General features: G+C 41.3%; 4 protein-coding genes across 8 annotated transcripts in view; 2 read left to right on the forward strand and 2 right to left on the reverse strand.

Annotated features, from left to right (window-relative positions):
- GALNT15 (polypeptide N-acetylgalactosaminyltransferase 15) overlaps window positions 1-7,027 on the forward strand; it is an 18,626-nt gene extending 11,599 nt beyond the window's left edge. The window contains exons 7-10 of the mRNA XM_010712851.3: window positions 2,058-2,189; window positions 3,218-3,319; window positions 4,142-4,282; window positions 5,199-7,027. Of these exons, the coding sequence (XP_010711153.1) occupies window positions 2,058-2,189; window positions 3,218-3,319; window positions 4,142-4,282; window positions 5,199-5,345 (522 nt within the window). The 3' untranslated portion in view covers window positions 5,346-7,027. The remainder of the gene's footprint in view (window positions 1-2,057; window positions 2,190-3,217; window positions 3,320-4,141; window positions 4,283-5,198) is intronic.
- Window positions 7,028-21,276: 14,249 nt separating this feature from the next.
- On the reverse strand, window positions 21,277-24,087 carry DPH3 (diphthamide biosynthesis 3). The gene is made up of 3 exons (XM_003207162.4): window positions 23,935-24,087; window positions 23,773-23,847; window positions 21,277-22,830 (listed from the first exon to the last, which is right to left on the reverse strand). The coding sequence occupies exons 1-3, from the start codon at window positions 24,040-24,042 to the stop codon at window positions 22,765-22,767; spliced, it is 249 nt and encodes an 82-aa protein (XP_003207210.1). The 5' UTR covers window positions 24,043-24,087; the 3' UTR covers window positions 21,277-22,764.
- A 39-nt stretch (window positions 24,088-24,126) lies between these two features.
- Window positions 24,127-43,376, forward strand: OXNAD1 (oxidoreductase NAD binding domain containing 1). Of its 5 annotated transcripts, none has more exons than XM_019616499.2 (9): window positions 24,127-24,145; window positions 24,454-24,534; window positions 28,931-29,093; window positions 29,359-29,422; window positions 32,883-32,989; window positions 37,066-37,207; window positions 39,647-39,889; window positions 42,287-42,395; window positions 43,028-43,376. In XM_019616499.2, exons 3-9 carry the CDS (start codon window positions 28,963-28,965, stop codon window positions 43,180-43,182), a joined length of 951 nt encoding a protein of 316 aa, XP_019472044.1. In that variant the 5' UTR covers window positions 24,127-24,145; window positions 24,454-24,534; window positions 28,931-28,962; the 3' UTR covers window positions 43,183-43,376. The 5 variants fall into 5 exon arrangements, with proteins under 5 accessions (XP_019472044.1, XP_010711121.1, XP_019472043.1 ...); XM_010712819.3 differs by having other exon boundaries at window positions 24,145-24,262; XM_019616498.2 differs by lacking the exon at window positions 24,127-24,145 and adding an exon at window positions 24,152-24,301.
- A 4,245-nt stretch (window positions 43,377-47,621) lies between these two features.
- LOC104911507 (raftlin) lies at window positions 47,622-60,183 on the reverse strand. Its single transcript, XM_010712821.3, has 4 exons — window positions 60,007-60,183; window positions 54,554-54,657; window positions 53,149-53,230; window positions 47,622-49,967 (listed from the first exon to the last, which is right to left on the reverse strand). The coding sequence occupies exons 2-4, from the start codon at window positions 54,607-54,609 to the stop codon at window positions 49,524-49,526; spliced, it is 582 nt and encodes a 193-aa protein (XP_010711123.1). The 5' UTR covers window positions 54,610-54,657; window positions 60,007-60,183; the 3' UTR covers window positions 47,622-49,523.
- Between the last annotated feature and the right edge of the window lie 3,654 nt (window positions 60,184-63,837).

Below are 63,837 nucleotides of genomic sequence, written 5' to 3' on the forward strand. Positions count from 1 at the left end.
TTTTAAGATGATGTTTATCATTTAATTATTTCCCGAAAGCCATTCTTGTCAACTCAGAAGCAATTTTCAGAGCTAAAAACTACTGCCATCAATGATTCCATTTACTACCTATGAACACCATGACCTTTTGCCTGAGAGTTTATTCTAGCCAAGGTACTTTAGCACTCCTAAGTATGATGCTCCTTCAAATGACCAATTGTACGATCTCCATGTTCAGAATACCAGAACATAAAAGGCCTTTTTCTCCATTCCTTTCCTTCATAGTCAATACGATTAGCCTGTCAGTACAGCAAGATGCTGTTCAAGACACAAGCAGGCAGTGACATTACTGCTGCTCTGCTGCCAGGGCTGCAGAGAGCCCTGAGGGATTGACTGCACGGCAAGGCTGAGCGGAGCCACCTATGGGCCACTGCGAGCCTTGAAACAGAATTGCCCAACACTGGAAATAAAAAATGAGCCCTATTTAGACAGCTTTATAAGTCTTCCCATTTTATGGTCGAAATTACATCTTGCACAGGATGCCTGTGGTGTGAGCAGTTAATACAGATGAATAAAGCTCTCTGCAGCTCTCCATGGTTTCAGCCACTGTCTCTTTTTCTCTTTTTTTCTGTGTGTGTTTCATTTATTTACAAGCACAGTTTCCTTTCAGATTGCTTTATAGGGCTAATGAGTCTCTCTAGATTATTTACAGCACTTATTCAGCATCAAATGCACACTGTAACTAGCACAACAAAATGAGATTAACTGTCACCACCTTCTTCAGCTAAAGCTGAAAAACATCTCTTTTTAGAGGAAGCATTTTATTCCTCTATTTCCCTCTATATTCCTCTAGTTCCTGTTACAAGGAAACCTCTTGGTGGCAGGTTTGTGAGGTGCTGAATTGCTGAACTTTGTTGTTTTGCTTATTGAATGTAGGGCTGACATTAAATGATGAGGTTCTCCTTAGCATACTGCAACTGTTGAGATTTGCTGGTGCAGCTTACACGGGCTGGCATGATTGATACACACCATTAGAAACTGATGCTTCTCTCTTCATCTTTTGAACAAAAGGCCTTTTGTTCATCGCTGATTTTCAAGCGTGTGGCAAAAGCATTTTTACTTTCTTAAGGCTGCTGAGAAATGGCTGAGCTAAGGAAAGTTATTTACAAGCAATTCTTTTCTTACGTTCCCAATTCTAATTTCTGACAGGAATCCACACTGCTGTCCTGCAATCTCAAATTACATTTCCCAAATGTAAAAATGTGAAAGGGGAAATCTACCGCTGGCAAGAAAGAGGAGAAAGACTCTTAAAGGTGGCAGGACTTCTTGTAGTATTTAGGTACTGAGAGATTTAGAAAAGTGTTTCGTGTGCTTTTATATCTACAGTTTAGACACTTACCTGCTTAGGAGGTTTTCGGAATCCTGTTTGTCATCTTCAGGTGCTAAATACCCTCAGATACTCAGACCCTCAGTCCCTTGCAGTGACGATGCTCATTGCTGCAGCAAGGGTTGATGGTAGCTATCTTTTTTCAGAACAGAGTTGCTACTAGGATTATGTGTATGCAACTTAAGAAAATACATAAATCTGGAAAGTTTTTATGCCTTTACAGTCACAAAACACATTTACAACTCAATTAAGCAACCGCCAGACAATTATTTGATTAGGTTCATGTTACACCAAATTCTACCCTTAAATTCTCTGATAATAGAGGATTGACACTTTTTTTTTTTTTTAATTTTGGGGTAAATTCCATACTGAATGACAATCTAAATACCCCTGATTTCAGTGCAAAAAGTATCAAACTTGGCCTGGAGATTTTTAATTAAAAAGATTATGAAGTCTGATGTATCTTGCAGGATAACAACAATTTTAAAAGAAATACCTATTTTCACTGAATGTGCTACTTCTGAAACACAAAGCTGGAGAAAGAGTACACCTGGTCCTCCTCTTTTGCCTAATCTTGAGAGATATGTATCATGCAGAATAGAAGAAGTGGTAGAAATAACTGCTACGCAGTCATTTTCATTTCTAGCAAACAGAGCAATATCCTTTTTTGCCCTGTGCTTTCTCCATGAAGGCAGAGAAACCAGACTGCAGTGAGCGCCTTCAGCTACAGAAGAGACTGGGCTGTAGAAGCTTCCAGTGGTTTATAACAAATGTGTATCCTGAGCTCTCCCGGCCTGAAGACACACCAAGATTATCTGGCAAGGTAAGAGAAAATGTACAGGAAAAAGGATTCGTGTTTTCCCATTGAAGACCCCAGTATCACTTGGATATACTAGTTAATACTAGGTACTCAGTATCTGTGCAGTGAGAGGCTGCTCCCACTTTGAAAAGCTTTCAAAAGAATAGAAGAAGAAGCAAAGGACTGAAGAGAACAGCCAGTCCAAATTCTCACATAAACCTTGAACACCAGCCAAGAGATGAGCTCACCCTTTATAGTTTGGTGTCACAGATCAGAGGATCCTAAACTTAGATTCTTTAGGTATCATTAAAAAACAGAAAAGAACTGTGTTGCTCCATTCAGATGGCAATTGCAACAGCATCTGGGATTCCTCTATGCTGATCCACATGTATGAAGGAAAAGAAGCATTTCCCCAGTCCTGCATTTCCTCCAAAGACAGAGGTAATAGTGATAGCAGTTCCTTTGCAGATTGTGTACAGGATGTGATACTAATCTTTTTTAAATCATTAAAATATGGATTTATTCCAGGAACCTCTACTGGACAGGATTTCCCCTCAACAAGGCAATAGGTCTACTAATTAAGTCACACACTGATATCTGTAGACAAACTTTACTGCATCCTTCTAATGTTCTGTCTGTTCCTTATTATCAAGGCTTGCTTGAGAAAAGCATAACTGTGGATCACGGGAAATGTTTTTTTCCCCCTGGAATATCCGTATTTTTGCCAAATACCATGTCAGCTTGAAGGGCAATTTTCCATTAGCAAAAAAGTAGTTCTGACAGATTTCTTTTATCCATCATAATAGTTAAAACCAGAAGTGGGTATCTCTAACTTAAAGCTTATTAGGTAACACTGACCTTTGGTGAGACTCTCCCTTCTTATCAGATCACTTTGCAAGATCAACATGTAAGATCTAGTCTAGAAAAAAAATACTCCCTGAATTACATGCAAAATCATGTATGATAAGGGGATGTAATCATAAAAAAAAAGCTAGCTGAAGGATATTTTCTTGATATCTGTGCTTTATTTCAGTAAAAATATTTATTTTCAGCTTTACAATACTGGTGCTGGCTTCTGTGCAGATTACAGACCTGGAAGGGCCTCGGCAGATGGCTCTATCAAACTCTCTCCTTGCAGTAACAGCCTCACCCAGGTACTGTAGATTTTACATAAAGAAGCACTGCATTGGACTTAGGGAACTGTTCAGAAGATATTCATGTAAACATTTGGGTTGACGTGCTTGGAAATAATGTGTTCAAAATTAGGTGTGTGCTAAGGCAGTGTTCCACACCTTTCTGTAGCTGAGCATCATTTCAGAAGTGGCAGTATTCCATGCCCGAGACCAGATCCCCACACTTTGTTCCAGCACACGTTGTTACGTGTAGTTACAGTAGTTATTTTCTGGAACCTGGAGAAAAGAATGCCTAGGCATAAAAGGTATGCATCCATTTTGGAATAGAGGTGGGTTTTCCCATATTCTAGCAACCAAAACACTGCCTAAAAGACAGGAGGGAAATCTGTGTAGACTGGCAAGGTGGCATTACACTAGCAAGTTCTTGCACTGAGAGAAGCCAAACCAGTACAGACTGACTGCAGATATTTACTCTAAGTCCCAATGAAGTTTCACTGCTCACAGTGAGCTCAGGGTGAGCTGCAGGCACATTTTTAACTGTAATGTGTACAGACACTTTAGAAACATCCTTCTGTTCAAATATTTATTAAGGTAGAAAGATTTCTTGTAGAATGGGTTTACTTTGTATGTAATCACAGTCCACAAAGTCTTTCCTCAGAAAAATAGTCTCAGGCAAGTAGCTTTGCCAAAATTAGCTGGGGAGATTGCCTAGTTGATTATCCTTCATTCATGTTTGGGTGGCATCTAACAAACAGGAGTGGGAAAATTAATGTTGGAGCGAACATTTAAGATGAACTGGGATGCCTTTCCATCACTGTTCAAATAAACCTCCTTTTTTTCCAGCACTTTGAATATAACAGCATGAAGGAAATCCGTCTTGGGTCTGTTCCACTGCTTTGCCTTGATGTCAGACATGGGAAGGTTATCCCTCAAAACTGCACAAAGGAAATAGATAACAGTGAGCAGCACTGGGACGTCCAGGAGGTCAGTACTGACTGCTGCAAGGGGGTGACTGCACATGGCAACTGTGCGATCGCTGGGTAACTGACATGATTTCATCTGCAGGGAGGGATGATATAGCTGAAGGGCAATTTTCACTTCTGTACTATTTTCATCCAGGAAATTTAGGAGGCTGTTAATCCGTTTACACTAATTACTACAAATAAATCTGGTTTAAAAACACAAATTACAGAAATCCTACCTACATTCACATACCCTTATTTTAACTGCTTAACTTACTAGCTTTATAGGAATACAATCAGAAGCTAGGTTGTGAAAATAAGAGCAGGATAAATCTTTGCCCACTTCTTTTAGACAGGGGAAGGCATTGTGAATCCCAAGTTCTTCCAAATAAGAGCCCCATGGAAGTAGGGAAACATTTAAAATGCCTCCTGTGTTGTAGGAGGACAAACCTCTTATAATAACAGCTCAGTATTACTCAGACTTCATCAGTCAGAATAAGAACTATATAAGAATAGAAAAATGTCATGCTTGAGGACAGCCTGAGAAAACAGAAGTCAGCGTAACTATAGGGATGCTGCAATCCTCAGCTACAATATCTGTTGTAATTTGTTTTGATTCCTAAGAGAAGGACTGGTCCTTTTCAAATTTTGTGGTCTCTAATACTGTAGTTGATGCTGATGATATTTACCCATAGAAAAACAAAACAAAAGAAAGAGATTTAGAGAGTTCTGCACTTGTGAATCCTGTCAGCTTCCAAAGAAGCTGTGTTCTCACAATGCCTAGTGATCATGTTTAGAGCAATACTAACATATTTTTGAACAATGTCATTACCGATGACCTACTATACATTAAAAAATCAGAAACATTGCCTAGTTTTTACTGGAAATCTCTTATTTTTTTACTTGTTCTTTCTTCCCCTTCTCCTCCCATATTTTAGAATGGAATGATTGTCCATGTCCTTTCTGGCAAATGCATAGAAGCGGTGAAGAGTGAAGATGAGAAGGACTTGTTTTTGTCCGTATGTAACAAGAACACAAATCAGCTGTGGCAATTTGAACATTCCCAAGGGCTACGTCAGAGATAACTGCCAGGTCTGTGGGGAGATCAAGTCTCCAAAATCTAGCATTACTTCTCTTTGGGATTCAAGATATGAATGTTTACTACAAGGAAAAGAAAGATGTTTGTGTTTGCTGTAGCATACAAGGAAGCTAGGAAGGTCCTCCTTCAAAAGCCTGGCTCAAACAGTTGCTGCTGGTTTCTGGCTTTTCAGCTCTAGCTAAAATTTCCATTATTCTGTATAAATGGAATAAAGATACTGTGAGCATCAATAGGTTCTCAACTCTGCTACTGCAGAAAACAGTTCAGTTTACCATTTGAAGGAAATGTGGGAAACTGGCTGCCAGACAGCTTGTCTTCCAGCCTAATCTGTGACATCTGAGGATATAGGAAAATGAATGTTAGGGAAACACTTGAAACTGTAAGAGGACATCAGCCAAACAGGAGGGGAATGTAATCTAGTTGTACAGTGCACTCGACTCATATGAAACAAAGTAGGTTTTATATGTATTAAAGTAGTAGATGCTTTCATGTGTAATAGCTAAAGTCTTGTTTTCCAGCCTGAGCCAGATTTCTATCACCCGTAAGACAGCACAATTCATAAATTAGTACTTAATTAGGCACTAACTGCTTTAATTGCTTTGGAATACCAACAGTCCGCAGAGTTTGGCACACTCTTCCTTATATCCTTCATCCAGAGTCTAATTGGATGGGATAATTAGACTGAATTATTAACAACTTTTTTGGTTCAGTTTTCATGAAAACTAAGATCAACTCATAGAAAAACTTTTGTGGAATACAGAAGAAAACCAAAGCAGATTTGAGAGTAGACTGGCAGCTCCTCTGCTTATTGTGAAATTGAAAGTACCAGTGACATTCATTTGTTCTTATAAAGCTTTGGGATGAGCTCATTATTACTGCAGTGACAAAAGTGCTGGTTGGAAAAAGCAAAAGAAAAGACATGACAGGTTTCAACACTGGCTATCTAGAAAGAAAAAAGAAAATACTGATGTCTGCTTCTACTCGCTTGCTGCCCACTGTACTAAGTAAGTCTTCTACACTGTGAGTTTTAGCCATGAAGATCTTTTTGATTGTTGCTGTCATGGGTCTCCCAGCTGATCTGCAAAAGGTAACAACATGCATAATTTTCTAAAGAAGCTTCTTCTGTAGTGCCTGCATCCCCACTGACCTCTCGTCCCTCACAGAGGTGACTGAGAGTTCATTTCAGGTAATGACAATGGTCTCAGTATGCGCTGGCAAAGCAACTTCCATCAGCATTTTGTCAGGGCACTTGCAATTTTGGAGTTAAAACAAACAATGATGACAATTTCCAAGAGCTTTGTAGGACAGAAGAATGAAGATCTGGGAGTTTTCCCATGTCGGCTCCACACCTGATTTATTGCATAAAGCAATCATATATACACATATTTATTAAGGGGAAAGGACATTGTTAATGAAACCTGATGTTGATTTTTTTTCAAGAGACAGAAAGAAAATCGCTTTCTTATAAAATGTACAGCATATTGTGTGAGCTTCAGACAAAGGAAAGAACAATACTCAGCTTAGAGTATTCCAGTCACCAGCTCTTGGTTAACCATAATACGTCTGTTTCAAGCATACAAAACTGACTACAACAGAAGACATGAGCAGCATCCTGTGTTATGTTGTCCAAAAAATTAGCCACTGAGGTCCCTGCTTGGCTTGAGTACTGCAGTTTCCAGATCATGTTCAGGCACCACTCCAACCACTCTAATTGCCACTTACACTTTCTTTGATAGCATCAGAACCCAATGCCATTTGCTGCTATGTCATTTAAAATTTCCCGTGACACTCTTGAAGACGCTTCAGTTTTTAACTGAAAGGATGGTAACAGAACAACAAGTGATATATGATCACTGCCAGATCTATGGTGAGAAAAGACACTCTCTAAAATCACAGAAAAATTGAGTGAAATGCTGTTTTAATGAAATGTGATTGCTTTTTTTTTTTAACTATGACAGATTTTTAAATGATGTATTATTTATTCTATTTTGGACTCTACACTGGGAATGTCATTCCTTCAGCATTTTGCTTCGTGTTTCAAAAGTATTTGTACAAATATAACTGATCACAAGTGGGATTTATCATCATGAGAATGAAAATATTTTTGTTTAGAGTGGAAAAGTTTGGGATAAAATTTAAAAGCTGTGGAGATCCTCATCTAACACTACTTTTTAACAGAATTATAAAAGCCTAGAAAATAATGTTTGCTGTAGATATGTGTACATGTAACAAAATGTTACATCATATCTCTTCCAACAATAAAATTAAAACATATTGTTCCAAATGATTTAATGAATAATTACTACTGTTATTGCTGTACATAGTACACGTATGTTTGGTTTCCAAGGAGACTACACTTCAGAGCACATGACAGAAAGAAGTTACTGCATGGTCCAGGAGGTCTCTGTATGGGGACAGCAAAGGGAGAGGGCTTGTGGGCCATATAACACAGAACATTTCCCTCTAATATAAACATAACCTGTTATGACACACACACACACACACACAAACCAACAAAACAAAGAGAAAACATCTATCTCCTGTTTTGCCTGGTTTCCTTCCTGTGTGCTTTTCAGATTGGTTGGTTGGTTGTACCAACACCATTTTCCCATGGTGGCCATTTACTTTGCCTCTTTTGTCACACCTATGAACTAGATCCTTCTCCTCAAGTAGCTTTCACAGAGAGTTCAATAAAAGATCTCTGTTCTGGGTGCCAGTTTATTTTCTTCACTCCGGCATGTTTTTCATACAACATAAACAGAAAGCAATGCTTTGAGCATCACAAAACATAGAATTACTTTTAGCTCTTTATTTAGACAGGGACAACATTTCAGGTTCCTCTAATTCCCACTGACAGGAGAGAAATGTAATAACAAAATGTTTCAGGCAAAATGGCATAGAAGTGTTAACTCCCAAGACCTCTGCAGTAGAGCCTCAGGCAAGAGCAAAGGAATTCCAGCGTAACAGGAACAAACACCTTGTATTCTAACCCCATCTTTTCTTTGAATTTGGCAACCCAGGAATAATGAATGCTTTGAGCCAAACCCACCCATGAAGATGAGTTAAAAGGTCAGACTAAAGAACAAGTCACCTTCTGTCTGATGATGCTTACTAAGTAGCCAGGTTTATGCCTCTTCCAGCTAATTGGAAATAGAATATAAAGGCCTGAAGTATTACTTCACTTACTTTAAAACGTAGACCCAGTGATGCAGTCAGTACCAGCAGGAGCCTGGAGTTCATCCTGGTAGCTGAGGTGTCACCACTAGCATGGAGAAATGGAACTGCAGCATTTTATTATGCACATTAACCTCAAGTTTGAACAAGGGGATGAACAGAGCAGCCTCTATGCCAAATCCAGTAGCAGTACAGAACTGATCAGGGCAGCTCTCAGTCCATGTGTAAGTGCCTCCAGGTCCTTTGTGACTACAGATTTCTCCAGGATGGAATGGGGCTACACTGAGGCAATCAAGACAGCAGCCCAGATTTCTTTTCATGACGTCTGGACAGTGAAGTGAGTGAGAGCTTTCAGTTTCCTTTTTTGCACCTTGTATCTCTTTTTATCTCCAGCAGTTTGATTCAGATTATAAAGATATTGGAGACTCTTACACAAGAGAGTCAAAAAAGAGCATTTGCAAATATTCTCAACTTCTCAGCTTACATTTTTAATCTACGCAAACTGCACTGTTTCTGCCCTCAATAAAGCATACCAGCGCGCAGTGAAATGTTTTGTTCCTATTCCTCTTCATTGTGATATCATTGATGAATGCCTCTTTTTCCTTGTGCAGCACAATGGCTGGTCTGCACATAAGCCTCGAGTGACAATGCTTTCAGTTAGCCACCACTTGATGGTCTTAAAGAAATCCACCAACATCTTAGAGGGGGCCGATTTTACAGTCCTTTGCCTGTCAGCTGCAGGGGAAGAATTGGAGTAGGACTACAGGGGAGTAGAATCTCTGCAAAGTTCAATCTCTGGCACACCTGCACAGCTTACAAGCGCTTTGTCACCAGGTGCTTTGGAATGGAGTACTGCTGAAACAACCTGCCTATGTGATAGGAGGTACAGCACTTTTGCTACCTTTCTAACTACAAATGGTGGATTTTGTAAAACAGCAGCTCACTTGTAGATTATTATGCACACGACACAGCAGAATTCTGATGACAGCGAACAGATACAGGTATCAGGATTGTTAGTGAACTTCTCTCTTTTGGCTTGAACCTAAGTGATGCACAGATTAACCTAAAAGCTGAATGCATCATTCAGTTTCTAAGGAGCTGCACTATGAACTTTGTTGAAGTCCGTGACATTTGATAATACCATCATGATGTTTATTTTCACTGAAGCTAAGTTTGTGTTGCAAATTCAGATGATGAAAATAATCATTCTTTTAAAATGTGTATTATATAAAACTACTGTAACCTAATTTGTATACTTTTTCAGAAGATTGTTAACACAGCTCTCCATTCTTTGCCATTTATTTATGACTTTCTCAGTCTTATAGACTGAAAATAATTAATCTAATTATGTCCTTTATGTTGTTATAGGCACAAATGAATTTTAAGGGATTCTATCCTTTGGTTTTAAGTTTTTCAAAGCATTTATTTCTCAGCTTCTTAACTTAATATCCTATTAAGGTTTAAATTGTTTTTTACAGTCTTTTTTTCATCATTTTGATTTGACATTGACATGAAAAATTTCACCATGGATATGAAAGAAAATCAAACAGTATTTTGTTGCATCAGTTCATTTCTAAAGATTCCGAACATCAGATATAAAAACCTGAGTACAAACCACTGAGAAGCTGCTTCAAGCACAATCTATCTTGTCAGTCACTCTTTGTACATATGGTTTGGGATTACTGAAAAACCAAAAGCTGTAGATAAATCAAAATGTTTAACATGATATATTGCATTAACGCCTTCCTCTTTTTCTTTCCTTTTTATTAGCCTACGTTGCATGGAAATGTTTAGAAATCAAAAGCCAAGCAGCAAACAGAGAGCCAGTTTCATAATCAGAGTATTTCAAGTGGGCAGATGCATCATGTCGATTAAAAATAAGGCTTACAGAAAAAGCCTCATTGACCAAGTTGTCTATCTCATACACAGGCTTTTTGTCTCCTTCTCTCATCTGCATGTGTGTCACACCCCTGGAAAACTTCTCATCTGCGGAGCTGAGAGCTCCTTTAATTTACAAATCAGTCAACAGAATCTGAAACATCACTTATCTGCCTTATCTGAGCAATGAGTGCTTGTGCTTATGGAGCCTACAGAGCTTCGCTCATCGCATGCTGCCTCAGCAAGCCCACAGACTGTAGCTAAAGTCCCTTCTTCAAGGCAGTTTTCCATTCTATCCATGCAGAAGCAAAGCAAACACCAGTTTCATACTGGAACAAGCCTTGATCAGGCAGTAATGCCTGTGTAGACAGGCACACACACAGCCTTAAGAACGGAGGCTGGTGCTGATGCTACGGAAATAACATCTGAGTTTTACTTAAACAATGGGCTGTCTGAGCGCCAGCTCCTGCTTTTGGAACTGCCTCGTGCGTGCGGCCAGAACTGTACTCTTAAGGTTCCCAGTGCCAAGAACAACTCTTAGATCGGTGATGAGAGGGAAGGGTAAAATAAAATAGGTCTTGAACCTGAAAAATAACTTGATAAGCAAAATGAGTACAACGAGAGCATAAATTGCTAATTACAAGAACATTGCATCTTTTCTGAAAAACATTTTCATCCAACGTTAGACATTGTAACACAATGCTGAGGCTTGGCAGAGGATGGCAGTTCCTTTTGCAGAGCTTCCAAGGTCTCTGAGTTCAGTTTGGTTTCAGTGTGGAACAAGAACCAGATTCCTTTGCAAAGAGAAGCAGAGCTGGGATTCTCATCGGAGGTGCAATGAGAGGTGGCCGCGTTGCCTACAGCCTGCTGCCAGGCTCTGTCTGCTCCTTGGCCCATCACAGGGAAGAACATTTGCCCCTGGGATATTTTGCTTTCAACAAGCAGGCAAATCTTGATAAAACTTGGTTTGCTTGAGTTTTCTTAGCTAGCTCAATTGAAATTGTGAGTAACAATTGCGTGCCAGCAAAGACTGCAGGCTCAGCAGAAAGAGGAAAATCAATATTCATTTTATAAGAAGGAGAAATAACCGAAGGAAGTAGAAAATGAGAAAAGCTGAATTCAGTTTCAGTTTCCAAGTACATCCATCTATTGATTTTACAGCACTAGAGGACAGCAAAAGAGCCCAACAAGGCCTCAACTATAAGAGCAACCCTAGGTTTGTGTTGCGAATGCTGGCTCCTGCTGCAGTGCCTGGCAGGGAAAGCTTTTCTCTACGTTTTCATGTGTTCAGGCCATATGTACTTTCCTTTGTTCTCCCTGGCACCTGGAGTGATTTTCATTCTCCCTGTTTGCAAAAGCAAGCTCTGGAGGGGAAAGGACAAAGCAGGACGTGGGGGATTAAGGACCCAGAACCAAGTCCCCAAAGCTGTTCCAGCTGATGGCAGCAGCCCAGCTGTTTAATACCTTGGCATCATACCTTCCCTCCCTGTTTTCCACCTCACTTCACTTATCAAGAAGACTTGGATAGCTGCAGAGCCTGCCTCTGCAGCTCCTACATGGAGTGCTATGTCATGCATATGGGAGGCATGACAAATTGTCAGTGCTCTGCTGAGATGCGAAAAGAGCCCACCTCACCTCCTCTGGACGTGGCAGGAAGGCATGAAAACTACTCACTGGAAGCTGAGTTGATCCTGCACCCTGGCAAGCTGGGTGCTGCTCCTTCAGTCTGCCCTGTGCTACTCTATGGCTCGCTGCAGATTTGGAGAGCCGGCACTCAGGGTCACTTTGTGAGAACACTCTAGTGTCAAATACACGTGTGTTGTGCCTGTCATCATTATTTTCAGGACCTCTAGTGGCAGAAATAACTGTTTGTAGAAAAAATCATATTGGAAAGCTCTTTGCATGAGAACGAGACATGAAATATCAGGATGGCTGTGAACTCCATGCAACCAAGAATGAATGTCAAAATGACATTTCTTTAATTAACATTCTGGGTTTTCTCCAGGAAATTATCTCATCTTCCCCTTTCTTATGCAGAGTACTGCAAAATAACAAACTGAAATGGAAGTCCCCATTTGTGGAAGGATGATTTTTGGTCAGCCAAGGAAAACTATTGTCACAGATTTAGAAAAAGCTTCCTTCCACCCCTGTGCCACCCCGAAAACATCCTACTGTTCTTCTGGGCACAAGTCCTTCCGATTCAGGGCTGCTACTGCATAATTCAATGAAAGATTAAAGTCTGCCAGGAAAACATCCAAGACCTAAAACACATTTATAGCTATCAGCAATCATTATTTTATATCTGACAGTAATCCCTTTAGCAAACAGCTACCCTCAATTATTGATCTTTCAATACGGGCTTTGAAGGTGAGTTGTAGATGACAGCTTTGAATTTTCTGTTTTCCAACAGGAATACTCTTGGCATGATTACGCTGGAAGTGCAGTGCAGATCACGAAACCTTTCCCTCCAGGCAGCCCCTGACAACACAGCCTGTGCTCCCCTGCCTGCAGCCCTTGGCCACATCACTCCAGCTGGGCCAGTGCCAAAAGGCCCCCTGCATGGAGCCCATTCTGCCAGGCTTGCTCCTATATTAGGTCTCATCAGTGCAATTATGTTATTATAGATGTTTAAAACACACCTGCAAAATAAATGGTAAAAGGAATGAAAGAAAAGATGCAAAGACTACATCCAGCAAGAGCACAGGAGAGCCATATCCCTTTTTACTTATTTATTTTTGGCAGTAGAGAGATGAACCTAATGGAGAACACAGGATTGGGAAGAGAAGCAGAAGGGGCGAGATGGAGGAGGCTATTTCTCAGGATGAGGGTGCAGGTGGCCATTTGTTCTGAGACAAGATTTCTCTTTTTCTGTACTCCAGGAAATGACTGGACGTTTCAAAAATATGCAAAAATCCCTCTTCAAGGTTTCCATCCCTCATCAAGGTTCCCTTCCTGTCCTATTTGAGAAGCTCATCTCTCACAGCACTCTGGTTGCTTTCCACTGAACTCACTATAATGAAAAAACAGGATTTCCACCAGCAAAATATCTATTCCGTGAACTGTGGACGCTCTTGGAATTGTCATTTTTTGGCAGTCACAAGCAATGGATTGCAATACGCTACATCTGGGAGAAATGACAGAAAGAGTCTGCGCCATAAAGGTCTGGATAGTGCAAGAATGTGCAAAAGTAAACAGAATTTCACAGAGATAAAACACACTTGACAGGTTTAAAGTACAGTAGTCAGCTCAGTAAGAAAAGAGAATATTAAAACGGAGTGGTTTCAGACTTTCTGAGGAGGACGTCTCTTAGCAGCCGCTGTGCCTCTGGGCATGGCTGCAACTCCTGCACATCTTGGGAAGGCATTCTGCTCTGGTTGGTGGGGTGCAGCTGGTCGGGAGCTCCAGGCATGCTTAACACAGCAGTGGTGTGCTGGGGGCATCAAATGGCAGGGCCAAAATCCTGACCCAGTGAAGGCTGACTCCAGTCAAATATCCTATGTCTTGCATTCACTGTAATAGAGACCAGCTACAGCTGCTGGACAAGATAAATTAACACTAGGAATCAAGCTGTAACGTACCAAAAAAAAGAGAAATTAGACTCATCACTCACTGAATAAAATCTACTGAAAAATTAAGGTTTGGAGGAACTGGAACTATGCAGATTGATACCAAGTGCCAGCCTGCGCTGAAGGATGACGCAGAGTGAGAAATACTGTCATATTTTATATTGACATCTTGAGAATGAAATTATTCACTTTACGCTGAAGTGGCTCAGCTGACACTTCTGCACCAAAATGAGTTTTATGAATTCAATGTTCCTTCCTCTCTCTCCTTGCTATTTTCAGTTCAGCAAGAGACAAATAATAAATGAAATGGACACATCTCATTACGAGCAGCACTTCCAACAGGGCACCACCTAGGACAGCAGCACTCACAGATCAGAGCTTTGTCTGAGCTTTTGCCCGCTCTAAGCCCACACGTGAATGAGGCTGCAATGCACTCGCCCAACCTCAGCTTTTGGCTGACCGAGTAAAGCAGCAATCTGATGCAGGCTGAAATATTAATGAGAGATAGCTGTGAAGGGCAGAAAACCCAGAAAATTATTTACTGTACATGGCCTTTATTCTCTGTTCGTTGTGTGATTCATTTAAATCCTGCTCTTCCGTTCAGATCTGCCCCAGAGTGCTCTTCAGAAAGCATTTTACATGAGCTGCATCTCCCAGGGCTCCGTGTGCCTGCAGCTCCCAATACCCCAAGCCATTCTGATCCTCAAAAGCTGCCCTTGCAAGGCAATCCACATTGCGGTTACGGATCTATTCTAATAATTTCTCATCTGCCAGGTTGATTAACCTGTCAGAAATGGATCTCTGTCTTCAGAACTTTATTTTTGCAAGTGTTTTTGTTATAAATACCTTTACTGTACAAAAATGAACTAGACAAAATGTGCAGACGCTTTATTCGGCGTGGAAAGAAACCAAGGACATGGCCTGGCCTGTTATGGCTGCAAAAATAAAAGGAGTACGGGGAACTTGGCCTTCTTAAGTGGAAACTCTCCATTTGGGTGGCCTTGCTGCAATCTGTGTGGGACTGGCAGTCACTGTCTCTGAATGAAGAGGCTGGCTTAACCTGGAATGCTATCAAATCCTCCCTTCCTAAGATCTTTCATTTGGCAGAGGTACTGACAGAAATTCTCTGGCTGAGAAAGCACAATCAAATCCTGTTATGCACAATATCTTGAGAAGGGGTCCATTAGTCTAAAACACTATGTAAGTTTGACTGTGGTTGTTTAATGTTTTCTCCAGTTGCTGATTTATTTGAATTCTCCTTCAGACGAAAACCCCAGACTTGAAATACCTATCAAGGAGGGAAAAAAAAAAAAGAAAGAAAGAAAGAAAAAAAGGATTTGCAAGGATCAGAGAGTTTTGAAAGGATCAGATTAAATTATTCCATAGTACTACTCCTATACATTGCCCTCCATTTGCTCAATGCAGCAGGGATAACCACAGCTCAAACCATGAGGTTACTGATTGGTTTACCAGGCAAGGAACAAGTTCAGAGACTGGTGCCTGGTACAAACAGCAGGAGTGGGGAGAAAAACCCTCCTGGTATAAGAAAGAAGGGATGGGCCCCGTATTAACATATCCCTCCAGTCTGCCACGTGCTCAGTGTGTGCACAGCAATGACTTACATACCAGCGACTCCCACACTCACCTTTCCTTCCACAACAAAACCTGCCCTTCGGATGGCAAGGCAGCCTGCAGTGCAGGTGCAGAAACAAAGCCACAGAAACATATTTTGATGCCTAAGGCAGGATGCCAGTTGTGTGTGCCATCACCTGCTTTCCCTTGTGCCTTATGTCAAGGGGCATTAAAAACACAGTTTTGCTTCCAGTTAACAGCAGGGCTTGAACTTCATGAGCCACCTCTAGCAGGGAGCATGCCCTGCTCCTTCCCACATACTTTCCGCCATCCTACAACGAAGGCTTGCATTTGCTTGCACACGTTCTGCTGAGCACCATCCCAGCTTTGGGAATTTTGCTGTTTGTCTCACCAGCAATGGATTGAGTTCCTGACTGCAGCTTTTACTTGCCCAAAGAAAGCCTGCAGGCTCCGACTCCCGACTGTTTGACAAGCCTGTCAAAAACTATCTGTGTATAGAGATTGCAACAGCAAATACCACATTTAAGGCTAAAAGGCAATTCTATGCCAAGCTTATTCTAGGTCACTAACTTCCTAAGGGCATTCTTCCAAGAAATAGTTTTATCTTGAGTAGTTCTGCCAGCCGAGAGAGACTGTGAGTTGCAATTAACCACTTCTTCAAAAGAAAGAGCAAGAATTATCCACTCCCTGACATTCACCATTCATTACTCATTCATGATAACACAATTTCTTTTCAGAACGGTATTAAAATATAAAATTGCAAGGTAATAGTGCCTTCAAATGGAAAAAAAAATTCATCCTTTCAAAAATGATGGTTTTATATGTGCATCTTGGGCAGTACCCATATTCCTTTTATAAAAGTGTGAGATTAAAAGTAGAGTCACACTAAAACCCACCATCAACTCCGTTCAAAAGCTTTATCGTGGGGAAAATTCAGATACTCATCAGGAGAGTCACTGCAGGAAAGACAGAGAAATCTAAAAGGTACACAGATGGGGCTTTGAAGAAAGAGCAGAAGCCACATACGAAATACAATATGACTATTTAAATGTTTGGAGGAGAACAGCATTAACCAGCCTGAAACAGTCCTACCAAAACACATGGAATTTGCACACCTTCATCAGCCACCACCAGGAAACTGCAGCAGAAAGACATCTCAGGTCTGAGCCGATGACACTCGAATCAGGGCACCCTGCCTTCTTCTAAAGCATGCTTGGGCCATCAACAAGAGTGTATAGGAGAAAATCATGGTTTCTCTGAGCTTAGATTCTAAAAGGCTTTTGCTTTAGTTAAACGTTAATTTTAAGACATCAGTCTAGTGCTCAGGAAGCATCCAAAAAGCAATTCTAAAATTAAGTGTTTTCGGAAAGTGGAGAACAGAGCAGAGAACAAATAGCATCATGCCAATGTACACACGATTCACCGACCTCTCTTCCTCTCAAAAACAATGTGGGAGAGCTGGGCAATGTTCTGAGAAGGGCAACAGAGCACAGAATAGCTCCTGTGGGGAGAGTGGCTGAGTAGACAAAGACCTTACAGACTCGATGCAGAAATGACTATGGGGAAATAAATGTCCTCAAATTAACCAGTGAGCAATGGGTTAAAAAGAAATGAAAAGAAACGGCCCTCCTCACAAAGTGTCCCTAAACTGGGTAATTCCTTTCCATTAGATGCAGTGGATAATTAATTGTGACACGGATTCAAGAATTAAGATAACTTATGGAAATATATATTCATTTATGCTATTAACTAGTAGTGTGTATTGATCTCAAGAAGTCCACAACTTAAAACAAGCATGGTAGGGTATTCTGGGAAAGCAGTGCTGGGGACGGATGCTGGGCTAAGCACACCCTCCCTCTGACTTGGGACAGCAAATTCTCCTGCTGATGTCACCACTCATTTCAGCCCTCAGCACAAACATTCCTTATTGCCTCAGATGCAGCAAACCAATGGGTGGTTTGTCTGTACCTCTGTCTCCAGACTGTTTTCCCAGCTAAATGAAGAGTCAGATTCTCTTTTCCAGGCTAAGGGATGCGCACCAGCACCCGTCATTGTGATAATACCAGAGCAAGGCACTGGAGCTCACAGAAGCCTCTCTATGACACAAAAACAAATTCAACTGTATTCTACCATTATGATAAAAGAGGAAAGGGTTCATAGCTCCATACTATCTAAAGGATTCAATTAATACCAGAAGATGTTTGAAGCAGCTTTGCACAGGTATAGAATTTTCCCAGACTTATGGTCAGAGATCTGCAGAAGTGAGACCTTAATCAGTAACTATTCCAATGTGGGTTGTTTTTTTTTTTAATCCTTGAAAAATGTGTTGTTTTTTTTTTCCTAGGGAATGTGAAATAGTTCTTATTCCTCAGATTACACCAGAAAACCTGCACTCTGTGTAAACACCACAGGATTACACACAAAAGATAACGCTCAAAAATGCTGCAGCTATTTAGACACCTAGCAGGCTGGAGTCATTTTTACTTGAAATAAGGAATGTGTCAACTTGTTGTTTTCTTATTTGTCCAGGACTACAACAGAGGCCAAAGTAAAAACATCTGCCAGTGGAACAGAAAGAGCCTAAAAAGGGCATCACAGGAGTGATGTGTGGACCAGCGTCCTGCCAGCTCCTGCTGCTTTTACTCCAAGCCTTGTGATGGCTGGATGTTTCCCTAAAGCAGCAGTTTCAGCATTCAAACAACCTGGTAAGAATCTTAACTTGGACATAGAATTGAAAAATCATCACCTCGCAACAAAAAGAAAAATCTTGGTGGCAAAATGAAAATATGATCCCTAAAAACTTCAATACCAGAGAATGAGCTTAAAAACATTTTTTTTAAATTGTGATTGTAAGCCTAACTTAAGATCACCAGGGACCTTACTCAACAATTTTGAAAGCTTGGTTTCAGCAGCATCCATGACTTGACTGAAATCTGTTATGGAATTGAGTCAGAGAATACTGAAAGTTACACTGTATTAATGACACCACAACTGAAAATACAGAAGTAGAAAGATGCTGAGTTAACTATACTAACTAACTACATATTAGGGTAAACACAAATGTATTAGTGCTCTCGGAATCCAAATTAAACTACTAAGGAAGGAAGAAAGCAGACACATGATCATTTTAGCCAGCCCAGCTGTTTTACAGAAGCATTTCACATAAGGGACCTTTATCAGACTTGGAGGGTCCCAAAATTTTACTTCTCAGTTACACAGCTGCCAACACCAAGATTGCCATCTATTTAGAATTATTCCCTTCCATCACCATGTACTAGCAGGATTTTAAACAGAGACAGTTCTTAACAGTGGTTACAGTCTCTCCTGCCAGGCTGCATAATGGCACGGTGGATGTGCAGCTGACCTTCAGTGTCCAGCACCTTGAGGGCAATCCCCTCAGCTGACCGCCCAGTGGCAGTGTTGATGGCATGGCAGTGATCTTCCATGACGTAGGAGGAAGCTCACACTGGGCTGCTGAGGAGTTGCCAAGAATTTTGAATAGGTGACCTGATAGGCAAACAGGTGGAAACAGGGATGATGAGGGGTAGGAAGAGGCGATGACAGGTCACTTAAGCTTCTACCCTCCTGGTGAGTCCCTTCTGACCCACTTCCTGCATGACAGCAAGTGACACTGTGAAAGCAGCTGTCCAGCTGGGCACAGCTTCTCTCAGTTGTTGCCTCTGTCACTCAAAAGGTTTGAGCAGTTCCAGGGCTGACAAGTCAACATCCTCAGGGTTACACAGGACCCTCTGGATCCTCCCTGCCCTTCATGGCTCCTCTAAGCCATAGCTACTACGGAGGGACATGAAGAAAGCAGCACTTTAAGTTACCACAAAGCAGAATGAAAGCTATAGCCTAACTAAGCATAAAGAGAGAGCAACTCACAAGGAACTGCATGCAGAGAAAATAATGGCATACATTTGTTTTATTGTACTGTAACTATAGTCATAAGTCTGATTTGCAGTAACATTTCATTAAGCTTTCAGTGTAGCAAACACTCAACCCTGCAGTCAAGGTTGGTCTGAACTTTAAAACTAAGGAAAGATGGAAATGGGGTTCACGTAAGCTATTTTTCTCAGTGACTATACAGAGTTGTCACTTTACATTCTTAAATTTGTATGTTGAAGGTTCATTTAAAATGAATCAGTGTCTGCTTCTTGGTAGACAGACCAGACAGCCTACAGACTCACTGTCATTAACATGATGCTCTGCAAATGAGGTCAGTTTTTGAATGGCGCTGAGAATCCAAATTAAAAATTTATGATGGAAGGAAGAAGTGACAAGGCATTTGTACACTGACCTTCAGGTCATTACAACTTCCCTAACATACAGGCAAATGGAGCAAGTGCGAGAGGTGAAGTGGGTGACCTACAGACCTCAACTCTTGGAGGTCCAGGGTCTCTGTCACAGACTTCCAAAGCACCTATTCAAAACAAATCATGTATGCCTGATAAACAGGCACAATGATTCAGAATTACACGACCTTTTAGCTAATCAATCCATCTGCTTGTCAGATACAAGCAAAAGACTTCTTTGTGTCCTATAGAAGCGTCTTTTTGGAAGACAAGTGAACCATTGGTTCCGAGAATATGTAATTACACAAGTAACAAACAAGAGGCCTACACACTGTGCAAGGGCCCGTGGTGGTATGAAGAAACCTTGTGACTGAATTCCTAGAAAGGAACATTTCTGATGAGTTACTCACATTGCCCTGCCTCGTGTTTTGGAATTACGCAGCATGGAAGAATTTTAAAAAGCTGCGTGCCATCACTGGAGTCCAAAGCCACTCACCAGCTCAGAAAGAACAAAAATGGGCAGCTCTTTAGCATCACTAAACTTTCAGAAGGATGAACTCCTTTGTATAGAACTCCATCCCTCTCTGTGTAACAGAAGATGGAAAAGCAAACAACACCTCAACAGTTTTTAAACATCTATCTCAGGCCATAAGAGAGACACATATCATCCATCCTTGGTTTTGTGTTGTTTTTTTTTCTTTCCCTTTGTCTTTCCTTTTTGTTATACAAGGACAGTGATTATTCCCTGATAAAATGTAAGATAGTGCAATGGCACCAAGCTGAGTGCAACTTCTGTGGGCAAATGTGGACACACCCTTTCCTAACAAAATCAGCCACATTTTACTATTTTGTTATGCTACTAAAAAGCTCTGAAGAAGGAAATAAAATGAAAACCTCAATAAAGCCTGGATACTACATAAAATAACAGTAATGCATACAGACACGGCATCATACAACTTGTGCATAATATGCTCATCACAAAAACTTAAGCACTGACAGTCCTGAATTGATGTAATAATTTTCCTATAATTATTGTTCAAAAAGCTCTTATCTGTATTTTAGAACAATGGTGAACAATACAGAAGATTTCAGAACTTGTATTAGCACTCGCCAAATAAAATACAGCTGATACTTCTGAGTACACATTCCCCAGCAGTGTTCCTTTTTAAACTTAACTCTACACAGTTTTATCTGGAAGACTTCTGGAAAACAAACCCTGGTATTTATACAGCTGTAGTTTGAATGGGAGCTAAAATGGGGTTCCTGCATTTATTGATAGACTAAAAACCACTTATTTTCAGCCAGCCTGGAGAAACTTCAGTATTACAACCACAGCAGCTACTCAACACCTTCAGAAATCATTGTGACTGGTGCACAAGCAGAATAAGCAATGGCCCATTATAAACACTGGTGCAGTTTTAAACATCTTTATTTAAGCATAAGTCAAAATAAATATATTTAGCTAACCAAATTACCACAGCATTTTCTGCAGCACGGACATTTAAGTGACAGGAGTGCCACCTGGTGGTTCAGCACAAAAACAATTCGGGTTGCGCATATTGCCTTCAAAACTTCCAGCTGAAGAGGGTCAGCGTCTGCCTTTTGTGTTAAAAAGCAATTAGAAGGTTCATTTCCAACATTCACAGAATGTTGTACGTACAAAAATACTTAAATCCAAGACATCAGTGAGACTTGCTTATCTCTTGTGCCTGGAGCGAAATCATGACATAAATGCTGCACAAATACTTTTCCCAAAGCTTCACAGATGTCACAACCTACTAAAACATACAAATTATCACCATTTTAAATAAATACTTAAGTGCAGTGGCCTGTAATTCAAGAAGTAGTCTTGGAACCATGGTTCTTTGGAGCATATTCTTGCAACTTTCTTCTGTCCTAAAAACATTTCTTTTTATTTTTTAATAAAGTGATCTGTGTGCATCTCTTATCCAGGAAATGACAGAACCCAACAAAACAAAACTTAAATATTCAGAAAATGTGGTATTACAAACAGAACAGACAACCACAGCCTATTTTATGTTTGCTGCAAGAGTCAAACCACAGCGTGAGTGAGAAAATACGGGTAAATAAGAATCCACTTTGAATTCAAGTTCATTCACACATTACTAACTGTACAGGGGTAAAAAAAAACGTCGTTTCCTTCTGTTTAATTTCACACAATGCACACAAATTGCATAAATCATTATGTCAGATACCCATTTGATACAGCTGCCAAAGCTGTCTCTGCCGCAACTCACATGTTGCACTCACAAGTTACGAATACAACTGCACTTTCCTTACACTCACAGAGTAAAAACAATTTACCAGCAGCACTGGTTCTGGACCTCATCATTTTCCCCAAACTCGGTATACACTGGGACTGTGAGGGCACAAAACCAAGCAGATAGATAGCAAGTTGCATCAAAACTTCAATTCTGTACGGCACCATACAGAACCATGGAGGCCTACTGATTTCTAAATTCATCTCTCAGCATTTCAGCTCTGCCATTTCATGCTGGTATACACACACACTAAATATACAGAACTTCTCTGCATAGTCTAAGAAATCACTGCTAGGTAACTGTTCTAATTTCAGTGTAAAACAACTCTGTACACATCTTCTGCATACTGATTTGAAGTCAATTAGGATCATAGTGCTGGTCTTCTAGAGTATGTATCCCAACTAATACTAATAAAATGCTTAACCCTATTGAAAAAAACAAAACAAAACTTATGTTAATGTCCCAGAAAATTCTTTTACAAGTTATTAAGACAGACAATTATTGCACGTGTTTCCCACAGCAGCAAGAACTTCCAGGCGGAGCAACAAGTATCTTCCCAAAATTGTCATTCCCATAATTTCCTTATGTTAAAGCAGCAACAGTTCATGATGGATTCATCAGCACTTTACCAGTTCCTTGTTTGTCAAAGGTTCTGCAATGACTTCATCACGCATGAACTGTTCCTAGAGACAGCAAGTAGAGTTTTAGTTTGTTGTTGGTTTTTTTTCTTGGATCTCCTCTTCCTCAGAAAAGCATCGAATAACCATTTTGTTTTCTAGTCTGGGTATAACGGGCACAAAATTTTCTCCCCAAAGATCAAAGAATGGCTTCAGTTGGAAAGGACCTTAAAAGCCCTCCTAGTTCCAACCCTTTGCCTTGGGCAGGGTTGCCAACCACCAGATCAGGATTCCCAGGACCCCACCCAACCAGGCCACACCACCTTCACAGATGGGGCATCCACAGCTTCTCTGGGCACCCTGTGCCACTGCCTCACCACCCCATGAATAACAAATTTCTTCTTGACATCTAACTCTCTTTTATTTTAAAGCCATTCCCCCTCATCCTATCACTATCAGACTGTAAACAGGAAGATTTTTATTTTTATTTTTAAATAAGGTTCTTTTAGGTACTTGATGACCACAATAAGGCCTCCCCACAGCCTTCTCTTCTCCAGGCCAAGCAGGCCCAGCTCCCTCAGCCCGCCATCATAGTGAGGTGCTCCAGCCTTCTGACCATCCTCAAGGCCCTCCTCCGGACCCACTCCAACAGCTCCACGTCCTATGCATGCTGGGAGCCCCAGGCCTGGATGGAGTACTGCAGATGGAAGCTGCAGCATGCCTCGTAATTAACAAAAGCTATTTGGCCAGGTGACCACTGCTGGAGTCACGGAAGCTGTTTTGCCCACATTTCATCCCACAGTGACCCAAAGCCAGAGCGTTCTAAAACTCAGGCACAACAGGAGATGCGGGGGACCAGAAAAACAATCGGGATAGGAGACGGCGCCACGAAAGGAAAGGCCACCGGCTGCCTACCAGCCACATCTCGTTTTTACGAGAGGCTTTTAGAAGCTACCATCGCACCTTTCTCAGGAAACGACAAGCCCAACCTCGGCCCCCCGCACCCACCTGGTCATAGATGACGCGCAGGATGAGGGAGCAGCTGGGGCAGGTGGCCACGTCCTCTCCGTTCTCCAGGTCCTCCTGCAACAGCCCGCGAGACACGGTCACGCACCGGCCCGCACACCCGAGGCCTAACGCCGCCTCCCCTTCATCGCCCCCCACCGTTACCCGCGTGATGAGGAAGCGGTCCCCGCAGGGACACGGGTAGCTGTACGTTTCCGTCTCTTCATCGTACTCGAAGTCTTCGATCTCCACCTCATCGTGGAACACCGCCATGGCGCCGCCGCACGGCGGGGATCGCGCCGGAGAGGCGGGGAGCCGCGCGCGCGCCCCGCCTGCCACGTGACAGAGGCGCTTTCCGTCACGTGACGCGGTGCCGGTAGGGGTTGCGGCGTGGGGGAAGCGGGCGCTGCGCCCTCCGGCCGATTGCCCGCGTGCGATCCCGGCCTGCTGAGGAGACGGGACCGCGTGGTTCTCGTGCGCTCCTTCGCTCTGGGTCGGAGGGAAAGCGCTTCGTGCTGACGATCTTTGGGGTGTGGGTGTGGGTGTGGAGTGCCTCTCACCTAGTTTGTAGAAAAGGGCTCTGTGCCGCTCTGTTAAGCGTCCCCGCTTCCCCCTCGTTCCGTTCTGTAGCAGTTCGCTCTCCAGTGCAGCGCGGGTTCGCTAAAAGTCCGTCTCTCCCTTCAGATGCACGGGTAGGACTGAGGAACGAAGAGGCCGCGGCGGTAGATGTCACGGTGCATTAACGCGGGGCTTCTGGCTCTCGGGGTAAGGAGAAGGAGCTCCTCTGGAAGGGAGAGAAGCAAAAGAAGCGCGCATTTCTCTGCAGAGCGATGGAAGAAAGGGAGGGTTTGGGGTGGATGTCGGAGAGGGTGTTTCTGTAAGGTTGGGTAAGAAGAGGATAGGAAATAAAAGAACGTCCCATCAGAAGGGGAGCCTGAAGTGCTTGCGCTCAGAGGACGGGAGTGCAGGGAGCTGGGAGAGCAGGGAGGGTGGGCAGATAGCAGGTGGGGAAGAGGCTGTTCCCATTGGAAAGCCGTGACTCAGAGCTGTGTGTGGCAGTGCGGAACCTGGGCTCGTTAAAGAGATTCTGGAATGCGTTAGTTGTAGCGTACCGATTTCAGGATTGGAAAGTGATTGATGATGCTGTAATCCAGGCCCAGCAGGTGCCCGCACTGGGAGCACCGCTGTGCAGGAATGAATGATTCAGGGCAGTGTTGCTTTCCTTTAATGTGTAGGATGGCATGTATTTGTTTCTTGACGTGACAGCCATCAAACTGGGGTTACCTTTAAAGGACTGTCAACCTGAGGAGCACAATTAAGTTAAACCAAGTACATAAAATAGTCAGGTATCTTTGTATTAGATTTCAAAGTTGGGCTGTGTTATTTACCAGCAGATGTCACTATGGTTGGTAGCAATTAATTACAGAAAGGGTTTTGAAGCATGCAAAATGCTTTAAAAAAGAAAAAATCTTTGTTGTCAGTGCTTGGCTTCTGAAGTGAAGCACTGTACTTTATGTAATTCATTTTGTTGTTGTGATGGTTTAGTTAAAGTCACAGCTATTAGAACAAGCTGCTTACGTAAAACCATCCCCTTCCACACTTTTTTTTTCTTTTTTTACTTTTAATTGGTTTTGACTTGGAAGTGTAAACCAGGAGATATAGGTGGATATAACCAAGATACATTACGTGAAAGACTCTGGATTATGAAGTGTTCTGATAAATCTGAGTAACTGAATGATTTTTGACGGTGCAGGCTTTTCAGACTGACTGTACTGATGTTGATGAATGTGATTGCTTCATTACATTTTCTTCATTACAGTCTGTCTTGCTAACATACTTCAAGAACTGTAATAATGTTATCGTGCCTTCTATACATTCACATGAAGGAAATACTACGGTATTTTGTTTAAATAGAGAATAGTCTTTATGTGCTGTTGCAAAAATTTTTTGAAGTAATTTTGCCCACCATTAGCAGAAGAGTTGTGAATAATTCCATTTTGAAAAGTTGCAAGCTGCTGTGTAATTAAATGCTAAAAAGCTATTACAAATTATGCACAGGAAACATTTCTTATGCTTGAAAGTGGGCATTTTCAGTACTTACAGTAAATGTATTCAATTTCTGAACAGCCTAATTTATAAAAGCTTTGCTTCCCATTTATAAAGATTACAAACAGAACAAATCATTGAGTGACCAGCCAGTGCAGCTGTTGTGAAAGCCTCGAGAGTATAGACCTGATTAGTGAAGCAAGCTGGATCACTGCCATTTGAAAGGGTTCAAAATGAAAAACAAAAACAATTTGAAAATAAATGATGTGCTTTAAGAGACTGCAGTAAAAGGGATTTAAATGAAAGTAAATGATTAAGACTGCTTTGTAGAAGCAAGGGACTGCTTTTTAGAACTCATATGATAGTGTGAGATAGGTGAGGATAGTGTGATAGACAATTATGCTGATCCATTATAGGAAAAACAAAGGCAGATTTACAAGCAGTAAGAAACCTTTTGGCTTACTATAAACATTTTCCCAAATTTGATAAATTAAGAATACTTTTGGCTTGCTTTGAAAATTGTTGGTAGGTTGCTCTGAAAGTAATGCCTCCCTTTATGTGCGTTTGTGGATAACACCAAGATGCGTGGTGTGGTTGACATGCCTGAGGGATGGGATGTCACCCAGAGAGTCTTAGACAGGCTTAAGCAGCGGGCCCAGACAAATCTCATGAGTTTCAATAAATCCAAGTGCACCTGGGTCATGGTGACCCCTACGATCAGTACAAGCTGGGGGATGTAAGGGTAGAGTAGAGTCCTGCCAAAAAGGACCCAGTGGTATTGGTGGATGGTAAGCTGGACGTGAGCCAGCAGTGTGCCCTCGCAGCTCAGAAAGTCAACCATATCCTGGGCTGCATCAAAAGCAGCATGATCAGCAGGGCGAGGGAGGTGATCCTGCCCCTCTGCTCTGCGTTGGTGAGGCCTCACCTGGAGTACTGTGTCCAAATGTGGAGTCCTCAGTACAGAAGAGATGTGGACTTGTTGGAGCCTGTCCAGAGGGACCTCAAAAATGATCCATGAACACCTCTCCTATGAGGACAGACTGATAGAGCTGGTGTTGTTCAGCCTGGAGAAGAGAAGACTGGGGAAATTTGAGAGCAGCCTTTCAGTATCTGAAGGGGACAATAAGAAGTAGACAGACTCTTTAGCAGGGTCTGTTATGATAGGATAAGGGGAAATTGTTTCAAAATAAAGGAGAGGAGATTGGTTGGATATAAGGAAGAAATTTTTTACAATAAGGGTGGTGGAGCACTGAAACAGGTGCCCAGAGAGGTGTTAGAAGTCCCATCTGTGGGGACATTCAAGGTCAGGATGGGTGGAGCTCTGAGAAACCTCATCTAGCTGTAGGTGTTGCTGTTCATGGCAGGGGAATGAGTCTGGATTTAATCATGAATCACCAATGTTGGAAAAGACCTCCAAGATCACAGTCCAACTGTCCACCAACCACCAATATTTCCCCACTAAACCATGTCCCTTAGTACATCTAAATACTTACTAAACACCTCCAGAAATCCACATCCCTGGGCAGCATGTTGCAGTGCCTAATCACTCAAAGAATTTTTTCCTAATGTCCAACCTGAATCTCCTCTGGTGCAACTTGAGGCCATTCCCTCTACTCCTTGTCAATAGTTACGTGGGAGGAGAAGCTGATCCCTACATCACCACAACCTCTTTTCATGCGGTTGTAGGGAGTGATGAGGTCTCCCCTGAGCCTCAGCCAGACTGAACAATCCCGGTTCCCTTAGCCACTCTCCGTAAGACTTGTGCTCCAGACCCCTCACAGCTTTCCTGCCCTTCTCTGAACACGCTCCAGGGCCTCCCTGTCTCTCTGGTAGTGAGGGGCCCAAAACTGAACACAGTACTTGAGATGTGGCCTGATCAGTGCTGAGTACAAGGGATGATCACCTCCCTGTTCCTGCTGGCAACTACTTCTGATCCAAGCCAGGATGCCATTGGCCTTCTCTGCCACATGGGCACACTGCTGGCTCACATTCAGCCGAGCATCAGCCAGCAGCTCCAGGTCTGTTTCTGCCACGTAGTCTTTCAGCTGCTCTGCTCCAAGCCTGTAGTGTTGCCTGAAGTTGTTGTGGCCAAACTGCTGGACCTGGTGCTTGGTGTTGTTGAACTCCATCCCACTGGCCTCAGCCTGTGCAGATCCCGCTATAAGGGTTTCCTATCCCCAGGCAGATCGACGCTTCCTCCCAACTTGATGTCATCTGCAAATTTACTGAGGGTGCACTCAATACTCTTGTCCAGGTCATCACTAAAGATATTAAACAGGATAGGCCCCAGTACCAATCCCCAGGGAATACTGTGCGTGACTGGTTGCCAGCTGGATTTAACTCCATTCACCAGCATTCTCTGCCTGGCCCTCTAGTCACTTTACCCAGCAAAGAGTGTACCTGTCCAAGCCACAGGCTGCCAGCTTCTCCAGGAGAATACTGCATGAAAAGCTTTACTGAAATCTGAGTAGCCTTTCCCTCATCCACCAGGTGGATCACTTGATCATAGAAGGTCAGGTTGGTCAGGTAGGACCTGCCTTTTATGACCCCATGTTGTCTGGGGATCCCCCAGTTGTCTCACACGTGCCATGTGATCTCCCTCGAGGTTTGTTCCATAACCTTCCCTGGCACCGAGGTCAGGCTGACAGGCCTGTAGTTGCCCAGATCCTCCTTACAATCCTTCTTGTAGATGGGAGTCATGCTGGCAAGCATCCAATCCTCTGGGACCTCCAGTTGACCGGGAACACTGATAGATGGTGGAAAGCAGCTTGGCAGTCACCTTCACCAGCTCCCTCAGCACCCTTGGGTGAATCCCATCTGGATCCAGGGACTTGTGACAGCCCAACTCAAACAATTCTGTGATTCCATGCAAATGATAACAGATACAAAGAGCACAATACACTATTTGATAGAGCTAAGTATCCTAGTTTTGCTGATGGTACATTCTGTCACAATCATCCAAGCTATCAGTAAGGTTAATGAACAATACCAGCCTCAGTATCAAGCTCAGGGTAGTCTTGGTTACTAGCCAGCAGTCTTGTTGACTTGTATATAAGAACAAGCCATGTCAAACAGTGGGTATTTTATTTAATAAATATTAATGTGGGTTTTTCAGGAGCTGGTGATTGTAAAGACAGCCTGCTTATCATGGCTTGTGTTACCACTTCCATGGGCTTTACTATTCCTCACCTACTGAGAAGTGCCTGCAGACTTTGTCCTGCTCATTCTGCGCTGGTGGTGTTGAGGCACTCTGCTTCTTGTTACTGTACAGTGAATGGGTAAGTTATCCATCTACAAACACTTCTGTTTTTTGAAGAGAATGTCATGATAACACTCTGAAATAACAAGTGACAAATTATTACATACCTGTGAATACTTTGTAATCTCCCATTTATATTGCTGCATATAATTCTGATTCAGAACTATGTCACCTGGAATGTCTGCTGGATTACGCTGACAAATTATTGGATTAACAGAAATTCATATCAGTAAGACACAGTAGTACAGCTGTCAAAATGACAGTTTGTTTGCTTCTTGTTGCAGCACAACACAATCAAAAAGGAAAATGGACCACCTTGAGAGAACAGCAAATAATTTTCGCCAGGAGGTTAGTGTTCTGTTCTTTAGGATGTTACTAAGTTTTCTTTTTTGGTGAAGAAATTGGATAATTATATTTGATTCATAGGCTTCAGTTTCTATTCACATGGAATCTCTTTTGCTTTTTTCCCCGTCATTTTTTGTATTTGATACTATTGTAAAAGTGGTGGATTTTGTGGTCAATAGAGGGAAAGTAGTGAGGTATAAAAATTATGATTCTGTTTACTTCAAATTAGACAAAAAAATTGAATAGAATTCTGGTCATGTGGACTTTGATAGGCAAATAGGAGGCTTTTTCAGAGAATTAGGGAACTTTTTTGTTGATAAGCCCCGTCTTTAATTCCCAGAACTTTGGGCCTAGTTTTTCTTCAATCTTTACATAGCTTTTCTCAGTGTTAAGAAGTTGATGATGACAGGTCAGTCCTGCCTTTGCCACAGAGCAGGACGAACAGTATGTGCCTCACACTACGCAGCATTAATGATTGTGTATATTATCATATATATATATATAGAAGAGATTTAGCACCCATGCCATAGGCTGTGGGTGGCAGACAAATATAGTATCATTGTACCTGTTAGCAAAGCTACTTTGGAAACCATTTGTTTCAGAGCTGTGCTTCAGCAGCTCATGTCCAGCATTAGCACTTCCTTGGGTAGGGGCCAGCAGCCTTTCACGTAGGTCTGTTGCTAAATTAACTCAGTACATGGACAGAGTGACTGTAGCAACAAGTGTAGATGCCCATTTTTGCTTCTGACGTGGACAAAAGTCTTGCAGTTTTGCAACCATGTTTTCATCTTTGATACTTCTGACAGCTTGACTTGCTTACTTTTTCTGCCCAGAACAGATGTGGGGCAGCTTGAAAATAAAGTGTTGAGAGCTCTGAGCTGGTACAAACAGCTGCATAAGGTCTGAGGTCCGAAGGAAGCTGTATGAGTAAGGTGGAAGAACTGGGCTCAGTGGATGTCAGCGGGAAGTTCTTCATAGAGTGGTGAGGTGCTGGAACAGACTGCCCAGAGAAGCTGTGGATGTGGTATTCAGGCCCAGTTTGGATGGAGCCCTGGGCTAGCACCAGATCTGGAGGTTGGAGTCTCTGCCTGTGGCAGGGGGGTTGGAACTTGATGATCTTTGGGATCCCTTCCAACCCAAGCTGTTCTATGATTCAGTTCTGTGAGAAATTCTCCACATGTCAGAGTGTTGTTTCTTTATTTAAAAGCTTGATTTATTCTTTGTTACTTTTTCCCCAACCGCTTTAAAATCAATTTATTTTAAATCCTCTGCTTGGTTTTAAATTCCATGTAATCAGCAGTTGGCTTCTCCTAGTCTATACTGCCTTATTTGGCCTTTAGAAAGATGAAAGAATCATAGGTCTGTGTTGCATTAGTGTGCATGCCAAACTTTATCTCCTGTTGAAGACTGGTAACATGAAGGACAAGAACAAAAACAAGTGCCTGATGCTTTGAAATAAAATGGCAAGGTCCCAAATAGTGTCCTCCTGTCTCACTGCAGTTTTGCTGTGTTTTGGCCATCACACTTCTGATGTTCCAAAAAATACTGTCTGAAGGTCTTTGATCACCCTGACAAATTTAACTTTTGTAGTATACTAATCAAGGATTACATTTCCAGTGCTCTCTCAGATGAATTGGCCAAACAACAAATTGGGGAGTGCTCAGAAGAGTAAAGAAGGGAAGGAAGAAGATCCAAGCTTAATGTCAATTTCCTGCACTTAAAGTTTCTCAATTGAAACAACCATTTAAGTAATTAATCTGACATTTGTCTTGTTAACAGAGAAAGACTGCTTTTCCCTTTTAATAGTATCTGCTAAAGTGGAGAGGAAATGTTTGCTATGTTATTTTAAATTGGCAAACGTCCTGCTGTTTTGTGGGACAGTAGATGTGTTCAGATGCTGCTTTATGAAGAAATTAATTTCCTGCCATGTGTTTTAAATTAGAGCATAGCTTAAGTTGTTTTTTTTTTTTTTAATCTATTTGATCTTACACAAATGAAAAGTGGTGAAGTTGTGGCGAGTTACTCATATTTCCTAATGTAGTAAGCGGCATTTGCATTCTTAAGAATGCGTATACTGGCCTGTTTAGAAAATATATACAGCATTACTTTATTTGTAGAAGTAGAAATATAATAATTATCATCCCCTCTCCATCTCTCATCATCAGGCATTTTTATCTTAGCATCTATGTTGTACTGACAGGCATCAAAGTGTTTAAATTGCATGTAATAAAGTGGGAAACTCCTCCCCATGTGATCCTGTAGACGGATGTGCATGCAGAATGCATGGCATTCTGGGGTGCATTAAGAAGAGCGTGTCCAGCAGGTCGAGGGAGGTGATCCTCCCCCTCTACTTTGCCCTGGTAAGGCCTCATCTGGAGTACTGTGTGCAGTTCTGGGCTCCCCAGTACAAAAAAGACAGGGATCTCTTGGAAAGAGCCCAGCGGAGGGCCACAAAGATGGTGAAGGGCCTGGAGCATCTCCCCTATGAAGAAAGGCTAAGTGAACTGGGTCTGTTTAGCCTTGAGAAAAGAAGACTGAGAGGGGACCTGATCCAGGTTTATAAATATCTGAGGTGTGGCGGCCATAGCGGTGAGGCCAGTCTCTTTTCAGTGGTACGTGGAGACAGGACGAGGGGAAACAGACATAAGCTGCAGCACAGGAAGTTTCGCACGAATGTGCGTAAGAACTTTTTCATGGTGAGGGTGACGGAGCACTGGAACAGGCTGCCCAGGGAGGTTGTGGAGTCTCCTTCTCTGGAGATATTCAAGTCTCGCCTGGACACCTACCTGTGCGACCTGGTGTAGGGAACCTGCTTTGGCAGGGGGGTTGGTCTCGATGATCTCTAGAGGTCCCTTCCAACCCCTACAATTCTGTGATTCTGTGTAGCTAGATTTGCTTTTTATTTCCTTCCCGCTTTCCTCCCATCCTTCCTTCCTTCCTTCCTTCCTTCCTCCTATCCTTCCACTACAGTTTTCCCATCCCCTCCCATCTGGTTGCCAAACAAAACTCTTATGTTAACTAGAAATGAATGCTTGTGTCACAGTTTCCTGTGTTCAGAGATCATATATATGGTCAGATGGGTGTGTGTGTAAATCAGTAACACAAGGCATTCAATTACGTGAAACTAGATACAAATCCAGAGTTCCCTCAGTGACTTCAGTAATAGCTGAGCTTTTGCACCTTTCCTTTGTCAATTTTCACATCAGAGATTTGCTACTGTTGGTGGGAAGATAAAGGAGTGTTTGCTTTGTGCAAAGATGGTGGTCTGTAAGTACAAAACCATTTCTACAATCACTAACTGGATCCATTCTTGTTTCTCTACCACAGTGAAAAAATGTTGGTGCTTTAGGTAGTGAAATGGTGCAGGTATTGTGAAGTGCCAGGTATCTCACTTACAGATTCTAGAGTACTTTTGCTGCAAATACTGTTCACATCATGCGGGTATTTATTTTTCTTTTGTTAGGTAATTTCACAAGCCAAAGTGTGTGGAATCATCAATGAATCAGAGACAGTTAAGAGACTACGTTTGGCCATCAGAAATAAAGATTTTACTTTCAAAGCGGGACAGTGGTAAGACCTTATGATATATAAAGGAAAAATCACTAGCCAAAGTGCACTGTAATAAATTGTTAATGGCTTCTGATAATTGGGTACTGAAAAATGGTAGTCATTTATATAATAGGATGTTGTTATAGGACAAGGGGAAATGGCTTCAAACTAAAAGAGGGCAGATTTAGATTGGATGTGAGGAAGAAGTTTTTTGCAGTGAGGGTGGTGAGGCACTGGAACAGGTTGCCCAGAAAGGTGGTGGAAGCCCTCTGTCCCTGAAGACATGCAAGGCCAGGCTGGACAGAGCTCTGAGCACCCAATCGAGCTGTAGGCGTCCCTGTTCATGGCAGTGGACTTGGACTAGATGACCTCTAAGGGCACCTTCCAACTCAGACAGTTCTATAACTAAGATGTTTTATTATTCATGGCTCAGAGGAGGTGCTGTTATATGGCTAACTATTATTAAATATTCTAATACTTATTTCTAAAGAGCAGAAGTATTTTTCTTTGGTTTCTATGTCTTACAAGACTTCTTCAATAGTATTTTAGGATAGAATACAATAGAATATTTCAGTTGGAAGGGGCCTATAAAGATCATCAAGTCCAACCGCCTTTGAAGTACAGTGCACTTTATTGTGCAAGTCCTCTACAGTTTTTATTTACCAGTTGTTGTTTTTCCTTTTACAGTAGGGCAGGGACTACTGCTGATGAAGTTATTAGTATTTTCAGTTTAATTTTGTACTTAAAGCAGAATTGCCTGTTGTTTTTTTTTTTCTCCTTGGAAGTTTCCACTCTGAAAGAAAGGGCCTGGTAGGCAAGCTCAATATAGAAATACAATCTGCAAACTTGAAAATAAAGTCTAATTGCTGAGCCTCTGAAGTAATTAGCTAATTGTTTAAGCAAATGCACAGCTCTTCCCCCTCGTACCCCATAGGAACGCAGTGGATTTTCATGTTTGTCTTCTTAATAAGAAATGCTCCCACTCCATCACTTTTCCCCCCTCCCCCTCAAAGATTAATTAAAAAATATGAGTAGTTGCTTTTGCATTGATCATTTAAAAGATTCTTAAACTTTTTCTTGGCTTAGGCCATCTGAAAATGGTTTTACTGGAATCATACTATTGCTGCGAGGCTATTAACAGCATACATTACTCTTACTGTGTTAATATGCTGGCTTTTAAATATAGAAGCAGAACACAAGATGTTGATTGCAATAATTTGTGTTTGTGGAGTAATTTGCTGCAGTTTTTGCACATGTGCAGTGACTCATATTAAAATTCTTGCTTGCCCATACTCAGAAAGTTCATTTACCCTCCAAAAATGCTCTAGCAATTATCATACTGAAAGCTTTAATTATAATTACTCTTTTTCATTTTCTTTTTCTTCTAAAGTGTTCTAATGCTATTGTAAGGGATACAACTTTTCTATATTTGCAGCTATAAACTGTGGTCACATTTTCTGATGAGCGGTACAAAATACCAGGCCACAATTTCCTGAGTAGAAAAGGCTAATTTGTTAAAATTTGCTATAGCATATAGGATGTTACAGCCAAAGATTGTCACTAATATGCATGTGTTTATGTATGAAAGTGTTTTGTTTAGCCAGTTTTTCAGAATCAAAAGTGAATTTGTTTCACAGGCATGCTGGTAGATGTTGGCCTTTATCTGACTTTTGGCAATAAGGAAAACTTGTTGCTGTAATCTGTTTTAATTTCTTAAAACAAGCACTGAGGTATATGTATGTTATAAATAACTTACAAGTAGCTTTAAGGTTTTGTTTCTTATCTTCAGCAACTGCTGATAGTTATTCTTTTCTTAAATACTTGGCTTAGGTAGCCCTTAAAAGGAGGAAAATGAGAAGCAACCCTAACAACTTCACTGTTCCACCTCTTTTTGTGCCTTTTCTTCTTGTGAAGTTTTACAGTGTGTTTTTTCCTCTGCAGTTCTTTTTACTTAAGCTGTCACATATTGCATTTCATCTGAGGCCCTACCCTCCTCGCACACAGCTGAGACATGCCATCAGAAATACAAACTAGTCCACAAGTTACAGTATACTATGTTCTGAAATCTCTCATCATGATATCATTGGGAAAGAAGTGCTAACATAAGAAGTACACTAGGCATGAAGAATTTCACCCTTATATGTCAGGGAAAACATAACTTGAATGTGAAGTGGTGTTTTACAGCATAAATATGATTTCTTATTCTTTTCATTGATCTGGAGAGTAAGATAATTTTCCACCAGAGGGTGGTAAAGAGCTGCAGTAGCTTTTTGAGTCTTTGATACAGTTAACTGCTGCAGCCGAAGAATCATCCTTTCATGTCTTTGACTGTTAGAGATGCTGAGCTTTATTGTCAGAGGGGCTGTAGAAACTGAGGATAGCAAAAATACAAAGTGAAATGCCAGATTTTTTGGATCTGTTGGTCTTCTCAGGTGTCAGTTCACTGCAAGTGCGAGACAAACAATTGCAATTCCACAAGCCATCAAGTATATTTGCCTAGACACTTGTATCACCATGGCATTGTGCACTGCTCACTTCAAGAGAAAGAGAGGATAGTTTTCTTTGAAAAGTGAAGCTTTGTAGGAAGTGAGCAGGAAAGATTTTTTTTCTTCAAGCAGTAAGCCAGTCAAATTGCTGATCTCCTCTTTTTTTTTTTCTTTCTTTTCTTTTAATATGGTCTCCATGCAGAATACAGTCTTCGTGCTTAAAGAAAATATTTATGCAGTGGAGGTCAGCTACTTCATGTTACATCTCATTTAACTAATACTGAGCTGGCTTAACTACATTTGCATTGAGAAATCGTTACAAAGTACCTGGCATTGCTTACATGTGCAATTGTTCCTTAAGTGGAGCAGCACAGTTAATGTTAAACATTAGATTTATTTTGAAATACATCAATTTTGTTATCTGCTATAGAAAATTGATGCATTTAAGTGTTTTGGCAACACTGAGGAATTTAAGCGTTAGATTATATACTAACATCAAACTTTTCTTACTACTTGGAGTGGCGAAGCCTTACTTTCATGGAAGTACATTGCAGTTCATGCATAGTAATGACTTGCCTTTCATACTCTCCGATTGCTGGTGTTGCAGAAAGTTAGCCGTGTGTTCTAACTGCTCATTTCCAGAAACCAAGGAATGATTTTCTTTTGCTTAAAAGAAATTGTAGTAATTTATTCCCCTTTACTGCCAACTGGAAAAAGGCATCTGCCACCAGAGGGCAACGCAGTTCAATAAGTAAAGCAGTTCTACTTATTCTAGTAACTTTTCACATAAGGAATTTTACTCTTTTTCCTTCAGTTATTTCATCTTCCCAAGAAAAGAAAATGTTAATTCAAAAATATATTCCCCAAAGTTAGTTTTCCAACCTTTCTTTGTTTGAGAAAAAAAGGGAAATAACAAAGTGTAACACAATGGAAAGCACAGCAATGACAGCAGAGTAGTAAGACCCCAGGCTGCAGCAAGTGAGCACTTGCTCAAATGCAACAGCCACGGGCTCAGCGATAAAGGAAGGAAGCTGCTCACCTTTGGAAGGCCCCAGATAGGCAAGAATCTCTAGAGAGATGCCCTTGCCTCCACTGCCAACCCTTCAGTGAGGTCTGGAAAGAGGTGAAGCCTGGCTCCAGCCCTTCCGGTCACTCAGGTGCATTGCTTGCAGCTGAGCTCCCCTGGGTTGGCCCTGCCTTCCTACCAGGTGCTCAATCACTGATTGGAGCTGTGACTCAGCATTTCCGCTCCACAAAGGCACTGAAAAAAGTGGGATTTAAACCACTCTGTTAGGCCTTATGATGTTTTTTGCTGTGTTTTTACTAAGTAAATTGTTTACTCAAACACTTATAATTCTAATCTGCTGCAACATGTTGCACCTAATGCTAAAGGCAAAACAGATTAAAATCCTGACAGTACAGTAACGGTGATGATGTTTCTAGATGACTGTAAATCAACGATGTTACTCAAGATTAGGTCAATTTTTTGGAAAAGTTGTGTTCTGGAAGTGAAAATGTTTTTGTACAGAACATGTAACTGAAATAAAGCCAGGAGTTTTGTTTTAGTCACTGTATTCCATGTTTCAGTTTTTGTTTCTGACCAATTTTTAGGGTTGATTTCTTTATTCCTGGGGTATCTGTGATTGGGGGATTCTCAATGTGTTCAAGCCCCGGACTGTTGGAGCGAGAAGGAGTGTTAGAGCTTGCAGTGAAGTACACTGATCATCCTCCTGCTCGCTGGATTCACACTGAGGTAAATGAGATAAACTACTGATTGTGCATTTAGCACATTTTTTCATTTTTGGGGGGTAGTGGTGTTAGTCTACTTTTTGTATTGACTATGAAACTCCTCTTGACTTGTTCCATCATTTTAAATGTTAAAACCTTGAAATAGGATACTGATATGGTTACTTAGTTATTCTGATCTTTTGTCTCAATTTGTGTGTGCTGGGCTTAGTGATATGGCAGATCTCTAAGGGTTCTCATACCTTTGAAACTGAATGCAGTGAAATCCAGAATTTCTGTATTCTTTTAAGTTTCTGGTATTTTTGTAATATTGACAAAATCTAAGACTTGAGCTACATTAAAAGTAAGGTCTGACAATTTGTCCTCTTGCAATGTTTTGTTCATCTGGTTTGCAGACTTACTTAGTCAGAAGACTTATCCACTGCTGATCGTACTTCATCGATGATCTTTCCTGTCAACTTTTGTTCCTTCCACATCCTGTTCTATCATCTGTGCACTTACTGCTTCCTGTCTGGCATTCATGCGTGGCTGCAGGATTTAAATTGATAGACTCTTTCAGGTTTACAATAATTGACAATATCTGAAATGATGGTAATCTAGCACTTACCATGAGACCGTCCACAGTATTTCAGGGTGATATGGAGTTACCTGCACTGGGACTTAAACGTTTTTGAGATGTGCAGAAAGTGTAGCAGGCATGCCAGCAGAAACACACAATAACTTAAAATACAATGCCCTGTCTTTTCGTGATGCTCTTCAGAGAGAATGAGGGCCTAACTTCGTAATTCCCAGTCTAATGTCACATTCATTTTGCCACTGATGAATTTTCTGGTTGAATTTACAGGAACATCTTTAGTTATAAGCTGAGCTAGTTCAAACATGATGCTATAGAAAGACCTGTCAGGTGTGTATTGACTATTCAATCTAATCAAAAGTGCATCCTTTTACCTGAGAAAAGAATTAAAACCTGGCAACCTAGAATTGAAGCAGGTTGTTTGTATGGTGAAACAAAATCTCAAGTGTTTAAAGGTTGCCTATAAAGGAAGTTGGTATCTCAGAGTAAAAGATGCCATGGGAACAGTACAGATTTACTTAGTGTAACTTATTTTCAGAGGTATTCATATTTAATGTGTGGACTGTATGCTTCATTTATCTAAGGCATTTCAGATTAGACAAGAATGAGATTGTTTTGGTCTAAAACTGCTTATTTCCACTAAAGATACCATATCCTATGTCCTCCCTCTGCAGCATGAATCTGGAACACTTCTGGATTCATGCTTATTTTTAACAGTGAAATTTAGTGAGAAAGCCTGCACTTTACATTGAAAATGGAGAGAGAAATTAGTTTCAGGTTATAAATGCTGATTGCCTTGCACAACAGCCGAATGGTCATACTTCTATGCAAAAATGGGGAAAGACAAAAAACCTTGTTCTCAGAGGTTGTGCTTGCTACTTTAGGAGCCCCTTGATTCTGTTCAGTACCTGCTGAGGGCCTCTTTCCTTCTAGTACTGCACATGTTCAGGCCTTTGCTTACTATACAGTCAATGATGGAAATCCTTTTGTTTCAGTTACTGTTTTTCTTCTTTTTTTCTCCTCCTCCTTTTGTTTATCCACCCTGGATATGGTCTGAAATGAGCTGTGTTTTCTGCTCCTGTTGATTTTGTTAACTTCCAGTGATGTGGGAGAACTCACCCGACTCCTCTGTACTACATTTTCAGCCTCCAACAAGCAGTACTTGGTTACCAAGGATAGTGACCCAAATGTTTTACTTATTGTAGTTTAGTTTTCCATATGTCCTTCCCCCTCAAAAAAAACCCAAAAACCTCCAAACCCACCATGCTTTGGCAAGTTTCTCCTAAGAATCATTTTTTTTCTGTCCCAGGAGAGAGGGAGGTTTTCACTCTATTTTTCTTCTGCAATTCTCAAGCTGCAAATGCAGAAGTGGCTCTGCAAGAAATATTCATGTGGATACTTGCTTCACTTCAGGGTGGTTTCTTATTTTTTTGGAATGGGACAGAAAAATCTTGTCTGTGCAACTCATTCTGACTTCCACGTCCTCACAGCAGGGCCTTTTCTGACATGAGTCTGTTCTTGGGTAAAGTTGTGATCTTGCATGTTAACCTTGGAGTTTCACATCAAATACTGCTGTTGGAAAACATGAGTCATTCTTCTTTCTGCTTTTTTGGAGGTGGAAAGGGGGACGCACTGTCCTGCCTTATCAGAAGACTGAAACTTCTGAAAGTAGCAACAGATCTCTAGAGAACGCTGTAACAGATGACTTCAGATAACTGCATTTATTTTACAATCGCTTTGTTTTTCCTCATTGGTCAGTAAGAATAAAAACTCACAGTTCAGCAGATCTTGTGACTCTGTGATGCAAGAAGAAGATATTTCAGACTTGTTTTGAGTTTTGAAATTAAATATCTATCTTCTTTTCCATCATAGTGTACTCTTGACTCAGAAGTGGCTCTGCGAGTGGGAGGTGATTTCTTCTTTGATCCTCAGCCTGGTGACACCCCTGTAAAGCTAGTGCTGATAGCAGGGGGTGTTGGAATTAACCCCTTGTTTTCTATACTGCTGCATGTAGCAGATCTTCACGGATACCAAGAGAGTAAAGGAAACGGATACAAAATGGGAACAGTGAAGCTGTACTACAGTGCAAAAAATACAAATGAACTCTTATTTAAGGTAAACAATAACAAAAAAAAGAAACTCTAATATTCAGCAACCAGTACATGTATCATTTTGTTGCCAGGTCATAGAGAACCCCTTCTGTGTAAGATATTGTTCAGACAGGCAAAAGTTACTTTCTGCCTCAAATCCATCTGTGTTTCCTTATTTACTTACGCACAAATAATGTGCATATATCAAATTTCAGGTGTTGTTGGACATACCTGCTTGTATTGATTTCACTGTAGGCTGACTAGCCCTGCATGGCAGCATTTTCCTATAATCTCGTGAGAGCATCATGGTGTATCAGACATCATATACACTGTAATGTATTTTTCTGTATACTTAGTAGTAGTATATGTAATGCTGTTTACTGTAATAGGATAACCACATAACTTCAGTTCAGATTATGCTGAACTTAAAGACTAGTAAGAGCAATTATATCCAAAGGAAAAACTTTCCAAACTTGCACGGAAGCTTTGTTGGTAATATATTATTGGGCACTAGGGTATGAAGGAAGGAATTTATCAGCAGTTCTTACAAGTCACTTGAAACAGGACTTTGTAAGCATTTACTTACAAGTTTGAGATCAGTTATCACACATTCAGCCATTAAGGCTACTGATGATGTTTTAGGGTCACATTAGCACAGCTTCTGTGAAGAAGCATCCCTAACAATACAGGTTTCTCTGAAGAATTGGTAATTTTTAAGATCAAGGTGCAAGTTGATGATTATTCCAGAAACAGTATAAAGGATCCATTACTAGTTTTGTCCAGAGGATTAAGGAAACCAGGATTGCTGGGCTTTGTGTTGTTGGGAGACTGACACACAAATATCACTATGAGGAACTCCTAGGTTTTTCTGATGTTCTGGAGGACACATTCCCTGAAGCAGCAGTCTGCATACAGTGCTGTCCTTCAGCTTGTCAGCCTACTGTACTCAGCGTGGTACTCATTTGGCATGTGCTCTGGTTTCACAGGTATATGCACTGCTTTGAAAATCTTGTTCTCTGAAATAGGAGAAGCATGCAATCTTAAGATTACAAAGACTACCATATTAACTTGACTACTTCAAGATGCCATTTAGCTCATTTCATGTGGATAGAATGTTGTCCTTTATTGTGGCTAGGACAGTGGGATAGATGTTAGGTCTGTACTGCTCAGCCATTTGCTTTAGTTTGTACAGCAGCTTACTAGGCTGCAGAGATCCTGCTGAGCTGTTCACATTCTCCTTCGTCCTTCCTCCTGTCTGTAGCTCTAGGATACTAGAAGACATTACATGGTGGTTTATGTCCCATGAATCATACCTGCCACTTTCTGTCCTTGTCTCTGAGTCACAAAGAGGTAGGTTACAAGTAGGTGCTGAGAATGACTGCAGCATTATTTAAGCATGTTAAGGCCTGCCTTAAGCTGCTTTGGTACACTTTCCAGGTAGGTCTTGGGACATGGATTGTTTCAAAAGTGCTATGAAATTGTACGTGGTTCCACATGGAGGGGAAAAGAGTTTACAGTTCCATGTGGACCAGTAAAAGTGGGCTGACACTAGAGGTATTTACTAGTGGAACAGTGTACAGCAGTGCCTTATCTGCTGTTCTTCATTCCTCCTCTTCTTAGGGAGTCAGAAACAGGTCTGTCTATTGAATAAGATGTTTGACTTTTTTTTTTCTTTTTTTGCTAAGTAATCCATAGCAGTCTGTTCAATGCAGTAACTAGTCTGTAAGCAACACAGTGAAATGAACTAATGTACCTGTTCACAGAATAGAAATTATTTCCACAGTACCCATTCCAGCAGTGAAAACCCCAATTAGTACAGAATCCAAACAGTAAACAAGTCTTCATTTCAGAGTACCTATAGCATCTGACTGACAGGATTTTTTTTTGGTTGTTTTCTTTTGTTTTTAATTATGATTTGAACCGATGCCACTCGGTTTGTGGTGTTAATTATCACAGTTGTGAATTACACCATCGTTGGTTTTACTTGGAGAAGGAGGGAAAGGATCTGATATTCTTACAAGGTAAAAGAGCTGAACTCAAAAAGTTTGTAAGAAATGGTGAACATATATTGCATGTTTTCCAAATGGAAAACAAATATGGAAATGAAAAAGAACACAAATTTAATGGGAAAAAACAGGAGAGGACATACATAACTCATTCTTAGATCCAAATCTTACAAATTACAACCTATTGTAAAACAGAGGAAAGCACTAACAGAGCTAGTAGCACGTTCAGATTCCAGGTATAGAAATTCAGCTTACTTGTGCAGATCAGCCCTTTGAAGTCAAACCCACAGAGTACTCAGTGCTGAAATGCAAAAGTTGTGGTACTCACTCATGATCACTGGTGTTCTGGGACAGTATGCAAACATCTGCTTTGATTTAATGGCTTGTGGTATAAGAAAGTATGTTTAACATTACAGAAAAATATTCTTGGTTTGATGAGTGCACTTCCTGGAAAGATCACATGTCGTTTCCACGTTACCCAGCAGAATTCACCCATCTGTGAAGAACTTCAGCCCCACATCACAGGTACGCACAATGGCACTGTGCTCATTTCTAAAGTGCTATGTCTGATTACCTCCTTGAGGAGGAAGTTGAATACAATTAGTTTAGTGCACATTTACCTACGTTAGTATTTTTAAAGATTCAAAATGAGATGTGAGCTAAACATAAATAATTTCGGTATATTTATTATGCTTTGGAGAAAAGTTAAACTTCTGCAGTTTTTTTCCCTTCCACTGAAGTGCTTCTGCTAAACTTTATACTGGTATTTCCCACTGAAATCGTATTCCAGCAACTAGTATTTACTTTGTGCAAGACTGATGAAGGATGAGATGACTATTTGCAAGAGGCACTTCATCACATTTCCATTTCTGCTGTATTTGTCTTTGAGATAATTATCTGTTTTTTCGTCTGAATATGGGATTTTTAGTTGTATGTTAGCCATGTTCAGTGACTAATGCACTCCAACTGGAAGTAGGGCTCTAAATCCCCAGGAAAAACAAATTGTTCTGTAAGCCTCAAAACTTACCTGTTATCCTTAACTAGGCCTGACACTTTTAGGAAATGAGCACTTGCGATACCCCTAATTGCTCGCTCTTTCTGAAATTACATGAGTAAGTATTTCTGTTCTCATTTCCTACTTTTTTTTTTTTTGTCAGAGGGAAGAATATCTGAAAAGGATCTAGAAAAGCATGTATCTAAGGATACTCTGTGGTACATTTGTGGTCCACCTCCGATGATAGAATCTATTTCCCAACTGCTGTACAACTCCGGTGTTCATAGGAACTGTGTTTTCTTTGAGAAATGGTGGTAACGAACAGAAAATAAACTGATTTTGGTGTATTCCAATGAGATATAATGTACAGAAGATGGACTTGAATTACTTTGAAGATTTTATTTCATAGATTAAGCTGTCCTCAATCATGACAGTGTTTCTTTAATTTAACGGTAATACAACTATAACACAGTGCTGCTGCTTTTGAAAATAAAAGTGATTTTTATATTAAAGCCGTCAACTGTTCTGGTTTGTGGATGGTTTGCCTACTTCTGGGTAGCAGCATATTTTCTTTCATAGTGTTTGGAAAAAAAGGCTCTCAAACCACTCTCTTTGTAGCTGTGACTGTGCTTCGGAGTACAAAGCCAACATTTTATTGCCCCACTTTGAAGAAAAACTCATCATAGAAATGTTCAGAATAATTAGGAAGAAAGGCATGGTGAGAGAATTAGTTAAACATCAAAATAGTTCAGGTCCTCAAGTGGTAGATCCCAGTTTATACTTGATGACTTCAAAAAAGGAACACCTAAATTAATGAAAACATTTATTAATATTATTTTTAGATGTTAGATATGGCCTCTTCTTTATTGGTGGCTTTTTTCCTTGAGTTAGATGATGGTCCTCCAACAGGTAACATGGCAACTTTTCTCCCTTCAGCATCCCTCCACTTTGCTTTTAGATCGTGCTGAGCCTTGCCACTCCAAACCTTTCCTATCAGTCTCAGAGACTGTAAGATACATACCCTGTAGATTTCTGGTGCCACATCTGCATTCACCTTGCCTACAAACACAGTGAGACAAACTAGGCACCTCCTGGCCCCAGCTTTGAGTGCAGCATAAGAGGACCGGAACGCGTGGCAGTTGGTGCAGAAGTTGCAGATGAGTGGCTGAAATAGTCCTGGAGGTTTTCAGCACACTGAGTGTCAGAGGGGAAACTCTGCACTTCCTGCAGCTCAGAACAAACAGAACTTAAGGAAACAAGGCTCTATGTTCCATCCCAAAGAGATAAGTGCTGGATTATGGATCTTAAGGATTTGTCTCAGGCTTTCAGGGGAAGGCACCACACTGAGGGTCTGCCTGTAAGTCTTCATCTCCTGGCGATGGCAGCCCCGTACAGCGCGTCTGGTGCTTCAGTGTTGCAACTGCTTGTCCCCCATCAGTCACTGCAGGCCCAGAGGGAACGTCGCATCACATTCTCTCTGACTGAAATGAGGGGAAAGTGCCTGAATACCCTACTGCAAGGAACAGTTCCTTGTTCATTCATTCCAGAATGTAAATAGGACAGTGTGCTTGTCATGAACAATAAAACCATGGGGTTTTGTCTTCATGAAGATCGTGACTGTCAGGTCAGAGCTTGATGCTTGAAGGAAGCTGGGTTCTTTTCTTGGAAAAGTGCAATAAACTGGGCTATGGGTAAGTGTTGGTGCCCTAAAATAAAAACCAGACTGTGTTCCTCTGTGTTTTACAATGTAATGGTAAGAAAATTGTGGTAAGCCTTTGCATGTTGTTTTCCTTATGATTTTTAAACTACTAAGTGTCTTATAAAGTGGTTTGCCATTTATTTCCCTTAATGCACATGCTTTCTTTAGCACAAATTGCATCTCTTTCACAAACCGCTTCTCAGAGTTATACCAAAATATAGATGTAACAAAAGGCATTTCTAAACCCTTTGCTTCTGTAATCGTCTTCGTTCCCTCTAACCTCTTTCTGTCATCCCCTGTTACACTCAGACTGAGAGCTATGGGGTAGGATACATCTCTTTAACTACAGTTTCACCCTCTTGTACAGGGATATTACGAACTCCCCTGTCCACCCAAGCTCACCACAGCAGCAAAAGATGGAAAATTGAAAAATAAGTAAGTCACCCCACACCATTCACCTCATTGCTGTTAATGAGTTCTTTCTTACCTTGAGTGGTTATGCTGCCACAAGGCACAGAATACCTGAATTCCATAATGCAGAGTGGCTGTAAACATGAACTTCCCCTGACTGCACAGCCTTTTCTTGTTGATACACAAGAATACTTTGGAAGCATCTTCTTTCTAGAATTTAATGGTCTTGTAGTGAAACTTCAGTTTCACCTTCAAGTTTCTCCTTGGATCTCACTCCACTGTAACTGAAGGCAAAAAAAGCAGGAAAGTAAATTAACCTATATAAACATAGGCTGTACAAATAATTAACTGACTGTGATGCTGTTGAAGGAAGCAGAAACCAACCCCTGCTGCTCAGAAGCTGCTGAGCTGGAGAAACATTCTCTTCACACTGTCACAGCATAGTATTTAATTTTAGGAAATATTTATTCATCTTATATGCTTGCCACCAACTAAGGGAAGATGAAAAAATAGACCAGTATTTACTTATTTTCCTAGAAACACTGGCCTGTGAGTTACCTGTGCTACAGCCTCACTAGACTGAATGTTTTTCCTCCTCCTGTGATGTTTTATCAGTTTACTGTTTGCTCATCGGGTACAACGGATATGAAGTATTCCTATTGAATCTGCATTCATTAACCAGAAAATAATGACTATTCACTTATTACAGTGCTTTAGTTCGCAGAGTGCCTTTAGAGCAAATGAAAGAAAGCGCTTTGAGGGAAAAGCCTTTTCTGCAGCCCTCCAGCATTTGGTGAGGCAGTGGAGAGTGGCAGCCCCCACCCACAGCTCTGCAGGCCCCGTTCTGCTGAGTCCTGCGTCAGGACAGCCTTTAGCTCCAGAAGCACATCCCTGCTGCCAGTGTGGGACTCGGCTCCAGACCCACAGGCACACTGTAGTGGTGGCCAGCACTCCTCGTACCTTTGTGGAATGTTTTTCAGCAAGAAATTAGTACCTGGCTCTTTTTATGCTTTTCAGTTACAGGATAATGAAAATCCTGCATGAAAATGTGACAGTGCTTTATTTCTGCCCTATAATTGGCTCCCTGAGGCAAATGTACAGAGTCACGGAAACTACAAAGAGAAAGCACAGTACCAACTGCTCACTGCAGAAACTGAGGCTGATACAGGAGCCAAATTAGGAAAAAAAGAATGCATGACAGTGTTATTTTCTACACAGCTTCATTTCCACGCGTATGTTAAAGCGACTCTGAGCTATTATTTCAGTGGTTTTATTTTGCAGTGCACAGCACAAATTAAAGAAGCTCTGCAAGATGAAGTGCCAGGCACATCTTTTGTCCATTTAGCCTGTCTTACAAGTTACATAATCTACGAGGATGCCCGAATGTTTTGGACTTTCATCCCACCTTGGTTCAACCTCCCTGTCACCACCTCCTGCTGATGGTTTCAATATGAAATCTCTTTTCCATCATTTAGCTAGTCCTCTTCTTCATCCACATTCAACCTTTGTATTCCCTCGCTGGCTGAGCTGGTTCCTTCCTTCAAACTCATACCGTCTAATGATTGCCTCCTTCAGATGACCACTTGCTCTCAGCAGCAGCCTGCATAACTCCTGTCAGTAACACACGTGCTCTTCCTTCAGAGGCAGCTCTTGTGCCTGGCAGACACCATGAGTTTGGCTGATCTGAGAAGGGCAGCGCTTACATTAAATACAGTGGAGTGCTGTCTGCCTGTGCTGCAGTGCTTCACTCACCAGCACACACCTGGAACACCACTTAACACAGCTCCTCGCTGAGGTATGCAGCAATGCATGCTGCTGTCCCCTTCCAAGAGAGGCATAGCAAGAGCAGTTTGCATTCCCACTGGGAGATTCTGCCAGGTTGAGCTTAACACAGCAGTTCTCCACAGAGAGGAAAGAGCCTGGCTTCATTCTCTTCCTTCACCTGGGGGTGACAAACTGTTGCAGAGCTGTGGCTGCTCTGAGTGACGTCCCTTCAGTTTCTCCCCACTGCTGGGACACTGCCCCTCACAGCTCAGGGTGTTATGGCTTCGCCTGGCCATCCTTCTCCTCTATTCAAGCTTCAAAGTAATCAGACGACTGATTACTTTCATTTCTTTGACCACTGTGGTCTTGCTTTTTCAAGCCTAAAATGGCTGATAAGATGAGGTAGAAAACACATGCAGCAGATGCAGAGCCTTCCTACTCTGGCCACAGGCTGCCTCTGCCAGCACTCCTCACATCTGTGTCGTGTCTGCACAGTGATGGAAGCTCGCACTTCTCAAGACAGGGGCGTGGGGATGGCAAGCACACAGCTCCAGACTGCTGAACTGACGGAGAACAAGTCAGAGTCCCAGGCTGGAAATAATTACATGACCATTTGAACCGTTTGCCCTTTTAAAACTGAAAAACATGTATTTCTTGTCAAGTCTTCCAAATCTTAAGCCGCTCCAGCAGCTACAGGAGTGAATTTCTGTACCAGGCTTTCACTTACAGCAGTGAGCTTCCTCACGCTCTACCAGACTGCTGACAGACAACCAAGCAGCCCGCTCTGCAGCACTCAGCAACACGTGTAAGGCAGCTTCACTTCTTTACCATGTAGAGACCCTGTGTTCCTCCTTTTGGGGACAAATAATTAGCAGCTGTGCAATTACCACAAATAGGAAACCTCCTCATGAACTTTATTTCTCTTGTTTTGTAAGCAGTTGGGATGCAAACAAAGTCAAATTGCAATCCGATAAACATTTTCTATTCAAAAGTATTTGGCAAGTTCAATCTATTGCAACATTTTTACTAGTAAAATGTTCATTAAATACCGTATGTTTTTAAACAAGATTAATATAAAGCTAGTCCTTAAGACAGAAACCATCAGTAGAAATATCTTATGCTAATAAAAGTTGCAAACAGCTACTTAGAACTGTCCAGAGCAGAGACCTTGTCTGTATGTGGAACAACTGAAATAACACATTTTTGAGGTTACTGGAACTTTAGCCTAATATGGAGAAACAGAGTGAAATAATTAAAAAATACCACCAGTTACTTACAGTCCTGTGGTTAACCCACCAAATTCAAAATGAATACTCTTCAGTCAGCGAAAAAAAATCCTCCCGTGCCTTGTGTGCAAGAAATGGAACGATTTCAACTTGAGTGCCATTGTCCCGATAAATGAATTCTCCAAATGGTATGAGTTTCCTTTCTCTGCAGTGATCTGCAAGCTGTGTGATTTTCAGGCACAGAAGATGCTTTTAACCACTCCAGGTGTCCATCTGATGCAGGACACAGTTCTTTCACCGTACAGCATTTTGGTTTAAAGACAGGAAAATTATTGGGCACAAACTAGTTGAGGGACAAAGCTAACAAATGGCTTACTGAGCTCACCTTTCTATCAGATTGCTTGACCACTTCCAAACAGGGATCAAGGTGGTAAAGAAGAGAGAAACAACTACTTCCTACCTTTTAGAAACACGGAAGCTCTTGGAGAATATATTACACATGTACATTCACTTGTAAATATTTTAACGTAGCTCCCCCCAAACAAAAAATGTTGGTAGCGTAACAGAATTCTGTGAGCTATCAGTCCCAAAATACCACTACTTCTTTTAAAAAGCTCCCTATTAAGGTATTTGTACTCTGTAATATCATTCAGTGACATGCGAAGGCCACTACCCTGCTATTTGCATTAGTTTTTTCCCCACATAATATTTTACAACAATGATTAAGTGGTGCAAAATGACATGAGAAGGTCAGATGGTGACATCAAATTCCAATTTTAGTGAAGAAAGCAACTGAAAGAAGCACATCTTACCTGCCTTAATTTGTCCTGTTTCCCTATCTTCTGAAACCCCAGTGAACCATCGATTGGCAAAGAGAACATAAGCTTAATAGAATAGAAAATGTCATTTTATATTGAGATCATCTGCCTTACAGAAATTTATCATGAGTTTTGTTTAGTCAGTATGCCTAAAGCAGGTTTATGATTTGCTTATTGCTTGAAGATCTGCAAGAGTTAATAAAATTCAGGAGAAAATGTTACTGGTAACTCTGCTGTTGGAGACAAATATAGATATGGTCGTCTTACCTAAGCTTTCAGATTTTGGCCTGTTTAAGCTCAAAAACCGTTTTCATGACACTACAAGCTTCATGACAAACTAGCATATGGCACGAGAACTTCTCCAGCAAAGATACGTGGACAAGAAAACATGACAGTAAATTCTGACCAAGTGGAATGTTTGCCCCGCACTAGATATAAAACTATTGAGCCATGTCAGTCACAGAAAAGCCCAAGCCTGTTTTCTGTCCCTATTTTTAATTTCAATTGTACCTCTAGAAGATGGCCTTTCCTACTCTGCAAAGTGAACGGAATTTTGCCATTAGAAAGCCCAGGCCCTGTACTTACCTATAACATCAAGATACTGGCATGCTAAGGAGCAAAGTAAGTGCAATACCAAAGAAATACTGAACTGAGCAATGGAGTTAGTGAAGATGATGAGCGAGATCTGTTCTTTTCTCTTCGCTAATACCAACGACTCACAGAACCCCTGAGCTGTTGGCCTTACTCACAAGAAGGCTCCACGTCCGCTGCTGCACCGTCAACCCCCTGGCAGCCATCAGGCCCGGGTGTGCAGTCCTGCCCCGCTGCCTCCTCCTCCTCGCAGCAGTCGGGTGTGCTCTGGTTGGGACAGGCCTGCGCCTTGCTGCCACCGGTGTCACCGGCCTCAGCACTGGCAGGACACGTGCCCTCTGACTCCACGTCATGGAGGGTGCCTCTGCTGTCAGCCCCAGCCGTTTCATCCCCCAAGTCTATGACGCCATCCAGCTGCTGCTCAGGGCCAGGCCCTGATGTGGCCGACAGCTGTGCTGCTAAGTTTCTCGTGTTCTCCGTGACTTCAAATTCCTGCTTCTCTGCCGTCTGCTTCTCCCCAGAACCTAATTTAGTCTTCCTCGATTTCTTCATTGGTTTGTTGTGCATGTCTTCTTTGGAGAACCTCCAGTGAAACTACAAATAAAAGACCCAGACATTAAAGCCCACCTGTAACGGTCTCAAGCCAACACCTGCTTTCCTGAGAAGAAATATTTTTTACTTAGTTTTTATTCAAAGCTAATTTTGGTCAAAAAGCATGAGATGAAGAAACTGCATGACTAAATCAGATGGCTTCAAGATCACTGGAGCCTGCACAGGTGTGTCTATGAGACACAGACAGGAGAGTTACGCACTCTGCTTCTGCTGTGTAACGTGCCTGCTGGGTTCCCTTCAAGACGACATTTCCCCACTGAGGCGCACAGCAGCCTGGCAGACAGCATGCACTGTGTGGAAAGCACAACCAGAGAGCTGCGCAAGTGCTGACAGAGGAAGCAATCATGTAGCATTACCAATTTTTTTTCCACAAGGCTAGTAGCAGAACTAGCACCATACCCCAAACCCTAAATCGTAGAACAGTACATGGCTTTGTGATGAGAGCACATGAAGCTGCCTCAGTACAGCTCTCGCCACAAGACTTGCCACAGCTACCATTTCAAAAGAACTGCTTTAATCACTATTTAAAAAAAAAAAAGAGAGAGAGAACTGGCAGTATCTTGAAATACTGACTGGACAGGTCTAACATACACAGAGTCTGACAACTATACCATTAATATAAGTCTTCATTCATCAAAAATAAGCTGAGAGTCCCAAGGAACGTCAGACCTGGTCCCACACCAGTGCTGAGTCAACCCACAGCAGCTCCCTGAGTGCACAGATGTACCAAGAAGGATCCAGGATGGTGCAGACTGGGGGATGGGCTAGGAGGTAGTGCTCACTACTTCCCATATGCCATAAATACAAAAGCCATTTTTACCACTGTGACCATGGCTGTGTCAAAGTTAGTTAACACAGAGTCACATTCTTAAATTTTTGATTTAGCTATTTATTCCTTAAGTAAAAAGTGATTCAAAACTTATTAAGTTTATTTGATTATGAAAATGGACCAATACTCTTCTCTTACCAAGAACATAAGGCTAAAAAAAATTAAATTACAAAAAAGAAAAACGGGTTTTCACAAGATCCTTGTTTTTTTTTTTTGCAGGGGAGGCTTTCCTTCCCTTTTCTAAACTGTATTGGTATTTAAGTGAAAGACAACATCTCAGTTCTAGAGCTCAACTGTTCACAATTCACAGGCACCCGATTTTCTCTTTGATTTGCAGCAAGGCTGCACACTCACAGCTCCTTTCTAACCCGGCACTCTCTTTGACAGAAATAAGATCAGGGCCCTGAACATAATATAGTTTATCCTGAATCTACAGGAGACTCTGCATACCTGCACAGGTGCATACGTATGTATGTCTATTCAGGTATATATAATATATTTCACAAAAAAGTATACAGTCAGTTTATACTGAAATGAGCACCACTTTTGTATGAAGTGAATGAACATGATCGTCACTGAGTCAATCTTGCACTATCTTACTAAAGAGAAGTTTTACCACTCCTTGCCTGCTTCCTTTTCTGTTCAAGTTAAACTCAGCAGCACCCAGTTGGTGAGCACAGATGGGGTGGATCAGCTTCTAGCACTGCAGTGTCCTTCTACCTAATCAGCAGATATCCCTCCAAGTAGTGGCCACCTACAAACACTTCAGACATGCCATATCCTAAGTTAAAAACCCCCAGAGAGCCTGTGATATTAGATGGCAGAACGTTCAGCAGCTTCACCAAATGCTAGGTTTGGCATCTTCAAAGTTGCTCATAACAGCTGTTCAGAGAGGCTGAGCAAATCTTACAGATGTCTATATGATTATAACCAATGCATCCCATTTTCTTGGCCTTCAGTCTGAAAACGCGTTAGTAATTTTTGCCCGAGTATGTCTGTATATTTAACACTGCCAACAAGTAAATCCTTTGTTTTGTCAACCAGACATTGTTAAATAAGTTTTTATATCCCCAAATGAAAAAAATGTAAACAAATCACTGAGTCATCTGGATGGTATGCATTTGTTATTACAGTACAAGAAATCAGTATCATACTGCTTCTCTGTTTGAAGACATACAATTGCTTACAGTCACCCACCAAAAGAATAACTGAATATGGGCACCTCACCCCAACATCCCTTTAATCACGTGAAAACAAAGAGAAGACATAAGAAAGATGGGCTTTGTAGCACCATCACAGAATAACTGGGCTCTGGCTTCACTAATAAGAAAAGATAAATCCTAAACAACAGACATGCTCCCAGCAGCTTTCTCCTGCTTTGGTCAGCTCAAACTCCTTCCTGTTCTCTGCTGTATTTAAAAGGTGACTCTCACAAAGCAAGCTCCAATCCAGTGAGGGCTTTCTAGATGAAAACTATCTGCAGTTCCCTAAACACCAGCTAAAATTCTCTCAGTGCTCAGCTCTCCTTAGCATTTCTCATATCCTACTGTAGCTCAGCTATGAGCACAGCAGTCCTGCTGATGACATTTGGCCAGCCAGCACTCAGCAATCACAAAGAGTAAAATAGAATAAAAATGAGGCTGTATGAGCAACTTTCTCATCACATGGTCTTAGGGAGTTTTGCTGTACTTTACCCAGCTTGCTGATTATTCCCTTGCACACAGAAAGGGCAAGGCAAATTCCTACACAAGAGGAAGGTCAGCACTTGCCCAGTGCCAGTATTTCCCCTTCAGCAGTACAGTGTGACACAGCTGGGTGGGGGTTTCCACTGTTATGCTTTTAAAAAGGGAAATGGGAATATGTATGTTTATCCACATACGTATGTTATTAGCTGTCAGCTGTGTTCTCACATAATTTAGCTGGATTCAGGGGGCTTTACGCTTAAATTCTAGCAGAATTTGTTAACATTCTAGCACTAGATAGAAACAAGGTAAGAGACAACAACGAGTACCAGTTCCACTCTGCAGACAGTGAATGTGGGCAGAGATTTTTAGGTCACATGTACAGGTTTAGGCAGAGCTGTAAAGAGAATTCTACACCTCTTCTGCTGCCATGAGTCCAGCAGAGAACAAAATACAAGAGCTTTGACATTGCCTGAGCATGTCCTTTCATCTGAACAATTCAATTCCTTGCATCTTGTTTCAGTTTACCAGGCCACTTTATGACAGAGACATTCAATAAGCCACTTTTACTTCTTTGGGAAATCAATTGCAATATTAAAATTCTGCCAACAAAAAAAAAAACCAAAGAAACCAGGAACATGGGTTTATTTACCTTAGATTCTTTTTTCTTTGCTTTCTGGGGCAAAGAAGGTCTCTGAAGAAATACAATTTGCTTTGTAGATAAATTCCCTTCCCTGAAAAGAAACAAATGCACACTCCTGAGAATGAATTAAATTCACATGCAGCATCACTCAAAGCAAAAATCCATCTCAGTCATTTATTTCTGCAGGTCAAAGAAGAACAAAATGAAGAATGACCTAAACATTGCTTGTCCCCAGTGTCTCTAAGCAGCCTGGCATTTTGGGAGAAAAATGATCAACTGATTACCCTGATAGAGACTGTTACTGTGACATGCTTTAGCTGGATGTTTTAGAATTAGAGTGTAAAAAGAAATTGTTTTGAAGAAAAAGCAAGAAACCTATGGTGCATGTGCATAGCCCTGATGGGCTGTGTGTGTGTGCCCCCCACAGGTATGCAGTGAGGCAGGAAGCACGAGCAAATGCCAGTAGCAGTTGAATTGGGTGTCCTTCTGCACTGCCATCCTGGCCTGTGTTACTGGAGTTATAAAAGGAATACAGAAAACCAGAAGAGAAAACAGCATCTATATACACACCTTTAAAGGACAAGGCTTACATATCATAATTATGATTTTCCATTTGTTCCTATATTTAAATGTATATGAAAGACTTTAATACACTGGCACAGATGGCCTTTACTTTTTAGGCTTTTATGTGTAGGAACAGTCTTCATCTAGCTCTCTAAAGGAGCTGGGCATGTTTTTCCTTTCTTCAGCTAAAAAAAAAATCATGACCAATTACACTGGTTTATATATAAATATATTCCTTATTAGCATAAACCCAGAATGCTCCATCTTCATGATAAGCAAGTGGGTGACTGTTTTTTCACCACCATTAGAAAGAGTATTTTTAAGTGACAAGCGTTTATGTCTAAAATCTCTGAACACTAATAATAGCAAAGACCCACACAATGACTACATATGCAAACAAGGCTACCAGAGTAATGACACAATAATTGGATATGGTTCTGCTCAGCTAGACTGTGTGTACCATCAGCATCAGACAGATAGTAATTAAGAGTGAAATTAATTTGCTTCAAATAGGCAACATCTCACTCCAAATATTATCATGGGTTTTGCTTTTGCTCCAAGTGGAGCTACTAAGTGAGAGAACCAGAGCAGGCATTTATTTATTTATTTTTAACACAGAGATGATAATCAGAAAATACATGCAGAAACCACAGAGCCATTTTGCATTCTTTTGCCCACCAGACACATGCTTCCTGCCTAACATGGCTTGTGGTATTCAGAAAACCCAGAGAACAGCTGCAGGAGGGTTTGCAAAGGCACTGAATGTGGGCAAGAAAATCTATGCTAACTGTGCAGAGAATTGCTTGTGGTGCACAGACAGTGGCTGAAAAGCGGTGCTCACCCTCCCTACCTGTTTGTCTTCACAATCGGAGTAGGAAGGACGCACGTCAGCTGCCAGCCGTACATGGCAAGGGAATTCAGCAGTGGAACATAATCTGTCTGCACTTCCACTCCCTAGGAGAGAAAAATCAGCAGTTAGCACCAGCTCTTGCAGCGTGACATTCATTTTGACTTATAGCTTTTCTGGAAGGAGGAGAGGGTTTTTGTCCAGCTGGCCAAGGAAAACATGAGCACCAGTTCATCCTAACCTGTTAAATGAGTTTGCTTAGAATGATAAACACCTGTGATTTTGTAGTTGTTCATTTTTAATACTGCCTAAACCACCCATGCTTCAAATAATTCCAGATCTGAACAGAACAAACTCATTGCATTTTATCAAGTATCCTCTTCCAAAGAAAAACACTGACAACAATGCTTTGCCCGGATTCTGCACTTATTTAGGCTGCACCCAATCAACTGGGCAACTCTACAGTGATGGATCAAGAGCAAAATGGCCAACAACAGAAAAAAAAACTAAGTACAAGTCTGTTCCTTGTATTACAGAATCACAGAATTACCCATGAATACACACTGCCTCCTTGTTTATTTTGAATCAGAAGATCTGTGGGCAAGACCAAAAACATTGCCTTTCAGATATACACAAGACAGCCTTGCTAATGCTCTTTCCAATAGATGGCAAAGCCTGTAATTCACACATAAAGAACTACTGTGATTTCAACAAAGACTGCTCCAGTGTCTAATTGCCAAGACTTCCACTAACTTAAGAATAGATGGTAGAGCATATTTACTTGTTTTTGATCTTAATAAATACATAACACAGAAACGATAACTACTTAGCCTCTACAAATATAGCTGTACTCCATTGGAATAACAATCGGATCTGCCAGAAAGCTCAAACACTTAGACTGGTTTAATGTGCACGCAAGTAGTTTTAATTGCCAATTCTCAGCACAATAATTTTCTCTATTTTCCTCAGGCCTACTCCAAAAAATCCATTTATTCTGCAATAATAGACATCTGGTCAGAACTAATCCAAATCTTTCTGTAGTACTTCAAATTATTTTAGTGATTTCCAACTTCAACTATTCCTTTCCTCTAATGAATGTAATATAGGTCACTTGATATCTTCATAACTGAATGACTGCCTGACTCTACCTATTAAAATCTCATCTTGACTGCAAATAGCCCAAGAAGCTCTATCACTCCTGCTTAAAAAGGAGAGCATTTGAAAATTCTACACTAGAAAGCGGCTGTGAGAGAACACTCAGCTCATGCTGCTCTGATTTCTGTACAGAGACTTTCAGGGCCTTTTTACACATACAGCTGCTTTGCAGCACCAGCATGTATCTGGAATATACAGAATTGCTAATTACTGATTTTCCCTGAAGCAATCAGGACTGATCCCCCAGCTGGGACCGTGGGTAGTTTGGTGCCTCCCTACACTCCCATTCTCCTCCTTGCCCTTCCCACTCTCTGCCCCACTGTAAGATGGGCATCTCCTACCGCTTCCAAGTTTTCGAAATAGTGTTTGCAAGAGTAATGCAGAAAGGATGACAGGTCCAGATGCCTTTAGCATCCTTTAGTCTCAAGGAAAGAGATCAATCACACACTGTCCTTTATCAGGCAGATCAACAATGCTTCCCAAAAATGATGAAAACACAAGCACCAGAATGAGGTCAGCGCATCACCACTGCCAGCCCTCCTCCAGACACCCGGAGGGACACAAGATCGGACCAAAACATTCCCTCTCTCAAGGCATTTGTAGATGACAAACCAGAGGGAGATCACTCATCTGGAAAGTATTAGACCGGTGGGTCAGGAAACACCGGTGCAGCAGACCTTGTTTGAGTCCCAAGCAACCTCTCATGCTACAAACAGGATTCCTATTTTGAATTCATTGCCTAAGGTCAGAGAACACTGAGGAGACCTTTCTCCTTGCATAAGGACACACACACAGACATGTCAAAAATCAACAGGATTACAACAATGAGGAGGGACATTGCTACCATGCAGAGCTCAGCTCGCCTGGCTGCTGCAGAACCTGGAGTGTGAGGCTGCACTGTCCCCACTGTCACAGTCCTGTCCCCACAGGGCAAAAGGAGGCTAGGACCCATCTGACCTGTCAGAGTTAAACATCACCTGCAGAGATGATGCTGTGCTTCCTAATTCCCAAGCAGCAGAAGCAGAAAGAGAGGATAAATCACACTCAAAAGTGTAAAGTTACTGGAAATTAAATTTAAGATTAAGGTCAGTTAAACTTCAAGATAAGAAAAAGAAAGTCTGGAAAATATAAAAGATCTGTTCAAAGAGTACTGTATCATTGTTAGAAGGTATCTATTCATTTTTGCACAGGCTGGTGCTGACAGCAGAACCTGCATGTCATAGATCACAGAATCATCAAACTATTAGGGTTGGAAAAGACCACCAAGACCATTGAGTCCAACCACCAACTCACCCCCTCCATGCCCACTGACCATTTCCCTCAGTGCCACCTCCCCATGGTTCTTGAACACCTCCAGGGACAGCGACTCCACCACCTCTCTGGGCAGCCTGTGCCAATGCACCACCACTCTTTCTGAGAAGAAATTCATCCTAATATCCAACCTGAACCTTCCCTGGTACAACTTAAGGCCATTACCTCTCATCCTATCAAAGGTTATCCATGAGAAGAGGCTGACCCCCACCTTGCTACAATCTCCTTTCAGGTAACTGTCAAGAGCAATAAGGTCTTCCCCGAGCCTCCTCTTCTCCAGACTAAACAATCCCAGAAGTCAGACTGGGCTTCTTCAGCTCCTTCTTCAGATCAGGAAGGCAACATACCTTAAGGCACACCTCTCCCAGCCCCATCTGCTCTGAGCATGACCTTGGTACCATTGGGTACCACACCGCTCCTCAGGGGAATAGCCCACTGCCAACAACTGGTTGTTGGAAGGCAATGGACAAGAGAAAGGACACTCTCCTGAACCAACAGGCAGAATTCACATGGGCTGCTAGCTCCTCATTTGCTAATACAGATAATAGCAGCCTTAAGACTACATAAATGAATTATCCTCCCCCTCCTGAATCATCATCTGCAGTCCTACCCCAGGACTGGAAACTGGCCGCAAGCAGAAGACACAGTCATACAGATCTTTAGGAGAGAGCACAAAGAAATCAGTGTCACCTAAAATGCTTTCCTAGGCAAAAATGCATCCAAACAAACAATACACTGGGGGCTGGGTGCAGAGAAAAAGCAGAATTTCATATTTATTTTATATTTTATAAGCAATTATGTTATTTTAAGATCTACTATTATTTGCAACAATGGAAATATAATTTCAATTTCTTAAGAGAAAATTTTAATGCTCTTTCTAGCTAACAGATCTGAATTTGAAAACCAATAGGAAGAGAAGGCACATGCCAGAGCTCTGCTGAACAAGAATGTTCACATAATGTGTCTCAAACTGGGAGATATTTCATTCAGTGAGAGGGTGGAAAATTTTAATTAACTTGTTTCCCACCCTCCCATGGATGGTAAGTCATCTCTGATCACACCTGGAATGTCAAGAAGCCAGAGCACAGTGACTGAGGTTTTTCCCTTGACTTACATCACATAAAAAGAATTCATTTTTTCTGTAGTTGTATTGTTTGTTTTCAGTCTTTTCTTCCTTTCACTGCAGCTTCTTCTCATTTGAAAGGAATAAAAAGTATGATTAAAAAATGATAAAGATAATATCTAGGGCAAGCCACGCAAACAACTGCATTAACTGTTTTTCTTTTCTTTTCTCCTTTTACTGTGGCAATTTTAACCACAGCAAGAGAATAAACACGGCAGCTACTAAGCTCTTATGAGACAGAAAGAAGTTCATCAGAAATCATTCTTTCCTGGGTTAAGTGAATGTGATTTACTTACAGGGCAGCAATGGATTGTCACTGTTTAATATTTTTTTCCAATGTGGATTAAAGAGTGGAAGACTGAAAATCCCATTAAATAAATCTTAATAAAACCTTTACAAGCAAATCCTAACAGACCGCATGCTAAGGCCTATGGACAGATGGCAAAGAGGATGGAAAGTAAAAAACACGGCAGCTTTTAAGTAGGCTCAAGCTATTGTTTGTGGGGGAAAACAGGCAATGTGCTCCTACCCAGCTCCCTACACAAACACTGGAGAGAGCCCACAGAAAAGGCAGCATGCACCCTGGGCAGCAGACTACCAGCCTCCACCACTGCCTAAGTTGCAGCTTTTCCTTTTTCACTGGAGGGAGAAAGAGGACATGGTAAAGGCAACACTGGCACCTTGTGAAAAAGAGAGAAAATAAAATGAGAGAAATCAAATATATGGCTGTCTGAGAATGACCTGGTACAAGAATGCTGCAAATGTTTGATGGCTGCAGTAATACAGAAGAAAAAGAGACCAAGCCCAAGCTCTAAAGTTTGGAATGATTTGTCCATTCCTGTTTTAAACTTATTCCATAAAACACTTTCTCTTAATAATGTAACACTATTGATCCATTAAAACTATCTATTGTAAGCAAAAGAGAAGTTTCACACAAGTGCTGCAGCAAAAAAACTGCACCATGCTCCTCCAGCATTGAGCTTGTCCTAAATCTCAGCCTGTAATATACTACAGAGCCTTGTCAGCAGACATGCATGAGAAGCTTTACAGCAGAGCAGTGCGGGCAAACAAAAAAACAGAACAAGACAGCCTTTCCTCATTATATCAGATAAATGTAACTTACATTTCTTAATAAAATTTCTTATTATATGTGAATTAATGGACTGTGAAGTATTTTTGAGAAGATACAAATCCGCAGCACTAAACTGGGAGGCATCCTTTGAAGACAGTTTTTCCTGAGATTCAAATGTATCCATTCTCAATTTCCATACACATATATGCTGCTGAGTAGCATTCACATCTGTCTCCACATATAGTGTAAAGCAAAATAAACAACAACTAAAAAGCTTCCTCTGTCTGTTAAATCCACTCCTCTCAGTGAGGCATATCCTACTTTCTTGTATAAGCATAAACTGTTAAAATGTTTGAGTACTTCTAGTACTGCCTGCACCTGTAAGACAGAAGCACAGTTGAATAGCAACAGAATTTTGCATTTACAGAAGCAGAGGACAGGCAGCAAAAGCTCCTCAAGGTGAATATGTTACATTAGAATGGAGAGGGTTCTCCTCATAGAAGCGTGGAAATGTCTTAAGAAATCTGCTGAACTTAATACAGCATAGGGAACATGCACATGACAGCACAATTCCACACTGGCCATGGAGCAGAAGAAATAAATATGATCTAGCAATCCATCAGTACATTTTCTTAAATAACTCTGGCATTTTCAGTCTCATAATTCCTGCAACATTTCCATGCTGTATCTTCAGGTGAGTGCCAATTTAACCATCTATCTACAAACTGTTCTTGCAACAACAGTAACAGCTAAACACTGTCTGAGAACTAGTGCAACCCGAATCAAAAGCCTTACCACACACAGCTGAAGCTTCTGCACACAGCTTCCCCAGTGCAATGTCTTCAGTTCTAAGTTACTCTCAGCCTGTTCCAAATAAGCTCTGTGCACCACTTTGCCATTCTGAAATGAAAAATCTACTTCCAAACAAGAAGCACATCTGAAAAACAGATGCTCTACGGCAACAGGCTCAAGTCAACAAGAAAGGAGACCCCAAAAACACCTTTCACTAACATGCAGGGTAGCACACGCAATTGATGGCGTCCCAGCAGCTGTCTCCTGTGATACTCAAAATGCCGGGGCATCATCCTGTGGCCACCCAGCAGCTGCTCAGGGTCAAAGAGGTACATAAGCCAGGTCCTTACTGCCTGGCCAAAGGTGACCTGCTGTGAAAAAGGCTTGCGCCCTTTGTGATTCTTTGTAAAGTGTAAAAAAAGGTCTGAAATGCTTCTTTTCAGTTTGTTCTCGAAAGTTCAGATCTGGTATTCTCTTCTTTTTTTTTTTCTGAAAGTTTCTATGGGTAACTAGAGAACTAATTCTTATCTATGATCCTTCCACAAACCTAAGCAAACCATGTCAGATAGTGTGTGACTTTTTTAATATTGAGATTGTTATAAATCCTGGGCTTTTCTGCCTGCTTACTTCAAGTGCCCTTTACTCACTGGAAGAAATGTTGGCTTTGCCAAACTTCAGTACTTCCAGCACTACAACAAAGTATTGCTAAATTCATCAACAAAACCAAAGAAAGATTTGCCTGTGTATTTTAATCCTATATAGGGTACATCTATTGAGTTCAGCAGACAAATACAGAGATATTTATGCTGCCTTTGTACCTTAGATAAAAGAAACAACAACTACAAAAACCTGCTCAAGCTAACAGGCTCCTGGAGGTTTTGTTTAGCTTTGCTTATACAGCAACAAGGGGCAAAATACTGAAATACTATATCCAGGCAAAAATATTTGGATGGTAAGAGTCACTCTCAGAACTGCATTTCATACCAATCGCCATCAGCTTTTTTTCTGACCCAGTCATGCCTTTTTCCCATGGCTAAAGACAATAAAATGTAGCTTAACTGACATGACCTAAATCAAATCTACAGTCAAATCAAATCTTCATTTCCAGAGAATTTTTCTAAAGGCTTACATTAAAGCAACTTGCAACACAGGCTTAACAGAGATCATTTTTAAATCTTTTGATATGTCACACTGTAAACGGTTTATCGTGTCTACAGCAGACACTGACCCCATTCAGTTTTGCCAGGGTAATGGCAACACTGTGATGCATTTGAGATTTTAATTCATGCTAGCGTACCAAAGATATGGTAATAGCAGAAAAGACGAAAGCAATGAATCACCAGCTGAGGATTTTCAATGAGAAAATATTGTAAATTAAGGACAATATTTTCAGAATGAATAAGACTTCCAAAGAGGAACAATATAGAAATCTAAAATAAACATTGTAGCACTCAACTTGAAAGACACTACTAGGTATTTTATCTTGGCTAATGGCGAAGAGAAGGTGACAGATTAGAGTTGGGGAGGGGGAAATCATGCAGGCTTTGATTAATCAGAGCTGTCTACCCACATTTGCCTAGGCAAGCAGAATTAAAACCATCATATAAGTTGTAGTGCCAGATCTCAGAGACTGCTGTGGAAATAATGTGTCCTGACATTTTTAGAGTTAAAATGATAGGAACGAGAGCAGCATTTTGTCATTAGAACTCCTCTGGTCATTCACAGAGGATTAAACAGCTCTACTTTGCTTGAGGAGAAAGAGTTAAATCACTCAGAGCTATTACATCCTGTCTGCTGCTTGGCGGGACCACATACTGTGACAGCTGCAAGCTTTACATCCTCTACAGACTGACATTTTACACACATAACCAGTGCATCACATTGTTCAGCTTGTTTTCTCTTTTAGCCTTAGCAATTAAAAAGGCAGCACGTTCCCCACTAAGAGGTGTGCCAGCCCCTCTTTTGCCTTTATGATTAAACAGCAAAACTTTATCTTTTCATTGAGGAAGGTTCTCTAGATTTCATTTTATTACTGAGAGCATCAGTACATGCTGTACGTCTTCCTAAATTGAACACCTTTCTTTTGTTGTAGCTGGGATTCTTTTCATTTGTTTGTTTCTTATTCCTAATTGGGACCCAGCACAATACATTTGCACAGTTCAGACCACACCTGAACAAGTCTATAGCTCTTCCAGACATCCTATCTGATACAAACTTTAAGTAAGGATCCATTATACACGTTTATGTCATGCTGCCCATCAGTGCTTCCACTGCTGCCTTGGTATAAACAAAAAAGACAAACGGAAAAGGTTACTCTAGACCACAGCTAAACCTGTATCAAAAAATACAAACTTCTACATTAATGAGGCATTCCATTGCTCCAAAACTATCTCTGTGGTAAAATTTTGATCTACCAATAATATTAAAAAAGCATCAGGGCATCTCCTATCAGTACTGGACAGTCTTTCCCATTTTCTCTATCTCCCATTTTAGTCCCATCCTCTGCCCCTTTGTTATTCCATGCTCACTGTAAATAAAGGTGGATTTCAAGGGAGTTTAACTGAGGGACAGCCGGATTTTCTTCTAAGGACACTGGACAAGTGCCTACAGATCCCCTTGGCTTCCAGTATTTCTTCATCATTTGATGACTTTACTTATCAATTCCTATTATCTCTCAGAAAGCATAGGGCAGGAAACAGCCAGGCAATTACTTAAATCTCAGGGCAACAAAAAAGTGGTCAGCACTGCTCTGTCTCTATCTGGGTTCCAAACTGTCCAAGAGTTCTACAATGCCTCATCATCCTTCAGCTTTTTTCTCTACTCTATTCCTCCATTTACACATTGGTGGGTAACACATTCATAGTGTCACTAAATGAGGCTATTGACCTCAGAAGGACAAAATTGCCAGGGAATAGCCAGCATCCACATTTCAGATTACAGCAGAGAACAATCTGATGACACCAACAAGTTGTGTATATGTTATCAGCTAGTTTCTGAAGTTGCACATAGATCTACCAAATCTTACACCTGGAACTAGAGACTCTACGTGTTAGCCCTCACACAGACACAGTATGCAGCATTACAGCATCTCCTGACTCACCAGATGGCTTTCACTGGTTGATGCCTTAATCTATTGGCCAGCTGTGCCTCCACCTTGGGGGAGAAAGGCATCACTGCTAGAATTCAGGCAAACAACATACTACCTTTCAGGGCTCTAACACTTCAAGCGACCATGCTAGAATACACTCCTCTGCTGTGTCCTAGTGTTCAGTTATTGCCATCACTGGTTCTCATTATCAGATGCTGTCCTCATCATAGTTTGAGGCAAACTTGTGTCCACTAAGAGCAAACTAAGAGAGGGCATTATGCATAACTGCATTACAATATCCTTGAGTCTCAGAGAGCCTCTCATTGGCTGTCTGAGCCAAAATGATTCAGATCAAGAATCTACTTAATCTCAGAAAGCCATCCCCAGTGTGGCTATACGGGACAGCTCAAGCACAGCAATATCAGGGCAAGCATGTACGATAGCTGCCCTAGGTATTTTATGTATTTCCTCAGCACATCATCAGGTTTAGTTTCTACTGAAAGCAACGTTTGATGTGAAGTAAGACATAGTATGTGGGGAGGATTATGGGGTTCACTTTAGAAACACATGGCTAATCTGAATAAAATGCTTCTATAGATGCATAGATATAGAAAAGATAGAGAAAATCACAGTATCTTTTCCAGTTTCTCCTTGAACCCATCTAGCCTTTTTGAAACCACAGCATTCTTCAGAAATGTATTCTGCCAATTTCCTTCCTGCTGTGTGACGTATGACCTGAATTACTT

The sequence above is a fragment of the Meleagris gallopavo genome, chromosome 6 (genome assembly GCF_000146605.3).
Source record: "Meleagris gallopavo isolate NT-WF06-2002-E0010 breed Aviagen turkey brand Nicholas breeding stock chromosome 6, Turkey_5.1, whole genome shotgun sequence".
Taxonomy (NCBI): domain Eukaryota; kingdom Metazoa; phylum Chordata; class Aves; order Galliformes; family Phasianidae; genus Meleagris; species Meleagris gallopavo.

Coding starts and splice junctions, on each gene's coding strand:
- LOC104911507 (XM_010712821.3), bottom strand. CDS start 54,609: ATGTACGGCTGGCAGCTGACGTGCGTCCTTCCTACTCCGATTGTGAAG. Junction 53,231..54,553: donor CCGATTGTGAAGACAAACAG/GTAGGGAGGGTG, acceptor GTTTCTTTTCAG/GGAAGGGAATTTATCTACAA. Junction 49,968..53,148: donor CAAAGAAAAAAGAATCTAAG/GTAAATAAACCC, acceptor TTTTATTTGTAG/TTTCACTGGAGGTTCTCCAA.
- OXNAD1 (XM_019616499.2), top strand. CDS start 28,963: ATGGCTTGTGTTACCACTTCCATGGGCTTTACTATTCCTCACCTACTG. Junction 29,094..29,358: donor TGTTACTGTACAGTGAATGG/GTAAGTTATCCA, acceptor TTCTTGTTGCAG/CACAACACAATCAAAAAGGA. Junction 37,208..39,646: donor CTCGCTGGATTCACACTGAG/GTAAATGAGATA, acceptor TTTCCATCATAG/TGTACTCTTGACTCAGAAGT.
- DPH3 (XM_003207162.4), bottom strand. CDS start 24,042: ATGGCGGTGTTCCACGATGAGGTGGAGATCGAAGACTTCGAGTACGAT. Junction 23,848..23,934: donor ACCGCTTCCTCATCACGCGG/GTAACGGTGGGG, acceptor GGGCTGTTGCAG/GAGGACCTGGAGAACGGAGA. Junction 22,831..23,772: donor TGCGCGTCATCTATGACCAG/GTGGGTGCGGGG, acceptor TGCTGTCTCTAG/GAACAGTTCATGCGTGATGA.